The sequence below is a fragment of the Macaca nemestrina genome, chromosome 9, assembly GCF_043159975.1.
Source record: "Macaca nemestrina isolate mMacNem1 chromosome 9, mMacNem.hap1, whole genome shotgun sequence".
Taxonomy (NCBI): Eukaryota; Metazoa; Chordata; class Mammalia; order Primates; family Cercopithecidae; genus Macaca; species Macaca nemestrina.
The window spans coordinates 76282174-76354262 of NC_092133.1; the positions used below are offsets into that span (position 1 = coordinate 76282174).

A 72089-nucleotide genomic window follows, 5' to 3' on the forward strand; every position below is an offset into this window, starting at 1 on the left:
ACGGCCGGGCGCAGTGGCTCATGCCTGTAATCCCAGCACTTTGGGAGGCCGAGGTGGGCGGATCACCCGAGGTCAGGAGTTCGAAATCAGCCTGGACAATATGGCGAAACTCAATCTCTACTAACAATACAAAAATTAGCCAGGTGAGGTGGCAGGGCATGCCTGTAATCCCAGCTACTGAGACAGGAGACTTGCTTGAACCCGGGAGGCAGAGGTTGCAGTGAACCGAGATTGTGTCACTCAACTCCAGCCTTAGCGACAGAGCAAGACTCCGTTTCAAAAAAAAAAAAAAAAAAAAAAAAAAGGTTACCCCGCCCTGAACAAAGGAGAAAGGCAGAACAGTCCCTGGGACAAAATGGGGCGCAGGCACAGCAAGGCCCTCGGAAACCTGGTCAGACTGATAGAGGAGTGTCTGTCTCAACTGGCCTGCCCTGTTCAGAGAGATGGAAAGCTGGGGAGAGTCTTGATCTCTCAGGGGTTCTGAAAGGCCTCCTGGTGAGGGATGGTGAGGGATGGGGTTCCCTGAACCCTGAGGCTTATTATCCCCCCATGGGAACACACAGAACTCCCTGGAAACCCCCAATCAGTCCACAGAGAATGCGTGAGCCACTTCTGCCCTCTACTGGCTGAATTTAAAACTGCAGCCAATTGAAGGATGTGCAAATAAATGTCACACATCACTCTCCCTGTTCATTCATTCCTCATCCACGGAGAGCCGCTTTGTATCAGGTGCCAAGATAGGACGGGAGGCATAATTTTAATTCTCGGTGTCTCCAAGGCTGTATCTGCATGAATTCTCCCGTACTTCCCCTGCTTCCCAATGGCCTAGTCTGATAGGAACAGAGTCTTCATCTTTTTTCATGGCTTTTCTGGCTGTCTCATCCTTATTTGTCCACAGAGGCCAGCTCAGTTCTGTGTCCCTGGAGAAGGATGATGTGAAGCACTATCCATTGCTGAGCATTTGCTAGGTCCTAGGCACTAGCTAGACCCTTTCTGTCTACCATATCCCTCCCAAGCTCACTGCAAGGCAGGGCCCATCTTCATTCCCTTGTAACAGCTAGGGAAACTGGGGCTCAGTGAGGTTCCACAGATTTTCAGAGGTTGCATGGCCTGAAGATTCTAGAGCCTGCTTCAAACCTTGTTCCCCCTGACCCCAGAGCCTCCGTTCAGGTTTCCCTGAAGATGCCAGAGCATGCTCTGTCCACAGTGACCATAGCTATGCATCAGGCCCTGCCTGGTGAGGTTCACTTGGCCTTTCACACTGCAAGGTGGACCTGGTCTGAACCTGAGGTCCTAGGATTGATCACTGTATCACCTGAGGCTCCAGCCTTGTTCTTTACCTATAAGGTGTGTATATCTATCCCTGGGCATGCTTGATCCTGGCTCAGCACGGCATCCCAACCCCTAGTCCTCAAGTTGCAGACACCGCAGCGCTTCGCCCAGGCTGCCCTGAGGCCTTTAGCACATGCATTGTACAGATGGTGATGACACTGGGGCAGGCTTTTTACCCCAGATGAAGAGTCTGAGGGCCCAGCAAGCCAGATGCCCTGGTGAGGAGGACTCCCAGCCTGTACCAATCTCTCACTGCCTTGAACAGTTAAGCTCAGTCCAGCTCTGACCAGGACCTCGACAGCCAGGGGGTAGCAGCCCTGCTGGGCCCAGACCAGGAGCCACCTACCCTTCAGAATGTCAGCACAGCCAAGCCATTCTTTTACATTTATGGAGACTGACAACTAGCCTCCACTGTTCTCTTATCACTGAGCAACACAGGAGCATTGGCAGAGAGGAAGTGTTCTCATATTTCAAATGTTTCTGGTGGTTGAAATACTCCCAGATAATAGCATAGTTTTGGAAATAATGGACTACATCATAAAATTAAAATTAACTTCTTCTGTTTTCTAGAACTTTTAATGAGAATAATTTAAATAACCATTATTTACCAAATTTTATTCATCTATGCATAATACTATTGATCTATCATTTGAGGAAAAGTAAAACACATACAAAAGAGGTTTTTAAATTAAAAACAAATACAAGGGGACTTTTAAAAGTTTGTGGGAAAATGAAATTAAAAGACAAGAATAAAAAATATAAACTTTATTTCTCTCAAGTTCTATCAAGGTCAAGACACTTTTGTTTAAGTGATGATATCATCCATTTTGTCCATCTCCAAAGAAATGAGGATCCTGGGAATTGATGTCAAGGCAGTCTTTCTTACATTATTAAATGGAGAAACACTGGTCCCCTTTAAATAATTTCTTAAGATTAGGAAACAAAAAGAAGTCATAAGGAGCCAAATCAGGACTGTAAGGTAGATACCTAGTGATTTCCCATTGAAACTCGCAAAATTGACCTTGTTTGATGAGAGGAATGAGCAGGAACATTGTCATGATAGAGAACTCTCTGGTGAAGCTTTCTTGGGCATTTTTCTCCTAAAGCTGTGGCTCTCTTGAAACACTCATAACAAGCATATGTCACTGTTCTTTGGCCTTCCAGAAAGTCAACAAGCAAAATGCCTTGAGCATCACTGAAAACTGTTGCCCTGACCTTTGCTCTTCACCTGTCTGCTTTTGCTGTGACTAGGCCACCTCTGCTTCTTGGTAGCCATTGCTCTGATTGTGCTTTGTCTTCAGCATTGTACTGGGAAAGCCAAGTTCCATCTCCTGTTACAATTCTTTGAAGAAATGCTTCAGGATCTTAATCCCACTTGTTTAAAATTTTCATCTAAATCTCCCCTCCTGTCTGCAGCTGATCTGTCCATGGTGTTGGGTCTTTTTCTGCTGCTCATCATTGGTCCTCTTCAATTAGGGCATGAACAAGATGAATATTTTCCCTCACAAATTGATACGGATATTCTGCCGCTGTGGGCTTCATCTTCCACATCATCTTGGTTTTTTTTGTTTTTTTTTTTTTTGTTTTTTTAAGATGGAGTCTCATTCTGTCTCCCAGACTGGAGTACACTGGCATGATCTCAGCTCACTGCAACCTCTGCCTCCTGGGTTCAAGTGATTCTCCTACCTCAGCCTCCCAAGTAGCTGGGATTACAGGTACATGCCACCACACCCAGCTAATTTTTGTATTTTTAAAAGAGATGGGGTTTCACTATGTTGGCCAGGCTGGTCTTGAATCTCTTCCTTTCTTAAAATGTGTTATCCATTTATGAACTGCTGATTTTTTTTGCGGGGGTGGGGGATGTTGTCCCCATAAACTTTTGGTAAAGCATCCATGACTTCACTATTCTTCCACCCAAGCTTCACCATGAATTTAATGTTTGTTTTTACTTCCATTTTCACAGAATTCATGTTGCTCTGATAGGCGCTCTTGTCAAGCCAATGTCTGATCCTTCTCAGTGCCTCAAATTAGACCCTATTCAGAAATATTATAACAAGTTGGTGTGAGTTTATTTTGGTACAAAAAAATGTGAAGTCCATGCACAGTTTTTTCATAATATACATTTTCCATGAATTTTGAAGCCCCCTCATAAATAATTCAAACACACATTTGGGAAAACATGAGAAATCATGTAAGGCCTGGTGGTAATGGGGCATTTGGACTAGCAGGGTCATATGGTGGCTCAATGAGAAGCCAGAAAGCAACTCCTTTCCACTTTCTGGGTGGGAGCTCCAGCCCCTGAGTAGGGATAAGGAGGACAGCAGCCCCTCATGGAAGCTGGCTCAGGAGTTCACCCAGGATTCCTGGAGAAGGGGACAGAAGAGGACGTCTCCTTCGCACAAACTCCACATTTGAGTTCACTGGAAACACAGGCTCTGGGAATAGAGGAGAAGAGGGCAGGGGAAAGGCTGGTAGCTGAGGTGGGGTATGAAGGGAGGGGAGTGACAGAGGAGGCTGTGTCCATGCCTGGAGGTCAGAGGGCAAATGCCCCCAATCACGCTCCATCTGGGTTATCAGCTGCTTGAGGATCCACGTCCAGAAACTCAGGGAATCACTGTGTCCATTTTCCTTGCCTCAGGACTGTGCCTCTTGTCTGGAGATGATGAGGTTTCTTTCAGCCTCCCATGCTCTCCACCAATGATCATGAGTTTCCATTCAAGGCACAGAATGTGGCTTTGAGAAGCAGCAGCAGTTCCCTCCAGCTTTTCTTCAAGAGCCTCAAGTCACCTTCTGTAGCTCCAGATCACAAGCTGGACCCGTCCAGGGCAGCAGGCACTCCTGGGCTTTGACCTCCTCTGTCCCAAGGTGAAGCTGGGTGAGGGTTTTACATTCCAGTGAACCAGTGCTGGACTGCAGTGACACGTCCCTGATCTCTGCACAGAATGTCTTTCATCTCCTGGTTAAACAAGTCTGTCAAAAACAAGAGAACTGTCACCACACAATTACCATGACACCCTCACCACCTCCAAGGGTGATCCAGGCTGAGTGAAACTTGTGCTCACCTGCTTCTGCCACAAGCTCCATGGAGTCCGCCCGGTTCACCAATAAAGCAACTCATGCGAGGCTGAAGCTCCTCCCCCATTTCCCAGGCTGCTGCAGAGCCTCTTGCAGCCACCATGGCCAGCTGGGCCAAAACACTGAGACCACTGACCAGGGTGCGCCCAGAACCACATCTGTGCCTGGCAACAGGGCAGACTATCACTGGAGAGGCGTGGGGGCACAGCGACAATAGAGTCACACCCTCCACCCTGCCCTCTGCTGAACCCACTCCTGTGGGCCCAGAGCACCCTCCCCATCCTGGGAGCACCCTGGTCTCTCTGCCCGGAAGGTTTCCTCTGGCTGCTGGCGTGGAGCACATTTATATCCACACAAAATAACTGCGCTCTTTACCAGGCCCCAGGGGCCCGGGGTGGGACTTGGCGCTCGGTGGAAGGAAGGAAGGAAGGCCGCGGAAGGAAGGAATTGCTGAGTGAGTGAGTGAGTGATGAGGCCCAAAACCATCCCTTGTCCTTCCTCAGAATTCACACTTCTTGTTCTCTATTGTCAGTTGCTTCCCTAAGGAAAGTTAAAAATCCCTGTTCACAAAATACCTGAAATATATAATTTAAAATATACATGTATATATTATATAATTTTAAATATTTAACAAATTGAAATAAATGCAAATCTGATAACATCAGGTGATCATATAACACTAAAATTCACCATTTTGGACTACAATGAAAATCTCAAAAATGTTTTTGAAAATTACAAATAATAGAGATTATTTTCTATTAATAAGCTGTCAATGAAACTAGAAATGAGTGAAAAATTGAGGAAAAGCAACCACATAGGCATTTTATGACTCCCCCATAAGCCATTTTGGATCCAAAAGCCACCAAAACCAACATGCAGCTCAGAAAGTTAAAAATGGAAAAGAAACACAAGGAAAGCAGAGAAATAGAAATGAGATCAAAACGAATTAAAATATCTCAAACTGCGAAGGCTTTGATGCAAAAATCCAAACACAATTTTAAAAATGGCTTCTTTCCTTTCTTTTAAAAGAGGAGCAGAAATATACAATTAAAGATGAAAACAAACAGAAAACCAAAGACATAGAAGAGAACTAAGTTCAGAGCTGCTTTGTAGAGCTCAGTGCTGGAGGTGGAGAGAGCTGGAGGTGCCTGCTGGGAGGGGCCGGGCAAGCCCAGGAAGTGGGAGTGGGGTTGGCCTGGTGGGGGTTGGGAGGTGGGTCCCTGAAGCTGCTGCTGGGTTACTTTTAGCCCAAGGGTGAAGATGGAACAGCCCTGGGTCATCTATACAGGTCGATCCCTCCACCCCACCCCACCCCACCTACTCTCCCTAGGAGGGCATGGGTACCATGCCAGGGGGCCTGGAGAGGGTTGCAGAGCCCTGGAGGAGGCCAGAGCCAGGGACTGCCATGGGAAGTGGAAAGGCAGTGGCCCCCACTCTTCCCAGAGAGGCTTCTGGGAAGCCTGGGCAGAGCCCGGGAGTCCAGGGCTGCCCCTCCTGCTGGAGAATACATGCAGTTCAGAACTAAAGGAATCGCATCGCAGAACTTCACAGCCCAGGATCCCAGGACTTCACAGCCCAGGATCCCAGGACTTCACAGCTCAGGAACAGTCCCTCCAGAGCAGTGGGAACCAGGCAGTGTCCTGGGCAGATCTCGAGGAAGTGGAGGGAGATCCAGCTGGCTCCCACTCTTAGCTCCCATCCTGCCCACAGACACAATCTGCTCTCTGAGTGGGTGGTCCTCCGAAGTGTTTTCCCCTGCCAGAGCCTCAGTTTCCTCCTGGTCGCTTGGGATTCTGACAGACTCCGAGGAAGGGAATTCCTGTCCTCTCAGGCTGCTGTGATTGGCTCCGCAGTTGCAGCCTTGGCCTGTGAAGGAGGGGGCTCCTCCCAGCCAGACCCTGTGTCCCAGGGCCTTTCTGTGGGCACTCCTGAAAACACCCTAGAGGCAGCCACCTCAACCCTGGGGCAGGAGAGAAGCCCTGCTTTGGTGGCCCAGAATGGATGCTTTCCTAAGATCCACCCACCCCATCCCCCAGTCCATTCAGCACACACTGACCTTGCCCTCCTGGGGTCCTATCCCCTAGGCCTGGGAGCAAAGTGTTTGTCTCTGTCTTGATGCCACCTCTGACCCCAAGGTCAAACTAGGCAAACATGACATTTACACTTCAAGAAGAACCACATTTTCACCCAGAAAGTTTGTACCAAGTTATACCCGTCAACTGCGTTTGGGGATGTCTATTTCCTTATATCTTTGCCAGTCCTGGATTTAAAAAACCTTTTTCTTTATTTCTTTTCTTTCCTTTCTCTCTTGCCATCTGTTTGCCAAAATACAATGTTGCATTTTTTAAAGTGTTTATTTTTTGAAACATGTACAATTGAGCAACCTTTCTCCTGACTTTCTCCATTTCTTTGATTATATTTACTTATTCCTATCCATCTAGTTTTTTCCATTTCCTCCTGGGGCTCGTATTGCTTTCTTATTGAGCTGCGGTTCATTCCATTCAGATTGCAAATATTTTCTACTCTGTCACTTATCTTTTACCCTTACTTGTGGCTTTTTCCTAATGCACAAGAATTTCATTTTTAAGAAATCAGATTCGGCAAGTGTTATGGAGTCAGTGTTTGTGTCCCCCCCAAATTCAGATGTTGAAATCCTAACCTCCAATGTGATATTAGGAGGTGGGGCCTTTCAGAGGCAGGGCCCTCATAAATGGGATTGGTGCCCTTATCACATGCACCCCAACTCTCTCACCCTCTTTCTGCGGTGTGAGGATGCAGTGAGAAGTTGGCCATTTGTACCCAGAAAGTGGGACCTCTCCAGAACCAACCACGCTGGCACCCAGCTCTCAAACTTCCAGTTACAGAACTGTGAGAAACAAATTTCTCTAATTTGTAGGCCACCCCGTTTATGTTATTTTGTTATAGCAGCCTGAAAAGACTAAGACAGCAAATTATTTGGCTTCTGCTTTTCATCCCGTCCTATGAGAGTCACATGATAAGGGTCTGACAAACCTCCCATATCATAGGGACTCCGCTGTTGAGGTTGTAAACTCTCCTGTTCCCTTGGGTTGATTTCTTCTTCCCATTGAATTATTAATTTACCCACACTGTTCCGCATCTGAGCCGAAATGAACCAAACTCAGAACACAGTCCTTGTTCCTTCTTTCTCCAAATGTTCCTCATGGAGGCATTATGGTAGGAAGGAGGAAGACCTCAGAGGCCAGGGACCAGGTGTCTGTCACATTGCCTCTTACGCTGTGCCTGAGTCATACTTACTCTAGGGAATTTGCCACAGGCATGAAGTTATTCTAAAGTTCCCACCCCATGCCTTTCATCCCAACCAAACCCCTGCTGAGCTAATTCTTTTCCCTGACTCTCCTCTCATCCCCCATTCCTCCATCCACTTCCAACTCCAAAGCACCTCCTATACTTTTCAGACCAAGTTCCCACCTCCTGAGCCCCTTCATCCCTCCTGTGTGTCTGCCCCTCATTGGATGTTGCCTTTCTCTGGGACCTCTGACACGAGGTGTCTCCCTCATTGGCATGCCATGGTTACTTCTAGGGCTGAAGCAACTAAAATGGAGAGTGATCAATTGTACGGAGGCAGACATTTAAAAATAATAATAAGTACTGCATTCATTCACTCCAAGAAAAGTAAAAGCCAAGGCCCAGAGTGTGGCAAGGCAAGGGTTAAAAAGAAAAGACAAACAAGTTTTCCTCTGCCTAGCAAGCTCACTTCAAGGACAGTTATAAGATAACGCTGTTCGAGAAGTTGAAACCAATGGAATAGGCTCCAGACACCCCACCTCAGGAGCAAAGATGAAGGAAAAGGAAAAAAAAAAAAAAAAAAGGACAAATATTTAGCCAGTTCTTGTTTTTTCTTTCAATGCAGCTAGAAGGCCACCAGCTATGCAAGGCCACAAGTTATGCCAAGTCATCAGTTATGCTATAGATTACATGACCTGTCAGTATATGATTAACTGCCTTTGTTTTGCTTCTGTAAGTTTGCTTATAAAAACCCTGCTCAGTCTTTGTTCAAGGCTCAGCTTTTTGGATGTGAATCCACTGAGCTGGTGTACACCTTAAAATAAATACCCTCCTGTATTCACCCATACTGGTCTCTCTAGTCCTCTGTGACCTGCAACAGTATAAATCCTTATAGTCACAGTGCTATGCTAACAGGTGCTTTAAAAAAAAAAAAAAAAACAGCTCTGTGGAATGATTGACATTTACATCTCTGAGCAGCTGAGCCTGGCAAGACCTACCAAAGCGCAAGCAGGATCCTTGTATCTTGCAGAATTATCTTTGCTAAGAGGAGCTCAGGAGGTAGAACAGATGGACATACCTTAAGTTCATTCTCTGATATGACCCATGCTACACCAAGCACCTACTCTGTGCCAAGCCCTGCATTGAAGGCAGGTATGAGACAGCAGACAAGGCCAGATGACCTTGGAAGCCCCAAGTCCTATGGGGGCAAGAGATATAAAAAAACAAGCACCGACATCGATAAAGAATTTCAACCTTTCAGGGTAACTGTGTGTGATGATGGATGTGTTTATAATTTTGATTGTGGAAATTATTACACAGTATATACATATAGCAAATCACATTGTATACCTTGAATACATACAATTTTTATTTGTCAATTATACCTTAATGAAGCTGGGGAAAGAAGTTTTCTTACTTGGGTTGATACATCATCTTCAGAGTGTGAGCAATAGAATTATTGCCATAACATCATTATTAATCATTAATGAAAATATGTAGTCATTTAAAGAACTACAACCTTTGATAGCCCGGTACCAGATGGAGACGGCGTTGGGTGTGATTTATGGATGGTGCTTGGGAGCATCTTCCTGGGAGACTGGGAGCATCGTGGAGGGTGGCTTGTCAGCGGAGACTGCAGGGATTCGGAGGACCCCCATGTGGAGAAGCAAGGGAGAGTGAATGGGTGTGGGAGAGTGAATGGGTGTGGAAGGGAGAGTGAATGGGTGTGGAAGGGAGAGTGAATGGGTGTGGAAGGGAGAGTGAATGGGTGTGGGAGGGAGAGTGAATGGGTGTGGAAGGGAGAGTGAATGGGTGTGGAAGGATTCAAGTGAAAGGCTCCAAGGAACATCATGTTAAACACTGAACAAGAAACTAAAAATGGAATGGAGTAGAAAGAGAGGCTATCAAGGAAGGGGCTTTTTGGAAACACAGAAATTTCATCTGAAGCCTGCAGCACACCCCACACCCATGGCAGAACGACACCCATGACAGAACGACACCCATACCCATGACGAATGACAGGTGCAAAGACCCTGAGCAGGAACGAGCTTGGCCTGTCAGGGGAAGCTAAAGAGCCAGGGAGTCCGGAATGTGTGTGGCGGGGGAGCAGAGTCCAGGATGAGGGCAGGGGCGGGCACTGCGTAGACATGTAGGTCAGTGCAGCCCAGCACGCACTCTGAATGTCACAAGATGGCCCGGGGAGGATGATTGGGGTGAGAGACGGAGTCATATTTACATATTTCCCACATCATCAACCTCCATGAGGCTGAATTCACTGGACAGTCCTGGGTCTCCCATCATGCAACCCATCAAAACCATTTTGCATAGTTGGTGGCTCCCCTGCTTTAGAAACAGTCTTCACCTGACTTCCAGGGACCTTGCCCTCCTGAGTTTCCTCAAACTCCACTGGCCGCTCCCTGCCAACCTCCTTTGCTCCTTCCACATTTCCCTAACACTGTGACACTTGGCTTTGTGGCTCAAAAGTTGGTTCTTTCTTGCTTTCACTAATTATTTTGCATGTTATACCTAGAGTCCTCCCCCTACCCCAGGCAAGTATTCCAGTGTGTTTCGTAAGTGTGTCTGTATGCACTTGAGAAACATGCTTTTCTCTGTAATGTGTCATGTTTCATTGTATTGCCCACCTAGTGTCTTCTCGGGGTATAGGTTCTGTCTCAAACAGGACTATGAGGCCCTTTGGCCTCATCTTCCTCTCCCCTCCCTGCCATGTTCTGGGTCTTCCTGGCACCCCAGATCAGCCTTGTCCGCACGTGAGACAGGGGAGCCACACAGGCTTTGCCTCAGGCTGCACCAGGACATTCCTCAGAGCTGAGTCCTGTCCACACAGCCTGCTTGCCGGAAACCATGCAGGACCCATCTTCCTCCTGCTCTGATCAAACCCCAAGAACCATATCACCAGGGGCCATGGCAGGGATGATCTTCTAATGAAAAAGAACCATTTGCTTGTTCTCTTCACAACTGAACATGAGTGAAGGGAGATGTGCACCCACTTAAAAGTTTGGCTCTTCTCTCTGCAGAAGCCCCTCCACTCCCTCACTTTGTTCAAGTTCAGTCACTTATCCACACTCCAGACATGGCCTGAGCATGCCTTCAAGCCAGCCTCACAGAGACACCATGCAGGAAGGGCACAGGATAAGGCATAGGCAGCCTAAGGGCAGCAATGCGTAAGGAGAGCACACAGAATTCAGGGGGAGCCAGAGGTGGCCACTGCCCTTGGTCTTAACCCTTTTTGGGCCTCAGGGCCCTGCATGTAAAAATGGGCTTCCTAAGAATATCAACCCTGGTGAGATGTGGTGAGGAATGAACACAGCAGTGGTGTGGCTTAACACAGCTGCTAGTAACAAGAAAAACCTAGTCCATGAGACATCTGCTCCATGTGGACAGGATGGGGTGACCCCGAGGGGAGGATACTAACTCCCTCTGTTGGTGGGGATGGGCAACCAGGGAATGCTACACAGAGCAGGTGTCATGTCTCTGGGGTTTTGCAGAGAAAAACTAAACATAGGGTAGTTGCTCCTTGAGTTTTTATTCACTGTTTTAGCAGGAACTATTAACAAATAAAGGCTTTAGTTTCAAACAAACAAATTGACAAAAAATATCTTATTTCTCTAGAGGGCAGGGAAAGTATAAAATTCTGAATTTTCATGTCGAGTATGATCCAAGTTAGAGGAACTCGGTCACCTGCAAACCTCTCCCTCCCTCAACAGGAAGGAATTTGAGGCTTCCTAGGTGACCAGGAGCCGGGCTTCTTTTGTTGCCTTAATTTCCGTTCATCTGAGAGAAAATGAAAGCCAGGGTCTTTGTGCTCCAAGCCAAGGCCCAGATGCAGGCTGCCTGCTCCCCAGATGAGACTTCCTGGGCTGCCTCTCCCAGCCTGAACCAGCACCATGCACCCTAGAGAGAGGCTGAGTCCCCACTGTTCCCCTGGGGCCCATGGAAGCCCCTGCCTGAGCCTGTGGTCCTGGGAGCTGGGGAGAAGGTAGAGATGCTGCTATCAGAGGTCCAGGCTAAGGACAAGTGGGGCAGGTGGGGCAGGTACTGCTGGCCATGGATGGAAAGGCAGGTGAGTTCCAAGACCCTAGCGGGCCAAGGACTGCTCAGGCCCCTTGGGAGCAGACCTGCTCCCCAGAGAGTCACCTGGCAAAGGCAGAATCTCCTCGTGACATCTCAGAAGCTTGTCCAACACCAGAAGGCAAGCCCCGCCTATTTAACGTGAGGCCTTAGGACCAGCCTCCCTGGATGGGGCATCCGAAGGGCCCCTCCCTCCCTCCAAATGCACTCAGCCTGCAGAGGATACAAGGGACCAGGGAAAAAGAAAGACCTGAGGGCCTCTGTATAAAGGGCTGGCCATCTGTGCTAGGACAAGTTGCTGCTTCTGCTACAGGAAGCCCAGATAGGACTGGACTGGACTCAGACCACTTACCCCAGAAGTCCAAAAACCCAATCTCTGCATGTCTCTGAGAGGTCAGGGGGCTGGGATTCTAGAGCTGCTGGTTAATCCCAAACTCCAGCCCATGCTGATGGTCCAGGTATCCAGCTTACCCTCAGCCATCTTCTGGGACACATGAAGCAAACAAAATAGCCCTATGGTTCCGTCTTCATTTTTCAGACAATTGCCCAGGGCTGAACAAGAGCTGGTGGGTTAATCCCCTCATTTCCAGTAACCTTGGGCCTTCAGGACAGAGTCCATGGCCTCATTTCTGAATCTGCTTTGTCATTGTTCAAGCCTGTTACTGGCATGTGACAACAATGGGGGAGGGGGTGTGTTACAGGCTCCTGAGTCAAAGCTCCTAGTTACACATCTAGGCCTAAACACGTGGCTATGGGACCCTGTGGAAGTTATCCAGCCTCTCTGTGTTTTGCTTTCCCCCATCTATAAATGGGATAATAAAAGGTACTACCTCATCATGTTGCAGTGAAGAAAAAATGACCCAGTCATTAGCTGGGTCCCTCGCACACTACAGGTGCTTAGGAGACATTAGTCCTGCTCTAACCCCTGCCACATGCCTGGCCTGGAAGGGGCTTTCTGGAGACCCTGGCTCAGGGCGCTGGCTGCCTGTGAAAGGGAGGCCCAGGAGCCCAGGTCCACAAGGAGCCCTGAGGTCTGTGAGATGTGCTGACCTCACCTGGCACAGACAAGGGGAGAGAGGGGGAGCTGGTCAGGGTCCAGCTGTTGGGGGAGGCGAGTGAGGGAATTCACTCTTGACGGGGTGCCTTTTCCACTAAATTAACATTGCCCCAGTCTGACGGAGCGGCAGAACACCATGCCCATCCTCACATCAAGAGCCAGCCTCCAGCACCAGGAAGGCCCTGCCTCCAGCCGGCCATGATGATGACAGAACAGGCTAAATGAGAGGAACCTGGCTTTGCCCCGAGGGTTGGTGGGTGGGGAAGGCGATCAGCAGCCAGGGCTCTGGGGAAGAGGAGCACGGCCACCAGGCGCCTCCAGGGTGAGACCAGGCCCAGCTCCCCTGGCTCTAAAACACAAGCTTCTTGGGAACCTCCCATGGGAACTCGCTTCTTCCGAAATGGCCGTAGCATGCTGTCTTCTGGTAGATGGGCTTCTTCAAGTCCAAATCCCTGCATGTCCAGCAGAAGGGAAGGGCATTGGAAGATGGAACAGGAGCAGGGTTTCTTTCTCCATTTCAAGGACAGGAGGGAGCAATGAACTGTAGCACAGCCCTCCTCACATGGCACTACACCTCCCCCCAGCGGTTGCACACACACATCCTATCTGTGCCATACCACGGTCTCGTTTTATAGCCCCACGGATGCTCAGAGGTTCACGGACCAGGACCTAACTCCAGCCTTCGGATGCCTTTCTCCTCCCACTCCACTTACCTGGCCCAGGCCAGTGTTGACACCACCAAGCTCTGGAAACAGGGAATAGACTTGCTGACTCGATTCCCAGCCATTTGAGCCATTTGGCCTTATATTAATAATTATTTTCCTAAGATCCCCGCCTGCCTCCCAGCTGCTCAGAGATGGCCCCACCGGAGTTGGTGTTGACTGGGTCAGCAGGAACCTGGGGCGGCCTCCTTCAACCTGACAGCCAGGCTTTCTGCCCTGAGGATGCAGTGTGCTGTACCAGGAGCTCACAGACCCTCCCACTTCTGAGAGGCAGAAACATCCTCCTTTCTGCCTCCCTTTCAGGTGAGGTGAGCAACTGGGCAAGGAGGGAGCAAGGTCCTGTGTAATAGCGGAGCATGGCACTTTACCTGACAATGACACCCGGCCGGAGGTCGAAGTTCTTACGCACCACATCCAGCAGCTCTTGCTCTGTCTTCTGAGAGGTTCCGTAGGTGAAGATGGAAATGGACAGCGGCTCGGCCACACCAATGGCATAGGAAACCTTCCAGCAAGGCGCAGCGTCAGGGACTGAAGCCTCTGTGTGGGCCCTGCCCCTCTCAGCAGCTTTGCCCTTCTTCTGAGGGGACCAGCGGGGACCACACGTCTCTTGCCCAGCATGCTCCCCTGCAATTTGCCTGCTACCTTCACCGAGGACAGTTATTCTACGTGCCCCTCTCCCTGAAGATTTTAGTTTTCCCTCCCCCAGGTTTTCAGAGCCCTGGCCACAGTGCCCAACACAATCACACAATCACAACCTTGGGCAAAGCGTGCGGCTTTCCCACCGGGCCAACATCCCCTTACTCAGGGCAGAGCTGGGCAGGGGTCTTCCACTGCAACAGGATGGTGGTGGGTGGAGGGGCTTACCTGGACGAGCACTCTCCGGCAGAGCCCTGCCTTCACCAGAGACTTGGCCACCCAGCGGGCAGCGTATGCAGCTGAGCGGTCCACCTTGGTGTAGTCCTTCCCAGAGAAGGCCCCACCACCATGAGCCCCCCAGCCACCATAGGTGTCCACAATAATCTTACGGCCAGTGACACCCGCATCCCCCTGCGGAGGGAGAGAAATCAAGATAAGAAGCAGAGCCAGCCCCTAGATGCTAGAGGGGGCTGAAGAACTCTGATGGCAGCTGAACCGCAACTCAGGAACGATGTCCTGGGGCTGCCCACAGACATTTTCGTAAGACTCCTTTGCCCAAAACTCTGGACCCCACTCCCAGCTCAGTCACTGCCCACATACTGAAATCAGGTAACCTGCCAAAGCTTCATTAGAAAGGGCAGAAGGTGGGCCAGGGGTTCTCTGGGGTCACAGCCACTCCCTAATGCCTTTGTTACTGAGTCCATCACAATGCAGAGATCCAACTGCAGGCAGGAATTGCACTGTCAAAAATACAACCCTGGCTGGTGCCACCTAGCAAATGCCATGTTGTCCACTTCCCAAGTGTGCTCTGGGCAACATCAGTCAATAGTCATGCCTTTAAAAGGGTGGGAGTTCTATGTTATATGATTTGGGGAAGTCTGCCTACTCTACCCCCGCTTTTAGAGATCCACAGTTCACACTAGTATGTCTAGGCTTTGAGAAGTCCTGCAAGAAAAAACAATTAAGTGTTACCTCCTTCTACCCTGTATTTCTACATTCCACTTGCTCCTGGAACCCAGGATGGGGCTCAGCTCTGTGGCAAAGCACGCAAGCTGAGGGCCCAGGCAGTGGGCAGCAGCCTGGCAGCGGTGGTCTGCAACCTCCACTCCTCACACTTGCAGTACAGGAAAGGGGCCAGTGGCGCCCTGTCTAAAACACCCTGCCACACCCGGGCGCCCACAACAGCCAGAGGCAGCCTGTGGTGAAGATCTGGAAACAGCCACCTGGGAACAGCTGGCCATGTGCAAATGCTGCAGCGGGGAATGTGCACCAGAGCAGGGCAAGGTGCAGCGGCCATGGGTAAGGTCGTGGTCACTTGAGATGGCAGGAGTGGGAGGGCCCGGCAGTGCTAAGTGGAGGAATCCTAGGGATATGCCCCCAATTTCCCACACACTGTCAGACACATAGCAGACCTCCCCAGAGACCGCACTAAATGTACAGAGCCTAAAATTCACCAACTTTACATTTAGTCCATGGTCAGAGCCAGCTGACCCACTCCAAGCTAACTTGCGGTTTTCCTGCTCTGAGACATAAGCAACCCCAGTAACAAAGACAAACCAGGGCTTCGTTCAGAGACAAGGATGCACCTGGGGACCTCCAATGACAAACCGCCCACTGGGCTGCAGGTGGTAGATGGTGTCTTTGTCCAGGTACTTGGCCGGCACGACGGCCCTGATGACCTGCTCCTTCAGGGCCCTGCGCATCTCCTCCAGCGTGATGTCTTCGTTATGCTGCACGGAGATGACGATGGTGTGGATGCGCACGGGGATGACTGCGCCATTGTCCTGCATGTACTGAACTGTCACCTGTCCATCAGAAGGGTGGGGGAGACACTGTGAGGCTGAGACTGAGCGAATGGCACATGGTGGCCAGGCACAGACACCCAGGAGGAGGTGGGCAGGGCTCCCAGAAGCCAAGTGGGGCCTCCTGTCTTCAAAGGGTGTTGGGGGAGTTAATCTGACACATTCTTACATTCAAAAAATTGCCTGGTGCTGTGGGGGGACTGGGTGTAAGGCCCAGTTATTCCCACATGGGACCACAATTAGCACTGCTTGGAGACTTGAGTTTCCTCTCAACTTATGACCCCTCTTCTGTCTCAGACGTTTCCAGGTGCCAGCAAATGTCCCCATGGCCAAAGCCCTTTCTTGACCCTCTATAGCCCAGGAGGTATCTCTCCTCCTGCCAATGATGCAGATAAGAAAGCCAGGGATCCAAAATGTAAATGTGTTGGTCAAGATCACACAGCTGGAAGAGTTGGGACCTGACCTGGAGCTGCATAGGCTGGTAGACAGGGCTCTTCCAAGAAGAAGGTTGGTTGCTGCTGAAGACCCTGTGCTGGCCACAGGCCCAATACTGCTGAAAGCAGCATGGACCCACAAGAGCAGGGCTCAGAGGATCTTAGGAACATGTGGTGTCTGCAGGGGTGCAGCTCTGCCAGAGGACCCTGGGAGGAACACTGGCCAGTGGGCATGGGACTGCTCCCATCCCAGGGCCTGGACAGAACCATGGGGCAGCAAACAGTGGCTCCCTGGGACTGTGCCTGCAGCAAGCTCTCTACCTCCCCAAGGCTACTCAGGTATCCATCAAACCCTGGATCTGTAACAAACTCCTACTCTGTGTTCTGCCTGGTCTAAGGAGCAACAGGGAAGGTCCAGAAGAAGCAGAAGAAAGAGCCCTGGCCACGTGAGATCTGCATGAGATGGCCCGACGCACACAGATCTCGTGAGCTGAGAGCAGCCCTCAAATGCCAGGCTGTGCACACATAGGGTCCTGGGAGAGGGGCTGGAATCTGGGGTAGGACACTCCCGGGAAGACAGGCACTGTCTGTGACAGACTCTAGGACTGGGTCTGCTGCGTGGAGCCTCAGGAAAAGGCGCACAGCCGGGGAGGGTGCTCAGGCCGTCTCCACTGTTCCCCTGGGTGACTCCACCCCCACCCGGTAGACTCCACGCAGTGGCCTTGCAGAACTGCAGAACAGGGTGGCAGAGCAAAGGGCCCTGAGCACAGCGCTTATCTCATCACGTCAGCAAGATGTGGGGAAAAACACACCATGGAAAACACAGCTCTGATCAGGTACAAAAATAGCCATCTGCACTGCCACCCAGGCCTCACTATCAGCAGCAGGGATTTGTTCAGGTGGAAGGACCCATCCTGCTCACAGCCAGCACTCCGGCTGGATAAAGACACTGCTTCACAAACAGGGTGCAGAGCAGGGGACCTAGACAAGCCGTGCCTGGCCCAGGGCCTCTCTCATGGAGGGAGTGAGTCGAGCAAGCCAGGCTGTTTGGAGGCCAGCAGGCGAGGGGCCTCCTGGAGCCCCACAACAAGCCTGCACCCCCTGCAACTGGAGCTGGTCTGTGGTCCTGCCTGTGGCAGCGGAGTGAGGCTGACTCTGGTATCCGTATTGGTATTTTTAAGACAATTCTTCAAAGGAAGGGAAGCCCTAAAAGAGCCCATCCTACCCTCCCTTCCTTGCTGACCCGTAAACCTAGAAACCCTCTATTTCATATCTAAGCACAATGAACCTGCTTCAGCAGGTCCAGTAGGTGGTCCCTCTGTTCCTCTCTCTTGCACAACGAAGAGAAAAACAGTCAGCGCCATTGGCTGCCTCCCCTCCCTGTTCTAAGATTTCCCCTTCTGTGAATCTTCACCCTGCTTCTATGTTGCAGCACCATTCTAGTCCAGGACAGGACAGGCAGGCCGACATCATGGGCCCCTTTCTTTAGGTGCCATCACAATCTATACGCTTTAGCTCTCCTAACCCACGACCTCCAAGAACACCCAATGAATGCTGATGGTTCCCATCCCCCCTTGGGGGGGTCATGTGGATAACACAGGAAGTCCCAAGGAAAGGTTTCCTTTAGGCATAAGCACGCTTCCCTGCCCGAGTACAGCCAGTATGCAACCTCTACCCTGTGCATGGCCTGACACTTGCGCAAGAAGGAACTCCATCTCTGTACAGCTGGAGTTGTACATGGAGCCACACACAGCACGCTGAGCTACAGCACCATGGCTGCCAGATTCCAAGTGCAGGACAAGAGAAGGCGCTGTCTGCTAGTGGCCAGGGATGGCATCACAGAGGAGGTAGAACTTTGCTGGCCACTCAAGGACAGGTGAGGACCAGAGAGGGAGTTCAGGTAAAGCAAAGCCCTAAGAAACAAGGGGACCATGAGTGAAATGATGTCAATAAAGCAAAGACGGGGTGGGGCAGGCAGAGGCAGGTAAAGTTGGAAGACCATAAAAGGTTCTGAATGCCAGAATAACAAGTGGATTTCCCCTGCCCCCTTGTAGGAAGCCAAAAGTTGTAGAAAACACTGAACAGATGTTAGGAAGTTAAAAATGAAGCCTAAAGGGAATTAACTGGAATTTCTAAGCAGGGAGAACCTTTGGGAGGGTAGGGCACTGATCCTGGCCTGGCTGGGATGATAGAAGCCCTGGGGAAGGCTGGACTGGAGTGAGAGGAGTGCTTGATGGGGCAAACTGGGGCAAACTGGGGACATGGGTAGGTGGAGAGAGATGGCACTGAACAGGATTGGGGAAGGGCAGGCAGGAGGTGGCAGGGTGCTGCACACAGCAGGCTCTCAGGGCCCATCTGCTTGGAGGGTGACCAGAGAAACCCACAGGCGGGAGATGTGGGAGCTGAGTATGTGAGAATGGTGTCCATGAGCATGGACACAGGGAGAGAGGTTGTGCAGGACGAAGTGCTGGGAGCTTGGGAATCACAAGAGGGGTCATTGGGGTTAAGCAGGGAGGGGATACAGGAGTGAGGTGCTAGGAGGCCTGTGTCTCTGCTAACACTTGCATCACCCCAGCCTTCAAATATAGGCCTCCGGTTGATTTCAACACTGCAGAGAGATGAGAGGTCAGGGCCCATGGGGTTGGAGCTGGAAACAACAGAGGTAAAGCCTTTTCATGAGAAACAAAGATAAGAAAAAGGGCTATGATGAGACAGACGGCACAGACACAGCACAGACACAGCACAGACAGCCTGTTCAGGACAAAGAGGCCTGGAAATATGGAAGCCAGTTAAGAAGTATGTTTGTGGCAGGATTTGGGGACTCATTAGTCAATGTTTGCTAATGAGCAAACAAACAAACAAAAAAACCCAAAACTATCCTTTCCATTTTTCTGTATTTTTGAAACTTTTTATAATAGAATGTGAGAAGCATCTCTAGCTGAAGATTTTTCACATAAATAGTTCTTTTCAAAACTGACCATTCTTTGATGCCTAGACTGAATATTTTGATCTTAAAAATGACAGAATCAAGAGGATTTGGGGGTGTTAAAGCTTCTGTCTACGGCTCTCCCGGGGTCATTCAGCTGCTCACCTGAGTCTTAGAGTCAGGCCGCAGCCAGGGGAGGAGGCCGGAGCGCCTGAGGTCCGCCATCCGGGCGTTGAGCTTGTGGGCAAGGATGATGGTGAGGGGCATGCACTCCTCTGTCTCGTCGGTGGCGTAGCCGAACATCAAACCCTGTGGTGAGAGAGCAGGCTGAGCGGCGCCCACCCTAGACCAAGAGGACAGCGGCTCTCTCCAAGCCCGAAATCTGCCTGGTGTGTCCACGTTGATTGGGTGCCTCCTCCATGGAGCTTTCCACTGGCACGTGCAGGGGAAGGATGTCATCCCTGACCCCCAACACTCTAGGAGGAGGAGACAAGCCCAAACCCAGTGTTAGCAACCACAGCCATCCACAGCATGGCCGTGAAGCTGAGGTACCCAACTCATTCCTGGCTCTTGTGCTAGGATGAGAGTGATTCCTGTGTTACCCACTCCTCAGTATGGTTAACTCACTGCTCATGAACTTTCCCAGCCAGCTCAACACACAGCTCCCACATGCAGTGCCGAGCTACCTGATCTCCTGCCCCGACATCCTCCTCGTTTCTGTCCAGATGGACGCACTGGGCAATATCCGGGGATTGCTGCTCCAAAGCCACCAGCACGTTGCAAGTCTTGAAGTCAAAGCCTAGGTGGAAGCAAAGTGAGCCCAAGTGGGGCACAGGTCAGATGGAGGGGGCCATGAGCTTCCCGATGGATGGCTCCATTCCCGACATGCCATTTGATGTCAGGGTGGGGTGTCCCTAACTAACCAGGGTCTGTCTAGGCCCACAGCTGAGGCCCAGGATGGGAGAGGCCCTGCACCTTCATGTAGAACTCTTTGGCCAATGAAAATTCTCTGTGGTGTATTTTATTGTGCTCAATTAGAACTTGGTTAACACACACACACACACACACACACACACACCCTACAGAGACCTGCAGATTAAAACAAGGTGATGCCAAGGCTCTTCTGGCTGAGGATGGTGGCTGACTCATACCCTGCCCCTTAGGCTCTACCCCAGGTGCCTCTCAGAACCCAGTTTGCTATCACTGCACTAGGAGAAAATCAAGAGCCCTTTTGACACTGTCACTCAGAAGCCCAGCTGTGTGCCTGACACAACTATTAAACATGCTGAACAAATACAGGGTACATGAACTATACAGACTCCCTGAGCCAGGGTCCTCTGACCCTGAGAGGTACACAGAGTCTGGGGCAAATGGAAAAGCCACCTGCCCTTTCCCGTCTGCAAAGCTGAGGCACGGGGTATAGGCCTGCTACCCCTGGCACGCTGGGCACTGATTTGGGAAAGTCTGGACTAGCAGTAGCTCAGCCCTGGGAGCCCCATGAGGAAACTGCTATGCACCGAGACTGTGCACACCTCCTCACAGTTGTGCTGGGCTCAGCCACAGGGACTGTGAGAATAAGGGGCTGAATACATGGATGCCCCCACCACGTCAAGCATAGTGACACACTCACTTTCCAAACTCTCACAGCCATGTTCTTTCCCATCTATCCTCCTACCCACACAGCCTGAAAGGACTTACAGAGAAAACACACAGATCCAAGCTGTTGTTTCTGTACAAGCTTCAGGTGGGGATCTACTGCCAAGGAATAAAACTGAAGCTTTTCAGTCTGACACAGCCCTTGCTCCCAGGACTCCTTGAGCCAACATGAACTCAGGTTTAGCCGTCAGCATGATATACTTTTCCATCTCCACTAGGTCCCTGCCTAGAACGTTCTTCCTCCAGCTCCCACCCCACATGCCCAAACCCTATGTCCACCCTCAGTGCATGTCCCCGGACCTGCCTGCAGTTCATCACACATGATGCCAGGAACTTACCCCTGGGCACCTCATGTTGCATCATATACCCTAGGAGTATCAGGTCACCTTTGCCCTTTACACCTTCCTGTTTCCTAATGAATGTTTTTGAATGCACAAATCAATGAACAGTCTTTAAAGAACTGCCAAAGCCTGTCCTGTTCTGCACTGAACATTTCACAGTTTACCTAATCACTGTCTGTCTAAATAACGAATCTCCCCAGGGCTCAAAAATCAAGCAAGGGCTCCAAGGAATTTGGAAAAACAGAACTTAGGGGACCAAGAGGAGAGGTACAGGGCTTGGAAAGGACAATGAGGCCAGCAACACCACAGCCAGGAGCAATGAGGAGCCATTGGCCTGAGACCCTGCTAAAGCTGTTACTGCACATGACCTAAGGCTGTTCCTGTCCATCGAGCACAGGTAAATGGACAAACTTGGGCACAGGGAACCTCAGCCCGCTGAGCCCAACTCAGCCATGGCTGGGCTCTCGCTCATTTCTCCTTCCTAGGGAACATTGCCTCCTGGAAAATTTCCCTCCTACCTAATGCAGAATAAGTTTTGCACTTGAATAAGGTCTACATGTACATAAACAAACTGGCTTTTCTTGGTAGAACAGGCTCCGTGTGGTAACGCCTCAGGAAGCTGCAGCTCTGGGACAATGTGTTTCCTCGGTGAATACCCTCATGTCCCGACCAGGAGAACTAACCGGCTCTTACTGCTTCTCTTCCCACTGAGTCTCAAAATCACTGTCATCTATTCAACCAACAGTAATTGCTCATGAGCGCTTTGGGCTGCGCCAGGCCGTGGCTGGACTGAACCTCTGTGAGTCTGCACCATCACACCATGAGTGGGCTCTGTCACTTACAAAGGGGGGGGGTCTGGCATCTCTACATACCCTGACCCACAGGATGCCACACATCACCCTAAGCAACCATTATGTGTCACAGGCAGAAATGAACACATTTAAAGTCATGCTTCTCTCTGTGCCTCTTGATTACAGGTGTTTATCTAGGCAGGTTGACCTGGAAGTGGGTCTTTTCACCATGGTGTGAGGTCACCACATCTCTCACAGTGATTTCAGAGAATTAGGGAGAGAGCCAACAGAGAGCCAAAATGGATTTTTCTTTAAAAATTGGAATTGCCTGAACATCTAATGCCAGAGACCAATGTGGAGACTCTAACAATGGGGACCAGAGCCCTGCCCAGGAAGCCAGTGTGGACAAAGGGTCCCTGAAACTCCTGCAGAATGTGATCGCACAGAGGCCCTCCGCACCTGGTGCTTGCTCTCTGGGTCCTCTGCTGCCCCCCAGGCTGTACCGCTGCCTGGCCTGCCCAGCCTCAGATGTTGGAATCTGCTTCAAGGCTCTGCTAGGGCCTGTGCCCCTTCCCTGGGTGGTGGCCCTACACTATGTGGCACAGGTGCTAACCTGGACCAGCCTCGTCTGCTGTCAGCACCAGTTCTGGACTGAGTCATCTTGCTCCATGTCTATGATTAGAAGTATGTTTAGTGGAAGACAGGAGTCCCGAGCCTAGTGGCTGCTTACCCTGTGATCTCACACAGACTGTTTACTCCTCTAGCCCTCCATTTCCTCGTCTGCATAAGTACATAAATGATTAGGAAAACACAAGAGACTATCGCCAGTACCTGGCAGGGAGCATGTCTCCAAAGAAGGGCAGCCCCCTTTATTCAGTGCGTCTTTCTCTCCAAAGCCTTTGCCAGTGCCAAGAAGGCAGGACCAAAACAAGCCCAGTCAACAACAGAAGGCAGGACCAAAACAAGCCCAGTCAACAACAGATGGGCATGTGCTGGGCCTGCTGGGCATAGTCACCTGTTGGCCATCCTTATGCCAGAGCCTTTGACCTCTGAAACCTGACAGACGAGTGTAAGAGTGTTTTCCTCCTGGTAGTGTTGATACTCCCATCAGGCTGAAAGGCGCGGGTTTGACTCAGCATCGGGGTCTCTATTAGCAGAGAGTAACAGGGATTTCAGACCCGGAGGCCTGCCCTCACCCTTGGCCGAGTCATCATAGCCGATGTGCTTGATGGTGTCCCTCACCACTCGCTGGTAATCCACCATGGCCATTGAAGTGATCTCACCACACAGCAGCACCATGCCGGTCTTGCACACCGTCTCTGAAAGGGAGTGGGGAGAGTTAGCAGCCAAGTGCCAGCAAAGGGAAGCTCATATTCCCAGACCTCTCACAGCGTGGACAAAGAAGACACACAAGGGGCCTTATGAGGAATGGATTCCAGAAGGAAAATAGAAATGTCAATAAAAAGAAAAAATCCTAGCACCAAGCACTGAGCATCTTTCAATGCTGTCTTGGAAAGAGTCAGTTGTAAGTGGTGATCCTGGACAATTTATTTAACCCCTCTAGGTCTCTGTTCCCTCATCTATTTAATAAAGCTATTTATAAGATTGCTGTGTGGATTAAAGGGAGATGATAGTTGTATGTAGCTGTCATAAAGAACATAGTCCACACATGTGACCCCCCATCCCCGACATTGCTAAACCTCCACTGCAGGCTTTAGGGAGTGGGATCCAGACCAAAAAAATCAAAGCAGGCCAACCTTCTCTCCAGATATTTACAAAAATATAAGGGTAGAATCTACCCTCAGAGGGGGATGAATCCCTGTAGTATTCAATACAGGGGTGAGGATGCAACCAGAGAGAGAAGGATGGGTCTGTGCTGTGGACAGGACATGACAATGACAGTAAGGAGAGCAGGACTCTGGTCTTCACACTGCGGAACTCTACCCCATGGCCTTGGGGCGCCGTGCTCCTGTCTCTAAAATGAATAGCCTGGACCTGATCACCCTGGGGGCCCTCCAGGCTCCAGAGTCCCTGACTCTGCCACTGTGCCAGGCAAGTTTTCTCACCAAACAACTTATCCCACAAATAAAGATGAAGATCTTCAGCCTACATGAGTCTTCAGACACAATAAATTATGCAGATGGGAGCCAGGGCTTCAGTACTTTAGTTTAACATTAATGTCTCTTAGAAAAGCCATTGATTTATTGAAAAACAATTGATGAAGATGCTGCCTTCCAGTTGCTATTAAATGGGGGACACTAATTATTTTAAAACCTAAATCATACCACAAACTAGGAAAGAAAACAAGAGAAGCCAGGTATCTGTGCAGCCAACAGAGGCTCCTAGAATGAGGGCGCAGCTTACAACCATCTAGGCAGCTACCTGTGTTTCCAGCTGTTTCATCGCATCTGGAAGATTCACCTAAGAACTTTGAAAGACCTCCTTGTTCCCAATGAGATCAAGCATCAGAAAGGCCATGTGCTGGTCCAACCCTCTGCTATTTATGGTTGCTATGACATCTAACATCAGATTCTTGCTAAAAATAATTATCTATCTGTTTCATGGTTAGAAATGTTTTTCCTCCCTGTTATTACACAGGCGAGGTCTCATAATTGAGAAATCTACTGCAGAGCAGAGGACATGGGTTTTGGAACTGAGGAGTATGGCTCGTTTGTCTTATGCCCATGATTAACTTCTCAGTCTAGCCACTTAGCTCTCCAGCAGGAAGGGATCGGGTGTTTCTTACCACAGGCCACCTTGGCATTGGGGTCTTGCTTGAGGTGGGCATCCAGCACTGCGTCACTGATCTGGTCACAGATCTTATCTGGGCAAGAGCAAATATGGGTCAGAATCACAAAAATATTAGGGATAACAAATTGAAATGCTAAAATAATTAGATATCTTTTCAGTTTACATATCAACTTATCTACCAGAGGGAAAACACTTTTTTAAAGTATAAGAAATTAGAAACACTTTGAAATTTTTATTTCTTTCCATTCCTGCCTAATTTTGGATGACATGTATTATATAAAGTTACAGAATGCCCTAAAAAAGAAACAACATTTGTTTTTTTTTGAAATGGAGTCTCGGTCTATCACCCAGGCTGGAGTGCAGTGGTGCGATCTCGGTTCACTGCACTCTCCACCTCCCGGGTTCCAAGCAATCCTCCCACCTCAGCCTCCCAAGTAGCTAGGATTACAGGCATGCACTACCATGCCCGGCTAATTTGTTTTGCATTTTCAGTAGAGATGGCATTTCACCACGTTGGCCAGGCTGGTCTTGAACTCCTGGCCTCAAGTGATCCCCCTGCCTCAGCCTCTGAAAGTGCTGGGATTACAGGTGTTAGCCACTGCACCCAGTCAAAATCAGCTCTTCTAGGAGTCTCAAGCAACTCACACATATACAAACACATACACGTTCTTCTAAATAAAAAGTCTCTCATTCCTCATCATGTTCCCTTTACTTCTAACATCTAGAAAAGTCCTGGAAATGAACTTAAAAATAGTTAAGAAGTCAATTTTACCTCTTTGCCAAGAGGTAAAGTCAGACGGCTCAAACAGTTGCATTGCATGGCAGGTTCCACAAGATGCAATGCACCGTATATAAAACACCACACCCAAGTACATGACTCCACCCATAAGAATTCTACAAGATATCCCCTATACATCATTGCTGTTTGCAGAATACTTCCATAAGCAGCTCTCAGATCCTCCCACATGGTCACTCAGCCTCCTGAAAGCCAGGTGTCCTTAGAGCTGAGTTTGACCTCTTCAATTAAGGTGGGACTGACAAGGGTTCAATATGAGCTGGAATTTGATTTTATTCCTCCACTATTTGCCTTAAAGACTCTGCAGGGTCTAGAATGTAAAGCACTAAATGGTGCTTGTAGGAAAATCCACTCTTACTTTGGGGTTATGCAAACTGTCAATATCTACAAATTAAGAAATAAAAGTGATATCTACTTACATATATTCTAGCTCATTCAGTGTTAAAAATACCCAGTCTCCTCTTAATAGAGTAATATGTTTTTGTTAAGAATGCAGATCCAGAATCAAGCAATTTGGCTCTCAAAAGCAGATGTTACATTCTGTAATTAAAGATATTCACTAACTCCCTAATCTTTCCTTTAGAAACTACTGCTAAACATACGTTTGAGGTTGTGTTTTCTTTCTTTCTTTCTTTCTTTCTTTCTTTCTTTCTTTCTTTCTTTCTGTCTCTCTCTCTCTCTCTCTCTCTCTCTCTCTCTCTCTCTTTCTTTCTTTCTTCCTTTCTTTCTTCCTTTCTTTCTTTCTGCAGACCCTGGTAGCACCTTTAGGTTTGTCTGAGCACATCGCCTCTGCATACCTCTATCACTGAAGGCCTCCCGCTGATAAAATATCCTAAAACAAATACATGCTAGCCACCTTACGCCTACCCATCAGGGTTCCTAGAAGCTTGTTGACTGATCATTGATTGTGGATGTCTCTGCCTGTGCAAAGACACAGCTCACAGGCTCCCACTCTGCCTAGGGAAATCCAACACGAAGAGGAACAAAGCTGGAGTCCAGCAGGGACTTCCAGATAGCACCACACACCAAGACAACAGCCAAGGAGGTTGCTTCTGAATTGTTGTTTTTGGTTTTGCCTTTCAAAATTTTTATCAATATCACTTAGTAGACTTAAGATAGCCAATAGCTGGGTTTTTTTGTTGTTGTTGTTTTTTTTTGGAAAACCGGAAAAGAAAAACTTCATCTGTCTAGCAGAGAGGAATTCAGCAATGGAATGACAAGCACAAAGTCACCTAGCCTTTATGGAAACTGATTTACCTGGACAATTATAATGGCAAGTACAAGGGACAATCAGACAAACTGATTGGCTGTCATTAAGTATACAAAACAATCAACTGATTGGCTGGCATGTTCATTCTCAGTCCTCTGAGCACACGGCTGCTGCACACAATGGGCCATCCTTGGGACCACTGGCCACTGCATGCCAAAAAACCCACTTCCTCCGCATGGAGTGAATCTTTCTCCTAAGCTATACATGAGGTTCACAGCCATGGAGATGATCAGAATGTATCTGAGATTGAAAATACAGTACACCTAGATACTTTATACAGTTATGCACAATGAAAGAGGCTATTTACATTGAACTGAGCTAAGTCACATAAAAAACTCAATTCAATTCAAGGGTTTTCAACAGCTGCACTATTAACATTTTGGGCCAGATAATTCTTTGTTGAGAGGCTGTCCTGTGCACTGCAGGATGCTTAGCAGTGTGCCTGACCTCTACTCAACAGATGCAAATAGCACCTTACCCCACCTCCTATAGTTGTGACAACCACAACTGTCTCCAGACAGTACAAAATGCTCTTGGGGGGTGTGGGGCAAAACTACCACCCGTCAAAAACTACTGGCTAAAGTATATGGAAGGAGTAGTGCACTGAGGTGTCCAAAGCCAAGTTACAAGGTAGGAAAGATAAATAACTTTGAGGAAGAACAAAAGCAAGGAAGATAGAAAAGGGCAGACTTCGTAATAAGTTAGCAAACACTCAAATGAATTTTGAAGAGGTACTTAAATACAGAAGTCTGCACATCTATCCCTCAGGAGTCTCCAAGAGCAGTGGTTCTCAGTGTGGTTCTCACCCCAGAGCATCAGCATCTCCTGGGAACTTGTCAAAAATGCAAATTCTAGAGCCTCTCCCAAGACCTACTGAATCGGAAACTCTGGAGGGTGGGGCGCAGCCCTCTGTGTCTTAACAAGCCCTCTGGGGGATTCTGAAGCACCCTGAAGTTTGAGAGCCACTGTCCTACACTTGAGGCTCTGAATGTTCTGGTCCTAGTTCTCACCGTCATCAAGGAAGCTTCTCTCACTTCCCCACATCACAGTCCACCTACTTTTCAGGCACCAAAATGAATGCCTAAATTTTCTTCCTGTTTAGAAGGTCTTCTATCCTGCTCTTAGAGAATGTCACTGAGTCGCCAGCACCTAGAGGTCTACCCCTGCAGCGACCAGGGTGCAGGCTTTCATGCCTAAGTTGCACATGTTTTACATGCAAAACTTAGTCACCCATGGTCTTGTTTCAGGAACATTCTCTGTTGACTTAAATTGGCCATTGATAACAGATTAAAGCTTTGCTCAAAAAAAAAAAATACATATAAAAAGTTAAGACCTGATCATACATTTTGCATGTGCCATACTCTTAGCCAGCCAGCTGCTACTCCCTGTCTTGGCCCCACCGTGCTGGCATGCTGGTGGTGGGCCACAGCACGGCTTCATCAGGAGGGACTGTTTTATGAAACTACTCCATGCTGTTTCTCTAGAGATCCCTTCTGGTAACTCACACACATTGCTCTGAAGAGTTCTAGGAAAAGTGACTCCTACAGGTACGAAGTTACAGTCAGATAGGAGGAATGAGCTCTGACATTCCATTGTGCAGTAGGGTGACTGAAGGGCTAGAAGAGGGAATTTTGAATGTTTTCACCACAAAGAAGTAGTCAATGTCTGCGGCAATGGGCATGCCCATTACCCTAATTTCATCATTACATGTTATATTCATGGATCAAAACAACACACTGTACCCCATAAATATGCACAATTATTATGTGTCAATTAAAACCATTTGTAAGCGACTCCCTCAGTATAGGCTTGGAATGATAGTTTTCCAGTCATTCCAGGACAGCCTACTTACCTGGGTGTCCCTCTCCCACAGACTCAGATGTGAACATGAAGGCTCCTTCTTCACTTAGAGAGTGGTCACACAAGCCATCCACTGGTCCATTCATCTTCTCACACTTCTCCACTCACGCTTCTTCCAGGGAACAATTTTAAGGCTGTGACTTTGCCTGAGTTTTTTTTCTTCTTCTTCCTCTTCTTCTTCTTCTTCTTCTTCTTCTTCTTCTTTCAACTCAACAGGCTTGTCTTTGGCAGAGCCACGGGGATCACTTCTGCCTAACTGCCTGTGAGCACGTGAGAACAGGCGAGGACTGCTGAGAAGGGAGGGAGCGGATGGAACTCAGGATGTGTCCCACCCTCCAGCTTGCCACAGCTTGCTCCTGAGCGACTCCTATATATGGAAAAGCAAAAGTGCCTGAATAATCATGTGAGAAAATTGGAGGAGTCCATTTCCTAAGAGGGGGGTCTTCTTACCTGGAGGAATTTCAATTCTTACCCCTGACTTTCCAAACTCTAAGCACCTGGTCAAGGTAAGGTAAAGAAGGCTGTATAGTTCTGCAGAATTGAAGCTCCTTTGGGACTCTCCTTCAGCTCTCAGCCAATCTCAGTAGTGCTCCAGAGTTCACAACTCACCTTGGAGAGCAGGGGGTCTGTGGTCACCCAGAGATACAAGCAGGCAATAAGAAACTCTGTCTCAGAGATATGGTTTAGGCTAAGATTGCAACAGTGCCTTTGCTGTTGCGTGTCCCCTCCTCCCCTGCATCTCATCTGGATTGGTCTCTTCCCCTTCTACCTTCTCAGGGAGAGCAGGAGCATGCACCTGTATTCTGAGCCAGCTGTGGTGTTACACAACAGATTCATTTTAGAGGAAAAGCTTTGAGTCCACGTGTTTCTGCTAACAGAAACCACCTAAACTGTCAACTTCTCTAAAAGGCTGGCAGGCATTTTAACAAGCAAGATCTTTAAAAAGTATCTATCTGGGGAGGTTACAGAGAACAATGTGTGTGTGTGTGTGTGTGTGTGTGTTTTAGAAAAAAATGCTTTTGAGAAATGGATTCATTACACGGAAATTATCAAAGTCCAGTTTCCCAAAGCTTCCAGATGATAAACATCTACATATTCAGTTCTATACATGTAATAAACATCGTGTTCACATAACTCTTGCATTATTTTTGCTTTGACCAAAAAAAGTAGTAAACAGGATTATATCTTTAGTTCATGTACTAAATGACAGTGTCTCACACTCTCAGATCCAGCTGCATCCTCAGACCCAAGGAACAATGGGGAATTGAGACCACAGAGAATGAGGATGGGTGGAGAAACCAGTTCCCACTAGAATGCAATAAAAAGTAATCAACCATAACCTTGTGCATCAAAGCTTGGACTGTGGGAAGCAAAAGTTAGGAGGCAATAGCCCCACCTAACAATTCTGGTGACCAAACCCCTCTCTGAGTTCATTATACAAGCATTTCAAAAAAATTTTTCTGGCACACATTCTGGTGCTCCAAAGCTTGAGTTCTGCTAACTGATGACCAGTCAAACATCATCCCTTCAGAGAATTAAAACAGTACCGAAGTGACCTCTTCTGGAATGAAGCAAGGGATGTTACATACGCATAGCCAATCAACGGCATTTAACAAGGAGTGAACTGAAGTGCTTAGGCACAAGACTTGAAAGTTCAGAGAGGAAAAGTCCACTGGGAAGGGATGGACAAATGAGGAATCAAACAGGGACTTTAGACAACATCGCCTTGTCATTGCCAGCACACAGGACCCCTCTGTTTGCACTTAAGCTATTTCAACATTGCTGGCCCTTAGTAAATTTCTTCTGGGTACATTAGTTTTAAACCTAGAGGCAATATGAGCTAATGTTTAATTTGAACTGTAGAACTAGGTGACCCTAGCAGTTAAAATTGTATGATAACAATTATGCTCCACATTTGATTTAAGAACAAGATGATGTGTAAGTAGCAGGTAGGTACTCTTCAAGGTTCCTAGAGCTATCGGGAAGACAGAAAACAAAGCAGTAGCTGCCTTCTGAATTCCATAAGTAACAGCACCATGGGGTGGAAGGCGTCAGGGTGGGGAGATGACCTGTACACAGATATGCGCGCAGGGGGCTTTGGCAGCCTGGATGCCAATTCAGGGTGTGAGGGAGGGATCTGAGAGGCACCTCATTAAAAACCCATCTCAAGTATGAGTTTCTTTTAAGACCCCAACTAAATACTAGGATGCCTTATATTCTAGCACGTAAATGTTAATAAGCAGTGCACAGAGCATGGTGGATGGAAGTGCAGGCTTCTGGACTAGAGTCCAACTTTTGCCTGTAACCTCCCATGCAGCCTGGAGAAGGCCTCCTGACCTCTCCAATCTGTTTCTTCTGCTGTAAAGTAGGTTAAATAATTACCTACCTCATAGTGTTATTTTGAGAACTAAATGAGGTCATTTAGGTATGATAAGTATTGGATATAGTGTTAGCACACAATACAAATTTAATAAATATTAGCTAATATTATTAAGCAGTCCATTTACACATATATGATTTTCTTCTGAACAAAAACAGATTATGGTATGTATACATATGTATATATAGGTGTATACATACATATACATATATAATTTTGCATCTTGCTCCTTTCCCCCCACAATATATCATGGCCCTCTGTTCACATCTCTAAATACAGATAGATTTTTTTTTTTTTTTTTTTTTTTTTGAGATGAAGTCTCACTCTGTCACCCAGGCTGGAATGCAATGGCGTGATCTCAGCTCACTGCAACCTCTGCCTCCTGGGTTCAAGTGATTCTCCTGCCTCAGCCTCCTAAGTAGCTGGGATTACAAGTGTGCACCACCACACCCAGCTACTTTTTGTATTTTTAGTAGAGACAGGGTTTCACCATGTTGGTCAGGCTGGTCTTGAACTCTTGACCTTGTGATCTGCCCACCTCAGTCTTCCAAAGTGCTGGGATTACAGGTGTGAGCCACTATGCCAGGCAGGCCTTATTTTCTTAATACTTGAATAGTATCTCATAATAAGGATGTACCATAAATTATTAAACCATTCATTCCCCAGTGGTTAAATATTTTCAACTTCTCCAGTTATTTCACATCACTATTATGCTGCAGTGAAGGTCCTTATTCATCAGCATGTTTCTGAAAAAGATAATAATGGAAAGCTCTGGCAGTGCAGAACTAGCCAAAAGACTTCACTTTTGCAATGCATTTTACCTGATAAAAGAAGTAGCAATTCAATCAAGAGTTAAAATTGTAGTTTCAATCTACCCCCTTCAGAAAGAATTGGCAGATCTTAGCAAAGATGTAATTACTTTGAGAGTTGAACCCATAAGGACTTCCTGGCCCTAATTTACCATCATAAACACAAATTGAGTCCCCCTTACGCACAGCCTGTTCCCATCTCTCTTATGCTTGAATTGTCCCAATGCCCACTCCCAGCCCCAAACTCCACAGTGGACTGATTACTTAAGTCCAATGTGTCAAAAGGCACACAGTTGATCTCACTGACATGCAGCAGCCTTGAACTCTGAAGCTTCACTGACAAGCCCCTGGAGAAACTTGGCTTTCAAAATAAATATCTCTTTCAGTCAGATTTACCCCTGATGAATCTCTGAATATAAAACATCCAGTGGAAGACTGTTTCCAGTAAGCAGTGCCTATAAGTCCCACTGAGCAGTTTAGTGATGGAGCTTTGAGGGCACCTGACCCTAGGTAGCACCACAGGGCTGCAGGGCTGGTGGAGAGGCCCTGCCAGATGGTACCCTTTGCTAGCTCTGCACTGCCGTGCCTGATGGGGAGGCCACAGGGAGGACCCTAGGTGCAGAGGTGGGGGGTCCAGGTGTTGTCTAAGTGCAAAGACTTCTAAACTTTGGCTAGAAGCTCCTCTGACTTAGATGGCTAAATAATGAAATATTTTCAAGTGGATATACTTCTTTTGCCTCATTAATTTAAGCACAAACTTTTCCTATAGATGCCACTCTGGAGCACGAATAAGTTACAAAGGAAAGATGAAATTGATTCAGATGGTACATTTTTGAAATTCTGGTAATTTCAACAATATATGACCTTCGATGGCTAAAATTCCACAAAAGCACTTGTTGGAGCTCAGAAAACAACATCGCAAAGTCTGTCACCTTGGCATGCCGAGGACTTTGAACTGAAGGAGACTGAAGGGGCTTCAGAAGCAAGGTCGCTCTGACCTTCTCTCCCTCCTCCTGTCTCCCACCTCTCTTTCTTCCCTGAAGCAAGTCATAGAAACCAGAATTCCTCTCCCCAAGGTAGGTCGCAGAAACTAAAACTTCTCTCCCCAAGAGCAAGCCATAAGATGTAGAAAGACCACTCTTCCCTTCTTCCTTGAAGACCCTCAGTCCAGAGGGTCCTGCTTCATACCTGGCAAGAAGGAATGCTGCACAGAGAGGCCAAGAAGAATCTGAACAGGCAGGCCTTGCTGGGTCCTAATCCCTCACCTAGGTCTATTACCATTAGGTCAAACCCATTGTCCAATCACATGCCTACAAGGACTATCCATTCTTCAAACCTAAGCATAAAAGTAGACAGTTTTCCCCAGGTCTCTGGATCTTCATTTCTGAAGGCTCCTGTGTCACATGAAACTTTGATTGAACCTGGCTGATTCACACCCCATACCTCAACATCACTGCAATATATCTTAGTAATACATCTCCACATGTACCCACTGAATCTAAAAGTTGAAAAAAAAAACAAAAAAACAAAAAGGAAAGCAAAAACAGGTTACAAAACAAATTTTACAGAAATATCTTAATTTTGTTTATGTGCAAAATATATCTGCATAGACAAGTGAAGCAAATACATGAAAGCATTTAGAGTAGATACTAAAATAACAAAAAGAACTTTGATAAAATAAATTTGTTATGCTTTGCCCTTGTTAATCCATCTTTTGTTATAAGAGCATCAGCTGTGAACCTTATGATGGGTAAGGAAAGGTATAACATCTTTCCACCCCTACACACCCATATACAACTCCTATTCTGAAAAGGAAGATTGAAATGTTGAAAGACTTGATGGAAAAAGCAGGACCCAAGCTAGGGCCCAAAGGAATTACAGGACTTAGAAAGGAAACAGGGAGACAGACAGCTATGGCTGGTGAAGTTAGTGCAGAAGAACACTGCCCCGACTCTACCTGGGGAGGGTGGGAGCAGATAACTGGGCAGGGAGGTAATGGCTGGGAAGCCAGGTACTCCAAGCAGTAAGTAGTCCTGTAGAAAAGCAGTGAAATGGGTTTCATTCTGACAGTGTAGAATGCAAGCTAGATTTGAGGAGGAAGACTCCAAAATCAGAGAGAAGAGTTAAGACTCTTGCCTTGATTGAGGAATAACCTAACGAAGAACAGACCCTGAGATGTTCATGTAATATAATGCAAATCCAGCTGTGCATTGTCATTTTTCAAAACTATTGTTTTTCTTAGTAGAATCACTTCTTCCCCCTACTTTTGAGGCTTGAAATCCTGGGAGGTGGTTTCAATTCCTGATTGTCTATCATCATATCCAAGTTTCCATAGTCTGTTAATTCTCTTTCAAAAGTGCGTTGGAATTCTCCCCTCCATTTCTGTGTTGACAGATAGTTACCTCTGCAGCCATCCTTATCATCTCACATTTGAGACAGGCATCAGCTGGGGCCAACTTCCCACACCAACATATCCTTTGGGGGTTGGCACCATGTTGCACATACCAGGTGTTTTAAAACTACCTGCTGATTCATACCTAGAAAAATGAGCATCCCAGCTGGGCACAGTGGCTCACACCTGTAATCCCAACATTTTGGGAGGCCGAAGCAGGTGGATCACCTGAGGTCAGGAGTTCGAGACCAGCCTGGCCAACATGGTAAAACCTCGTCTCCACTAAAAATACAAAAATTAGCCAGGCATGGTGGCGGGTACCTGTAATCCCCACTACTCGGGAGGCTGAGGCAGGAGAACCACTTGAACCAAGGAGGCGGAGGTTGCGGTAAGCCGAGATCGCACCACTGCACTCCAGCCTGGGCAACAGAGTAGACTCCATCTCAAAAAAAAAAAAAAAAGAAAGAAAGAAAGAAAGAAAAAAAGAAGAGCATCCCTTAGGCTAACTCACCCTGAATTAAAGCATGCAAACAATATTTACATAGTGAAGGCCAATTCAATCTCCCCAAAATACTTCCATTCCAGAATATCCTTCATCAGGCAAAACATGAAGCACAGTATCACATACAAAGACAGGGACGACCTGTAGCTATATAATATTCAGCTTTTAAACAAGACAAATAATAATATGCAATGTAATAACCTACTGATAAAGATAAAAACAATTTTTAAAACTTTAGGAATATATAAAGATGCAATGAAGGATACAAAAAGGTAAAGAAAGAAGTGATGTCACTGAAAATGGTGGAGAATTCCAGGACTCCATTTCTCCACAAAATCCATGAATAAAGCAAAATTATCTAAATCAACTTTTGTAGAACTCTGGAATCCAGTCAAGAACTTACTTACAAAAAGCTCAATAAAGAAATAAGCTACTAAATTGCCTTAAGAGAGTGCTATGGCATTTAAATTGCCTGCCTACCACATCCCACTCTCCAGATCAACATGACTGTGAAGATGGCAACCCATACCCTGAGTTCAGATTGCTAATGCCACAAGGAGAAACATGAACCTTACTCTCAAAGAACTGTGGTTGTAGGTTTCAAGCGGCCTGTCTGGTAGCTCCCTGAAGGACTGGTGCAAGGGCTTGCCTTTGTTTTGCCCAACTCAGAGCATTCCTGGGACTGGAGCAACTTCCCAAGTAGTGGCCTGCTGAAAGCATTTGAAGGCAAAAGTGTTGGCTGCAGCAGACTAGGGCAATGAATGACACTCAGGACAAGCAATAAACAGACCAAACCTAGGGAAGAAGGGCTTGGGAAAGGAGATGCCTGGGGGAATAAGGGATTTTAAAAGCTACCACCTATACTGGGGGATCAAGGAGAAGAGGCACACGCCCAGGGTTGGACACATGCTCTGAAAAGGCCTGAGAAGACCTTAAGCTCTCACCTCTGGTGAGTTTTCAGGTTTTATGCAAATAGGAAGTGAAGGCTGTGAACCCTGAAAATCTGAGACAGGTCTCAGTTAATTTAGAAAGTTAATTTCCCAAGGCTGAGGACATGTGCCCATGATACAGCCTCAAGAGGTCTTGATGACATGTGTCCAAGATGGTAGGGGCACAGCTTGGTTTTCTACATTTTAGCGAGACATGAGACATCAATCCATATGTGTAGGATGTACATTGGTTCAGTCAGGAAAGGTGGGACAACTCAAAGCAGTGAGGGGGCTTCCAGGGCATAGGTAGATAAGGGACAAATTGTTGCATTCTTTTGAGTTTCTGATTAGCTTCTCCAAATGAGGCAATCAGATATGCATTTATTTCGGTGAGCAGAGGGGTGACTTTGAACACAATGGGAGGCAGATTTGCCCTAAGCAGTTCCCAGCTTGACTTTCCCATTTAGTTTAGTGATTTGGGGGCCCCAAGATTTATTTTCCTTTCACAAGGCTAAGGCAGAATTGTAAATGGCCCAGTCAAGCATCAAAGAGTAACCTAACCCAGAGGCAACCTGCAAAGACTAGGAGGATATGGTGGTCCTATCTTTTTCTTGTTTTTTCTTTTATTGGCCTAAGTCATTTAATGAAACTCCAACACTAGCTGACCACTAAGCTAATGGAACATAGATTTCATTGACCACATATAACATGTGGACTTTATAAAAATAGTTCAGAAAACTAATAATAAAACAAATAATAACAATAACCCACAATAAGCAACAGCAATACTGGGGTGGGAGGAATCTGATTTCCAGTGTCACTACATTATAATGTTCAAAATGTCCAGTTAACAACAAAAAGTTATGAGACATGCAAAAACAAAAAAAAAGAAGAAGAAAGTTTGGCCATTCACAGGGAAAAAATAAACTAGTAGAAGCCTCCCTGAGAAAGCCTAGGCATTGGACATATCAGAAAAAGACCTAATTAGCCAGGCATGGTGGCTCACGCTTGTAGTCCCAGCTACTTAGGAGGCTGAGGCAGGAGCATCACTTCAGCCCAGGAGGCAGAGTTGTGATAAGTCGAGATGGCACCACTGCATTCCAGCCTGGGTGACTGAGGGAGGGCCTGTCTCACAAAAAAAAAAAAAAAAAGAAAGAAAGAAAGAAAAAGAAAAATACTTTAAATGAACTATCTTAAATATGCTATAAGGCTAAAAGAACTCGTAGAAAAAGAACTCATGGAAATCAGGAGAACAATGTCTCATCAAACAGCAAATATCAATAAAGTGATTAAAAATTATTTTTTAAAAAGAACCAAATAGAAATTTTGGAGATAAAAAGTGTAACAGAAAGGCAATTTCACTAGAGGTGTTCACCAACAGATTTGGTCAGACAGAAGAAAGTATCAGTATTATCTGAAGATAGGCAAATTAAGATTATTTCATCTGAGGAGTAAAAACAAAAAAAGTGAAAAAGATATGCAGAGCCAGTAGGACAATACCAACTATACCAACATATGCATAATGAGATTCCAAGAGGGATAGGAGAGGGAGAAAAGGACAGAAAGAATTTTTGAAGAAAGAATAGCCAAAAGCTTCCCAAATTTGATGAAAGACAAAAATCTCTACATACAAGAATATCAACAAACTCTAAGAAGGATGAATTTTAAGACACATCAAGACACACTATAATAAAATTGCTGAAAGCCAAAGAAAAGAGAAAAATCTCGAAAGCAGAAAAAAAGAAGCATCTGATCACATATAACAGTAGTAACAGTCAAAGAACAGGACAATTACAGTCAAAAGTATTAACAGCCAATTTTTCTTCAGAAATCATGCAGGCTAGAAGGCAGTAAGATAAAATATTTAAAGTCCAGTGGGGGAAAAACAGTCAAGTATGAATTCTGTATCTGGCAAAACTATTGCCCCAAAATTAAGAAAAAATTAAGATATTCCCAGATAAATAAAAACTGAGAAAGTCTTTCACTAGTAGACATGTACTACAGGGAATGTTAATAGAGAGGCCATCAGGATGAAAGGACACTATACCATAACTTAAGCCATATTTTTAAAAAGATCACACCTCTTGCTCCAGCCAGAGCTTGGGGTTAGGTCCTCACTGCCATGTGTCCTCTGTTCTGGGAGGCCTAGGTGATTCTGCCACAGCCTCCATTGTTCTGTGACCTGCTGGGATCGGAAGATATATAGCTAAGACTCCAGGACATCCCTGACTCTGAGACATGGGACTTAATATTCAGAGATGTGACTGTAGAATTCTCTCCAGAGAGTGCAAATGCCTGGCCCCTGCCCAGGGAATTTGTATACGGATATGATGTTAGAGAACAACAGAAACCTGGCCTTCCTGGCTGTGTACTTTTTTTTTTTTTTTTTTTTTTTTTTTTGAGACTGAGTTTCACTCTTGTTGCCCAGGCTAGGGTGCAATGGCATGATCTCAGCTCACTGCAACCTTTGCCTCCCAGGTACAAGCAATTCTCCTGTCTCAGCCTCCCAAGTAGCTTGGATTACAGGCATGTGCCACCACACCCGGCAAATTTGTTTGTATTTAGTAGAGATAGGGTTTCATCATGTTAGTCAGGTTGGTCACAAACTCCTGACCTCAGGTGATCCACCCGCCTCGGCCTCCCAAAGTGCTGGGATTACAGGTGTGCACCACTGCACGTGGCCGGCTATGTATTCTTACTACAACCAAGGACTTTCACCTGAGCAAGGCATAGAAGATTCATTCTAAAAAAGCAACACTGGAAGATACGGGTGCTGTGGCCTTAAAAATTAACACTTATGGAAAAACTGTGAAAGTGTGGGTGAAGGTGGAGGGCAAAAAGAACGTCATAATGTACACAGCCAATATTAGACAACTACTCATAACAAAATTTTAACTGTGAAAGGAGATCAAAAACAGAATATTACAGAAGAAGGCTCAGTTTATGTTGGCTACTTCTAAAGAAGCATATGTTTCTGTAAGTAAATTATCAACATCAGTTTTTGAAGTCCATCTTTTGTAATGAAAATCAGAAAAACTTTAACCATGACTCAAAAATTAGTAAGCAACAGAGTACTTATTTTCTAGAAAATGATTATAAATGTAATGAATGTCAGAAAGTATTTTATTGATCCTCAAAATTTATTTTTTATCAGAGTATCCATATTCCAGAAAAGCCTGACAACTGTAATGAATATGGTAATAAAACTTCTAGCCAGTTCTTAAAACTTTCTCAACATCAAATAATTAACATTGGAGAGAACTCACAAAGATGTAGTAAATGTATAATAATCTTTAGGCAATCATCACATCTAAATAGACATAAGCTAATTGACACTGGAAAGAAATCATTGAAATATAAAGAATGTGGCAAAACTTTTACCTGGGACTCACATCTTAGACAACATCAGAAAATCCATACTGGAGAGAAACCCTTCAAATGTAAAGAACGCACAAAGCCTTTAACCAATATGCACACTTTACACAACATCAGAGAATTCATACTGGAGAGAGACTTTTTAAATGTAGAGAATGTGGCAAAGCTGGGGCTCATAATTAAACTGGGGCTCATAACTTACTCAACATTAGAGACTCCATACTGGAGTGAAACCTTTCAAATGCAAAGAATGTGTCAAGGCCTTTAACAGGTGCTCAAACCTTACTTAGTATCAGATAATTCACCCCAGATAAAAACCCCACAAGTATAAAGAATGTGCCAATGCCCAAAACTGGTGCTCACACCCTACTCAACGTTAGAAAATCAATACTGGATAGAAATCTAATACATGTAATGATTTTGAAAAAAAATTTGCTCAAGATATATACCTTAGAAAACACCACATTATTTATGTTAAAAAACATTTTTACAAATATACAGTAGTTATCAAAGCCTTTAGCTGTTGCACAAATCTTACTTGACAGAGAGTTCCCATAGCAGAGAACCCATATAAATGTAATAAGTGTGAAAAAGACCTTTTTCCAAAATATATACCCTAGAAAACATCAGAGTTTATGCTAGGAAGAAACTACAGGCTCAATAAATGTAGGAACATATTTAATAAAAAATTAAAGTCTAAATTAAAATCAGAAAAATCACCCTAGAAAGAACTAAAGTAATAACACTTTGAGACATTACTCTAAATCAGAGTGGTTATTACAGAGAATAATCTAAACTCAAAATAATTAGGTAATTACATGTTTGAAAGAAGTAAAGACATTGAATATGATTATACCTCTCCATCAATGTATACTTTTTTATAATGACAGTATTTGAGATTACATGAAAAAATATTAATGTAATTAAATTCAAATTACTCTTATTTCTTTATTCCAACTGTTTTTGTAAAAGCATGTGGTCAATTGTTGCTACCTCCAACCTATGAAAGGCCCTTCTATATTAGGTAGGCATTATACACATCAACTCTCTCCCATGAAAGATGAAGAGCATTGACATGTATGACATATGATAAAGTACATGTATGTTTAATCTAAATCTAAAATCTAAATCTTAAAACTAAATAAAGGTGATCTTTTTGTTTGACTCACAGCAGTGTTATAAGTCATGTATGAGTTCGGTGTTCAGAATATCATTGTTCCACATTAAAGTATGAGACAGAAACACAGTATGAGATAGTCTTAGAAATATTGCTATTAAAGCAATAAAGAAATCTTCACAAATATCACAGAACAGTGCAAATAACTTCCCTCTGATAAGACATAGACTAATTGTGAATTCAACTCTCTAAATGCTTAGCCTCAGTTTAAAAAATGAATGTAGCACATTTTTTTCACATAGATCATGGTATCAGAATAACAAGAATGTTTGAATGTGTACAGTCTGCATTTCATCCATCAAGAAAACAATAGATTTTGAAATGCTCTATTCAGCTATGTGTAAACTTAATTTGTTTTTTAAAAAAATAAAATCCAAATGGTTTTTAATTTTAAAAAAAGAGGCCAGGCCTGATGGCTCACACCTGTAATCCCAGCACTTTGAGAGGCCGAGGCAGGCGGATCACGAGGTCAGGAGATCAAGACCATCCTGGCTAACACGGTGAAACCCTGTCTCTAGTAAAAATCCAAAAAAATTAGCTGGGCATGGTGGCAGGTGCCTGTAGTCCCAGCTACTCGGGAGGCTAAGGCAGGAGAATGGCATGAACCTGGGAGGTGGAGCTTGCAGTGAGCCAAGACTGCACCACTGCATTCTAGCCTGGGGAAGAGAGCAAGACTCTGTCTCAAAAAAAAAAAAAAGATCACAGTACATATATAAATACATAAGTAAATTTAAACATAGTATCATTGCATTTTTCATTTGTAATCCCTCTTTCTCATTTTATTTAAAAGACAAATGCATAAAACAATAATCCATGTTAATGACTATATAATGTACAAAGATGTAATTTGGAACAATAACAAAGTAAAGAGGGAGATGAAGCTCTAAAGAAGTATCATCTTTAGCCAGACAGTGCCTCATGCCTATAATTGCACCACTTTGGGAGGCTGAGGCAGGAGGATCACTTGAGGCCAGGAGTTTGAGACCAGCAAGGGCAAAAGAGCAAGGCCTCATATCTACTAAAAATTAAAAAGAAAAAATTTAGCCAGGTGTGGTGCTCTGTGACTGTAGTACCAGCTACTCAGAAGGCTGAGGTGGGAGGATTGCTTGAGCCCGAGTTTAAGGTTACAGTGAGCTATGATTACATCACTGCACCACAGCCTGAGTTACGGAGTAAGACCCCATCTTAAAATAAAATAAAATAAAATAAAAATAAAGGAGTATCATTCTTTGTACACTATTGAAACTATATTAGTATTAATTCAAACTTGATTTTATGAATTTAGATGTTAACTATAATCTGAAGTATAACCACTAAGAGAAAAACTTTAAAATACACAGAAAAAGAAATAAGAAGGGAAGCAAAATGGTACAGTAGGACAACTCAATTACAGAAAGGCAGTAATGGAGAAACAGAGAAATAAAAACATACAACATACAGAAAGCAAACAGTGAAATGGCAGAAGTAGGTTCTTCCTCATTGGTTACTACTTTAAATTTAGATAGGTTAAACTTTCTAATTAAAAGGCAGAATGGGTTGAAAAAATCTAGTTATATACTGTCTACAAGAGACATTAGATTCAAAGACACAAATAGGTTGAAAGTGAAATGACAGGAAAAGGTATCTCATACAAATAGTAACTAATGACAGTTGGAGTGGTAAAACTAATATCAGACAATAGAATTTATGTCACTTTTTTTTTTTTTACAAGAGACAAAGAAGGACATTACATATTGGTAAAAGGATAAATCCATCACAAAGCTATAACAATTATAAACATACATGCACTCAATGACAGAGCACAAAACTATATGAGGCAAACACTGACAAGATTAAAGGGAGAAATATAGAGTTCTACAATTGTAGTTGGAATTTTCAATAGCCCATTTTCAATAATGGATAGAACAATTACACAAAATAATATTAAGGAAATAGAAGTCTTAGATGACATAAATTAAACCTAACCAACACATAGAAAACTCTACCTACCAACAGCAGAATACACAAGTACACACGGAACATTCTCCAGGACACACCATACAATAGGCTACAAAACAAGTCTCGGTAAATTGTAAAGGACTGAAATCATACAATGTATCTTCTCTTACCACAATGGAATAAGGCTAGAAATCACTAACAGGAGGAACACTGTTGCAAAATATGTGAAATAAACAAACACATGGAAATTAAGCTACACACTCATAAACAACAAATGGGTCAAGAAGAAATTACAAGTAAAATTTTAAAATACTTAAGAGATGAATAAAAAGGAAAACAGAAATAGCAAAACTTATGGGATGCAGAGAAAGCAGCACTCAAATGGATAGGTATAGCTATAAATGCTTCTATTAAATAAAGAAAAGAGATCCAAATCAATAACTTAACTTTACACCTTAGGAAGCTAGCAAAAGATCAAGCTAAAAAATATTTTAAAAAATAGCCAGGCATGGTGGCACATACATGTGGTCCCAGCTACTTGAGGGGCTGATACAAGAGGATCGCTTATGCCCAGGATATTCAGGCTCACTGAGACATGACTGCACTACTGCACTCCAGCCTGGGTGACAAGGTGAGATCCTGTCTCAAAAAAAAAAAAAAAGTAGGAGGTCCATTCCAACATGGCCGAATAGGAACAGCTCTGGTCCGCAGCTCCCAGTATGATCGAGACAGAAGACGGGTGATTTCTGCATTTCCAACTGAGGTACCTGGTTCATCTCATTGGGACTGGTTGGAAAGTGGGTGCAGCCCATCCAGGGTGAGCCAAAGGAGGACAGGGCATTGCCTCACTCGGGGAAGCGCAAGGGGTCAGGAGATTTCCCTTTCCTAGCCAAGGGAAGCTGTGACAGACTGTATCAGGAAAATCAGGAGACTACAACCTAAACACTGCACTTTTCCAACAGCCTTAGCAAAGGGCACATCAGATTATATCCCGCACCTGGCTCAGCCGGTCCCACGCCCACGGAGCCTTGCTCACTGGTAGTCCGAGATTGAACTGCAAGGTGGCAAGCCTGCCTTGGGGAGGGGCGTCCGCCATTGCTGAGGCTTGAGTAGGTGAACAAAGCAGCCAGGAAGCTCGAACTGGGTGGAGCCCACCGCAACTCAACCAGCCCGCCTGCCTCTGTAGACTCCACCTCTGGGGGCAGGGCATAGTTGAACAAAAGGCAGCAGAAACTTCTGCAGACTTAAACGTCCCTGTTTGACAGCTCTGAAGAGAGCAGTAGTTCTCCCAGCACGATGTTTGAGCTCTGAGAATGGACAGACTGCTTCCTCAAGTGGGTCCCTGACCCCCGTGTAGCCTAACTTGGAGACATCTCCCAGTAGGGGCCGACTGACACCTCATACAGCCAGATGCCCCTCTGAGATGAAGCTTCCAGAGGAAGGATCAGGCAGAAATATTTGCTATTCTGCAATATTTGCTGTTCTGAAGCCTCCACTGGTGATACCCAGGCAAACAGGGTTTGGAGTGGACCTCCAGCAAACTCCAACAGACCTGCAGCTGAGGGACCTACTGTTAGAAGGAAAACTAACAAACAGAAAGGAATAGCATCAACATCAACAAAAAGGATATCCACACCAAAACCCCATCTGTACATCACCATCATCAAAGACCAAAGGTAGACAAAACCACAAAGATGGGGAGAAACCAGAGCAGAAGAGCTGAAAATTCTAAAAACAAGAGCACCCCTTCTCCTCCAAAGGATCACAGCTCCTCGCCAGCAATGGAACAAAGCAGGATGGAGAATGACTTTGACAAGTTGACAGAATTAGGCTTCAGAAAGTCGGTAATAAAAAACTTCTTCGAGCTAAAGGAGGATGTTCGAACCCATCGCAAGGAAGCTAAAAACCTTGAAAAAAGATTAGATGAATGGCTAATCAGAATAAACAGTGTAGAGAAGACCTTAAGTGACCTGATGGAGCTGAAAACCATGGCACGAGAACTACGTGATGTATGCACAAGCTTCAGTAGCCGATTTGATCAAGTGGAAGAAGGAGTATCACTGATTAAAGATCAAATTAATGAAATGAAGCGAGAAGAGAATTTTAGAGAAAAAGGAGTAAAAAGAAATGAACAAAGCCTCCAAGAAATATGGGACTATGTGAAAAGTCCAAATCTATGTTTGATTGATGTACCTGAAAGTGATGGGGAGAATGGAACCTAGCTGGAAAACATTCTTCAGGATATTATCCAGGAGAACTCCCCCAACCTAGCAAGGCCGGCCAACATTCAAATTCAGGAAATACAGAGAACACCACAAAGATACTCCTTGAGATAAGCAACCCCAAGACACATAATTGTCAGATTCACCAAGGTTAAATTAAGGGAAAAATGCTAAGGGCAGTCAGAGAGAAAGGTCGGGTTACCCACAAAGGGAAGCCCACCAACTAACAGCAGATCTCTCGGCAGAAACTCTACAAGTCAGAAGAGAGTGGGGGCCAGTATTCAACATTCTTAAAGAAAAGAATTTTCAACCCAGAATTGCATATCCAGCCAAACTAAGCTTCATAAGTGAAGGAGAAATAAAATCCTTTACAGACAAGCAAATGCTGAGAGATTTTATCACCACCAGGCCTGACTTATAAGAGCTCCTGAAGGAAGCACTAAAAATGGAAAGGAACAACCAGTACCAGCCACTGCAAAAACATGCCAAATTGTAAAGACCATCGATGCTAGGAAGAAACTGCATCAAACAATGGGCAAAATAACCGGCTAACATCATAATGACAGGATCAAATTCACACATAACAATATTAACCTTAAATGTAAATGGGCTAAATGCCCCAATTAAAAGACACAGACAGGCAAATTGGATAAAGAGTCAAGACCCATCAGTGTGCTGTATTCAGGAGAACCATCTCACATGCAGAGACACACATAGGCTCAAAAATAAAGGGATGGAGGAAGATCTACTAAGCAAATGGGAAGCAAAACAAAAAAAAAGCAGGGGTTGCAATTCCAGTCTCTGATAAAACAGACTTTAAACCAACAAAGATCAAAAGAGACAAAGAAGGCCATTACATAATGATAAAGGGATCAATTCAACAAGAAGAGCTAACTATCCTAAATATATATGCACCCAATACAGGAGCACCCAGATTCATAAAGCAAGTCCTTAGAGACCTACAAAGAGACTTAGACTCCCACACAATAATGATGGGAGACTTTAACACCCCACTGTCAACATTAGACAGATCAACGAGACAGAAGATTAACAAAGATATCCAGGACTTGAACTCAGCTCTGCACCAAGCAGACCTAATAGACATCTACAGAACTCTCCACCCCAAATCAACAGAATATACATTCTTCTCAGCACCACATCTCACTTATTCCAAAATTGACCACATAGTTGGAAGTAAAGCACTCCCCAGCAAATGTAAAAGAACAGAAATCACAACAAACTGTCTCTCAGACCACAGTGCAATCAAATTAGAACTCAGGATTAAGAAACTCACTCAAAATCGCACATCTACATGGAAACTGAACAACCTGCTCCTGAATGACTACTGGGTAAATAATGAAATGAAGGCAGAAATAAAGATATTCTTTGAAACCAATGAGAACAAAGATACAACATACCAGAATCTCTGGGAAACATTTAAAGCAGTGTGTAGAGGGAAATTTATAGCACTAAATGCCCACAAGAGAAAGCAGGAAAGATCTAAAATCAATACCCTAACATCACAATTAAAAGAACTACAGAACAAGAGCAATCAAATTCAAAAGCTAGCAGAAGGCAAGAAATAACTAAGATCAGAGAAGAACTAAAGGAGATAGAGACACAAAAAAACCTTCAAAAAATCAATGAATCCAGGAGTTGGTTTTTTGAAAAGATCAACAAAATTGACAGACTGCCAGCAAGACTAATAAAGAAGAAAAGAGACAAGAATCAAATAGACTCAATAAAAAATGATAAGGGGATATCACCACCGATCCCACAGAAATTCAAACTACCATCAGAGAATACTATAAACATCTTTATGCAAATAAACTAGAAAATCTAGAAGAAATGGATAAATTCCTGGACACATACACCCTCCCAAGACTAAACCAGAAAGAAGTTGAATGTCTGAACAGACCAAAAACAGGCTCTGAAATTGAGGCAATAATTAATAGCCTACCAACCAAAAAAAGTCCAGAACCAGACAGATTCACAGCTGAATTCTACCAGAGGTACAAAGAAGAGCTGGTACCATTCCTTCTGAAAGTATTCCAATCAATAGAAAAAGAAGGAATCCTCCCTAACTCATTTTGTGAGGCCAGCATCATTCTGAGACCAAAGCCTGGCAGAGACACAAACAAGCAAATGCTGAGAATTTTAGACTAATATCAAGAGAATTTTAGACTAATATCCCTAATGAACATTGATGTGAAAATCCTCAATAAAATACTGGCAAAACGAATCCAGCAGCACATCAAAAAGCTTATCCACCAAGATCAAGTTGGCTTCATCCCTGGGATGCAAGGCTGGTTCAACATATGCCTATCAGTAAATGTAATCCATCACATAAACAGAACCAAAGACAAAAACCACATGATTATCTCAATTGATGCAGAAAAGGCCTTTGACAAAATTCAACACCGCTTCATGCTAAAAACTCTCAATAAACTAGGTATTGATGGAATGTGTCTCAAAATAATAAGAGCTATTTATGACAAACCCACAGCCAGTATCATACTGAATGGGCAAAAAACTGGAAGCATTCCCTTTGAAAACTGGCACAAGCCAGGGATGCCCTCTCTCACCACTCCTATTCAACATAGTGTTGGAAGTTCTGGCCAGGGCAATCAGGCAGGAGAAAGAAATAAAGGGTATTCAATTAGGAAAAGAAGAAGTCAAATTGTCCCTGTTTGCAGATGACATGATTGTATATGTAGAAAACCCCATCATCTCAGCCCAAAATCTCCTTAAGCTGATAAGCAACTTCAGCAAAGTCTCAGGATACAAAATCAATGTGCAAAAATCACAAGTATTCTTATACACCAATAACAGACAAACAGAGAGCCAAATCATGAGTGAATTCCCATTCACAATTACTACAAAGAGAATAAAATACCTAGGAATCCAACTTACAAGGGATGTAAAGGACCTCTTCAAGGAGAAATACAAACCACTGCTCAATGAAATAAAAGAGGACACAAACAAATGGAAGAACATTCCATGCTCATGGATAGGAAGAATCAATATTGTGAAAATGGCCATACTGCCCAAGATAATTTATAGATTCAGTGCCATCCCCATCAAGCTGCCAATGACTTTCTTCACAGAATTGGAAAAAACTACTTTAAAGTTCATATGGAACCAAAAAAGAGCCTGCATTGCCAAGACAATCCTAAGCTAAAAGAACAAAGCTGGAGGCATCATACTACCTGACTTCAAACTATACTACAAGCCTACAGTAACCAAAATAGCATGGTACTGGTACCAAAACAGAGATACAGACTAATGGAACAGAACAGAGGCCTCAGAAATAACACCACACATCTACAACCATCTGATCTTTGACAAATCTGACAAAAACAAGAAACGGGGAAAGGATTCCCTATTTAATAAATGGTGCTGGGAAAACTGGCTAGCCATAAGTAGAAAGCTGAAACTGGATCCCTTCCTTACGCCTTATACAAACATTAATTCAAGATAGATTAAAGACTTAAATGTTAGACCTAAAACCATAAAAGCCCTAGAAGAAAACCTAGGCAACACCACTCAGGACATAGGCATGGGCAAGGACTTTACGACTAAAACACCAAAAGCAATGGCAACAAAAGCCAAAATAGACAAATGGGATCTAATTAAACTAAAGAGCTTCTGCACAGCCAAAGAAACTACCATCAGAGTGAACAGGCATCCTACAGAACGGGAAAAAAGTTTCACAATCTACTCATCTGACAAAGGGCTAATATCCAGAATCTACAAAGAACTTAAACAAATTTACAAGAAGAAATCAAACAACCCCATCAAAAAGTGGGCAAAGGATATGAACAGACACTTTTCAAAAGAAGACATTTATGCAGCCTACAGACACATGAAAAAATGCTCATCATCACTGGTCATCAGAGAAATGCAAATCAAAACCACAATGAGATACCATCTCACACCAGTTAGAATGGCAATCATTAAAAAGTCAGGAAACAACAGGTGCTGGAGAGGATGTGGAGAAATAGGAATGCTTTTACACTGTTGGTGGGAGTGTAAACTAGTTCAACCATTGTGGAAGACATTGTGGTGATTCCTCAAGGATCTAGAACTAGAAATACCATTTGATCCAGCCATCCCATTACTGGGTATATACCCAAAGGATTATAAATCATGCTACTATAAAGAGACATGCACACGTATGTTTATTGCAGCACTATTCACAATAGCAAAGACTTGGAACCAACCCAAATGTCCATCAGTGATAGACTGGATTAAGAAAATGTGGCACATATACACCATGGAATACTATGCAGGCATAAAAAAGGATGAGTTCATGTCCTTTGAGGCAACATGGATGAAGCTGGAAACCATCATTCTGAGCAAACTACTGCAAGGACAGAAAAGCAAACACCGCATGTTCTCACTCATAGGTGGGAAATGAACAGTGAAAACACTTGGACACACAGTGGAGAGCATCACACACCAGGGCCTGTTGTGAGAGGGGGGATGGGGGAGGGATAGCATTAGGAGAAATACCTAATGTAAATGACAAGTTAATGGGTGCAGCAAACCAACATGGCACATGTATACATATGTAACAAACCCACACATTGTGCACATGCACCCTATAACTTAAAGTATAATAATAAAAAAAGTAAATTATATATTATAACCAAGTGGGACTTATCCTTGCAGTAATGCAAGGATGGCTAAACATACAAAAAAAAATCAATGCAATATGTCACACATTAATAGAATGAAAGAAAAAAACACATGATCATCTCATTTTGACACAGAAAAAGTATTTGCTAATATTCAGCATTCATCATAAAAATATGCAACAAACTAAGCACAGAAGTGAAATCCCTCAACATGATGAAAGGCTTTTGTGAAAAACCTACCACTTACATTATATTCAATGGTGAAAGACCAAAAGTTTTACCCCTAGGATAAAGATGTCTACCTTCATACTCCATTTAATATTTTAATAGAAGTTCTAGCCAGAGCAATTAAAGAAAAGGAAGTAAAAGACACCTAGAAATAAAAGAAAATGCAGAATAAAAGAAATGAAAGGGAGAAGTTAATCTATCTTCATTTGCAGATAACATGATCTTGTATACATAAAATTACAAGGAATATACATACACACATACACACTTAGTAGAGCTAATAAACTAATTCAGCCAAATTGCAGTACACAAGATCAACACTCAAAAATAAGTTGTGTTTCTGAGAAGAAAATTCTAAGAAGTGATTTATAATAGCATCAAAAAGGATAAAATATTTAGGAATACATTTAACCAAAGAGTTCAAGACGTAACACACTGAAAACTACAAAAATATTGCTAAATGAAATTAAAGAAAAGCTAAGTAAATGGAAGAACGTCAGTGCTTATGGATTGGAAGACTTAATACTGTTAACATGTCAATACTCTAAAAATAATCTAGAGTCAATGCAATCTCTAGCAAAATCTCAGTGGTCTCTTTTGCAGAAATGAAAAAGCTGATCCCTAAAAGTCACATGAAATTGAAGGGACCCCAAATCACCAAAGAAAATCTTGAAGAAGAAAAAGCTGCAGAACTCACACCTTCCAATTTAAAAACTTAACTACAAAGCTATGGTAATCAAAATAGCATGGCATTGCCATAAGGATACACACACATATACACACACAATGGGATAGTATTAAGACTCCAGAAATAAACTCATACATATGTGATTTTTTTGACAAGGGTTCCAAGAACATTCAATAGGGAAAGCACAGTCTCTTCCACAAACAATGCTGAGACAACTGGATATCCAAATGAAATTGGAACCCTACCTCACAGCATATACAAAAATTAAATCAAAGATCTCCATATAAGAGCTAAAACTATTAAAACTCTTAGAAGAAAACATAGGGGTAAATCTTTATGACCTTGCATTTGTCAATGAATTCTTAGATATAATACCAAAATTATAAGAAATCAAAGAAAAAAACTGGATAAATTAGACTTCATCAAAATGTAAAACATCTGAGAATCACAGGACATGATCAAGAAAGTGAAAAGACAACCTACAGAATGGGAGAAAAATATTCTCAAATCATTTATCTGATAAGGATGTAGTACCCAGATAATATTTTTAAAAACTCTCTTATACTTCAACAACAAAAAAGCACACAGACACAGGGACCCCCTGCCCCCAACACACATACACACAAAAGAATGGGCAGAGGGCTTGACTAGGACTTTCTCCAAGGAAGATACAAGCACATGAAAAGATGCTCAACATCATTAGTCATTAGGGAAATGCAAATCAAAACCACAAGGAGAATCACTTCCCACTCACAAGGATGGCTATAAAAAAAAAATTTTTTTTTTTTAAATTAAAAGATTGGCAAGGATGTGGAGAAATTGGAACCTTCATGCATTGCTAGAAATATAAAATGGTGGCCGGGCGCGGTGGCTCAAGCCTGTAATCCCAGCACTTTGGGAGGCCCAGACAGGCGGATCACGAGGTCAGGAGATGGAGACCATCCTGGCTAACATGGTGAAACCCCCTCTCTACTAAAAAAAATACAAAAAAACTAACCGGTCGAGGTGGCGGGCGCCTGTAGTCCCAGCTACTTGGGAGGCTGAGGCAGGAGAATGGCCTGAACCCGGGAGGCGGAGCTTGCAGTGAGTTGAGATCCGGCCACTGCACTCCAGCCTGGGCGACAGAGCGAGACTCCATCTCAAAAAAAAAAAAAGAAATATAAAATGGTGCAAGCACTGTGGAAAATAATTTAGTAGTCCCTCAATAAGATAAACATAGAATTACCATATGACCCAGCAATTTTACTCCTATGCATACGCCTAAGACAAATGAAAACATGTATTCAAACAAAATTTTGCACATGAATGTTCATAGCAGCACTATTGTCAAGGACCAAAAGGTAGAAACAACGCATATATCCATGAACTAATGAATGAATTTTAAAATGTGGTATATCCACACAATGGAATATTACTCAATCACAAAAAGAAGTAAGTATTGATAAATGCTACAGCATGCTTGAACCACGAAAACATGCACAGTAAAAGTAACCAGGCACAAAAGATCATACATTATATGATTCCATTTATTTGAAATATTTAGAATAGGAAAATCCATAGAGATAAAAATCAGATTAACGGTTGCCAGGTGTTGGAGGACGGAGACATGGGAGTGACTGCTTAATGTATAAGGGGTTCTTTGCGGGGAAGGGTGATGAAAATATCATGGAATTATATAGAGGTAATGGGCCCAGTGCCATGGCTCTCACGTCTGTAATTCCAGTACTTTGGAAGGCTGAGGTGGGCTGATCACTTGAAGCCAGGAGTTTGAGACCAGCCTGGCCAACATGGGAAAACCCCATCTCTACTAAAAATACAAAAATTGCCCAGGCACCGTGGTGCGCACCTGCGATCCCAGCTACTTGGGAGGCTGAGGCATAAGAATCGCTTAAACTGGGGAGGCAGACGTTGCAGTGAGCCGAAATTGCGCCGTTGCACTCCAGCCTGGGCGACAGAGGGAGACTCTGTCTCAATAATAGTAATAATAAATAAATAAATAAGTAGAGATAATAAATGGTTGCACAACATGATGAATGTGCCAAATGACTCTGAAATATACACTTTAAAATGGTTATTTTTGTGTGTAATTTTTACCTCAATTTAAAAAAGGAAAGGAAAAGACTGATGAACACAGGACCGAGGGTGATGATGGCATGGGTGGAAGCACATTGGTGGGTGGGTTAGGAAGGAGGCTATGTTTATATACAGGTTATTGTCAAAAATCAATTTATGTTGGTGGTGGTGGACATGAGATTCTATCACCATTATTCCATAGTTAGCGCTTATTACATTACTATTATAGATTTTTCCAGATGGAAAAATAAACAAAGAGAGTCACGAAAGGACTAAGGAACAGCACATATCATGAGACAAGAATTACAGTTGTGTTAGGCCGTCCTTGCATTGCTATAAAAAATACCCGAGCCTGGGTAATTTATAAAGAAAAGAGGTTTGATTGGCTCACAGTTCTGCAGGCTGCACAGGAAGTTTAGTACTGGCACCTACTCGGCTTCTGGGGAGGCCTCAGGGGGCACTTATTTACTCATGGCAGAGGCACAGCCGGGGCAGGCACAGCTGGGCAGGCACAGCACGTGAGAGCTGCAGCAAGAGGTGGGGGAGGTGGCACATGCTTTTAAACCACCAGATCTCGCGAGACTTCACTCACTATGGTCATAACAGCACCAAGTCACGAGGGTTCTGCCCCCATGACCAAAACACTTCCCACCGGTCCCCACCTCCAACACTAGGTATTGCCTCTCAACATGAGATTTTTGATCCAAATTATATCAATGATTAATCAATTTTAATGTAGTTAAGGTCCAAATCAAAACTATTTAAAATCACCTGGGGGTGGGAACGGTGGCTCACGCCTGTAATCCCAGCACTTTGGGAGGCTAAGGAGGGCAGATCATGAGGTCAGGAGATTGACAGCATCCTGGCTAACTCAGTGAAAACTCGTCTCTACTAAAAATACAAAAAATTAGCCGGCTGTGGTGGCAGCGCCTGTAGTCCCAGATGCTCAGGAGGCTGAGGCTGGAGAATCGCTTGAACCCGGGAGGCTGAGGTTGCAGTGAGTCGAGTTCGGGCCACTGCACTCCAGCCTGGGCGACAGAGTGAGACTCCGTCTCAAAAAAAAAAAAAAAAATCACTTGGCTCTGTAACCGTCCAAGAAGCCAAGGAGGCTGGGAACCAAATGAAAAATGACACTGTGCTGCGTTTGACTTTTTTTTGAGATGGAGTCTCGCTGTGTCGTCCAGGCTGGAGTGCAGTGGTACGATCTCGGCTCACTGCAAGCTCCGCCTCCCGGGTTCACGCCATTCTCCTGCCTCAGCCTCCCGAGTAGCTGGGACTTTAGGCGCCCGCCACCACACCCAGCTATTTTTTTTTGTTTTAGTAGAGACGGGGTTTCACTGTGCTAGCAAGGATGGTCTGGATCTCCTCACCTCGTGATCCGCCCACCTCGGCCTCCCAAAGTGCTGGGATTACAGGCGTGAGCCAGGGCGCCCCGCCTGCGTTTGACTTTGTAACCGCAGTGCTGCCTAGACGCCTCATCCACTGGAAGAGAAGCAGAAAAAAGAAAGGGAGAGAGGGTACAAGAAAGGGTTCATGCTTCAGGATCGTTATCCAGTAGAGGTGAATCGGTTTGCGGAGTCAAAAGTAATCTTCCAAAACTAGAAAGCAACACAACATCTCAAGCACCTCTGGGCTTTTTAAGTCTGGTTTCTCAGATGGAAATAGAAACCAAATGTTTCATACTTTTTGTACCAAATGGTGCTGTGGACTTCCAATTACTGAAACTGTTTCATTGTATTAGAGTTCTTTTTTTAAAAAATAACATGTATTCGGTTTTATTTCAGTATAATGTATAGTAACTGTGAGACAATTTAGAAAATACAAAAAAGAAAACTACTGTGATCTTTCCACTCATAAATAAGTATAATTAATACATTAGTGTATTTCCTCTTGAAGGAAACATATCCGCATATCTATACAGGTATACAAATGTATGTACTACTTAGATTTAAAACTTAAACAGCCAGGCGCAGTGGCTCGCGCCTGTAGTCTGAGCACTTTGGGAGGCTGAGGCGGGCAGATTACCTGAGGTTGGGAGTTTGAGAGCAGCCTGGCCAACGTGGTGAAATCCTGTCTCTACTAAAAATACAAAAAAATAGCTGGGTGTGGTTGCGGGCACCTGTAATCCCAGCTACTTGGGAGGCTGAGGCAGGAGAATCATTCCAGCCTGGGAGGCAGAGGTTGCAGTGAGCCAAGATCGCACCACTACACTCCAGCCTGGGCAACAGAGCGAGACTCCATCTCAATCAATCAATCAATCAATAACAAACATATAGAGTTACAGTTCCAGATAAGATGGCATAGGCAGACTCCACCCTGTCTCTCCTACTGAATGCAGCTGTAAAACCTGGACAGACTGCATGGAGCAGCTACTTGAGTACTCTGGTAAGTAAATAGTACTAGGCAGATAGGGAAAGAAAACTAGAATTCAAAGTACCTCTGAAACGGTAGTAAGGTTCCCATTTTTTCCCCCTTTTGTATCTCCAGTTTGTACCCAGGGAAGCACAAAACCCAGAAGCGGCCACAAAGGCCCACATATAGAAAACCCCAGAAGAAGTCCTCTAATTCTAACTCAGAAGCAGGAAAGGAAATTCCTCTCTTTGAGACAGTAAGGGGAAACTGCCTGTATTTGCTTTTCTTTGTTCTATTTTCCCAAGCTCCAGCCCCAGGATAACTCCACAAAAACAAAATGATTAGTGGAGGCCTGCAGGAACCTGAAACTCTGAGGAGAAACTTTATGACTGGAGCAGCTGTGGCCCCAAGTAAGTAGAGCAAACACCTGTTGATTTTTCGTCCATGTGTTCACCATCATTTGGCTTCAGATGCAGGCAGAGTCATGGAAGGTGCACAGTAGAGTGGGGGAACTAAAACCCACCAAGAAAGGGGAGACCCAAAGAGTGGGGGGAAATCTGAGAAATGAGAGAAGAAATTGCTCAGGAATGCACCACCATCAAGTTGTACATGCATAGAACTAATCCTAAAGAGTATGCCAAAGCCCTTGATAAAGTGAACCAAAGGAGAGGTCACTGCTCAGGTCCCACATTTATTTCTGTGTTAATTAATTCAACTGTAGTTGGAGAACATATTTTGTTTGATTTCAATTTTTTTTAATTTATTAAGACTTGTTTTATGTCCTAGCATAAATGGTCTTTCCTGAAAATATTTGACATGTACTACTATTGTTGGGTGGAGTAGTCTATAAATGTCAGATCAAGTGAGTTGACAGAGCTGTTCAAGTTCTATATCCTTGCTGAGTTTATGTCTAGTTGCTCTGTAAATTACTAAGAGTCAGGTATTAGAGTCTCTCAACCATTAATGTTGAATTGCATATTCCTCCTTTCAATTCGATCATTTTTTGCTTTATGCATTTTGGGACTCTGTTAAGCACATGCAGACAATTATTATATATCTTCCTGATGACTTTTATTATGTTACTCTTTGATTTTAATATTTTTGTCTTTATTTACATGGTATCACTTTTCCATCTCTTGTAGACAATGTATAGTTACATTTCCGTTTCTTATCCAGTCTGATGAACTCTGAAGTGTTTTATCCCATTCATATTTAATGCAATCATTGATATGGCTGGATTTATGTCTGTTGTTTTCAGTATAACTTTTAAAATTAAATGTTCAGAGAGACATCAGTACGAATTCATGCTTAGCTTAAATAGACACAGATTCATAGAGAAATATTTATAGATGTATATACACATGGGTTAGTATAGACACATATCAGCTGAGAAGGCCTAGATAAAGCAGCAGACCTCAGTAGCAACTAGCAACCAAATCTTGGCTTCTACAATCATTCTCCAATTAAAGAAAGAAGAAATTCTTGGAAAAATAGATGATCCTAGCACTGGGGTAGAAAATATACAAGATGAATCTGTAGAATCTTCATAGTGTAAGAAAGCAAAGAAAAACTAAAAAAAAAAAAAAGATGTAGGTATATCAAAGGGATATAGGAACCAGCTGAAAGAGCTCTCAGGGACCAAAGCTGAAATAATTTGGGTAATAAAGTAGAATTTATGACCTAAAATATAAAATAAAAATTCATACATCCATCCTGATATAAAGAAGTTATTTAATACATAAATAAATCTGGATGAATAGACCAATCTCCCATGCAGAAAAATTTCAGGTATTTTGATATTTCACCCTTAATAAAGTAGAGTATAGGTGGGTGTGGTGGCTCACGCCTGTAATCCCAGCACTTTGGAAAGCCGAGGTGGGTGGATCACCTGAGGTCAGGAGTTCAAGACCAGCCTGGCCAATATGGTGAAACCCTGTCTTTACTAAAAATACAAAAATTAGCCGGGCTTTGTGGTGGGTACCTGTAATTCCAACTGCTTGAGAGGCTGAGGCAGGAGAATCACTTGAACCCGGGAGGCGGAGGTTGCAGTAAGCCCAGACTGCACCATTGCACTCCAACCTGGGTGACAAAAGCAAAACTCAGTCTCAAAAAAAAAAAAAAATGTAGAGTATAACTCACTCCTTAAGTCTATGCTGCACATAGTAACTTTCTTCCAAAAAGCACAGCATGGGAAAGGAGGAAAAAAAAGTAACTTAACGGGGCAGAAAACTGACAAACACTACCTCTGCCAAGTGACCAAGGTGACCAACATCAACAGTGATAAGTCATCCCGATGATAGTTTGTACTGTTGATATGATGTGATGAAAACAGCAGTTTACTTTTGTGTCCTTCCTCCCCAAAACACATCACCTCACTTTAATCATGATGAAATAATCAGGCAAATCCCAACTGAAAAACATTCTTTAAAATATCTGACTAATACTCCCCAAAACTATCAAACTCATCAAAACAAGAAAAATCTGAAACATTGTCACAACCAAGAGAAGCCTGAAGGGGCATAACTTCTCAGTGTAGGATCCTGGAACAGAAAAAAAGACATTAGGGGAAAACTGAAGAAATCTGAATAAAGTATTAACTTTAGACAATAATAATATATGAATATTGTGCTTCATTAATTTTGACAAATGTATCATACTAATATAAAATGTTAATACGATAAATTAGGTTTAGGTTATACAGAAACTACACTATCCTTGCAATAATTCTGTAAATCTAAAATTGTCCTGAATTTTTAAAAATCAAATATTTATCTTGGCTCATTCACCCTTGCATTCATTTACTCATTGATTTTAATTATTTACTAAACAGCTGCTATGTCCCAGATACTGCTGTAGTCTCTAGAGATACAAACACAAACAAAACTCAACATGGTTCTTGCTATCAAGGTGCTTAAGTCCCGTGGAAAAGAAGCAAAGAACACTAAGTGATTGTTAAGTCATAGAAGGAATAAGTCACTATTTTCAAAATTAAAAATTATTTTCTTGGATCTTCATTAAAAAAGACTCAACACGGCCGGGCGCGGTGGCTCAAGCCTGTAATCCCAGCACTTTGGGAGGCCGAGACGGGCGGATCACGAGGTCAGGAGATCGAGACCATCCTGGCTAACCCGGTGAAACCCCGTCTCTACTAAAAAATACAAAAAAATAGCCGGGCGAGGTGGCGGGTGCCTGTAGTCCCAGCTACTCGGGAGGCTGAGGCAGGAGAATGGCGTAAACCCAGGAGGCGGAGCTTGCAGTGAGCCGAGATCCGGCCACTGCACTCCAGTCTCGGCGACAGAGCAAGACTCCGTCTCAAAAAAAAAAAAAAAAAAAAAAAAAAAAAAAAAAAAAAAAAAAAAAAAAGACTCAACACATTAACGGTCTGGGTTGAATATCACACAATCTGACAATTGAAAATCAAGGAGCAGGTTTTCAAAGAGGAGCAAAAGGCAGCTCTTGAACCAAATAATGAAATTTCTAGAAGCCTGCCCAGCCTCCCAACCCTAACAGGGACAATTACTGAGTCTAGAGTTAGTATCAGAGGGCCAGACTGGCTGTTGACTCTCTGCATGCCAAGTCTGTGCTAGGGGACAAAATGTGGCGAGGAAGCATCATGCCCTACTGGAGTGCTGCATGAATAGTGGTTATGCAGGCAGGACAGGTAGATGGGCAGCAGTACCAGGACAGGCTTCACTCCAGCAGCACAGGGGTCCAGGCACCTACCCATCCTCCCTTTCCTACATTCCACTCATTCATTCTCGGAATACAAATTAAACACATACTATATGCCACACTAGGGTAGGCCAACCACAAGAAAACTACCTGATGGTGGATACATGTGTGCCAGGTGGCATTGGGAAACGATATTGCAGGCAACAGGAACAACATGGACTAAGATTCAGGACGTAGAGAATGCATAAAACCTTCATGACATTTCAAGTGGTTCAGTGAGGCTGGGGCACAGAGTATGGGCTGACAAACAGAAGGGGAGGATACTGAGATGGTGGCAGAGGGCAGATCATGAACAGTTCTGTGGGTCCTCCAAGTTTACACTTTATCCTGAGGACAAAGAAAAGCCAATAAAGAGTTTCAAGCAAACGATGTGCACAGATGGGGCATATAGTCATATATGGATTTGTACAGAAACCACTCTGCTAGCTGTTATTGTGTGGAGACTGGACTAGACAGGGCTGTCCCAGAGGCAGGGAGATTGATGTAGGCAGAGTCAGAAAGTAGGAGGAGCGGAATTGGATACATCGCTGGATGTAGGAAGCAAAGGAGTGGGAGGATTCAGGAATGACTTCTGACCTGGGTAAATATGCAGGATGAGTAGTAGAGTAACAAAGACAATAAACACAAACACTGTGTGTTCCCAGCATGCATCAGGCATTGCCAGAGGAGAATACTGGTGCCCCAGAGGGACTTGGGTGCTTCAGTGACCTAGTCTAGGTCCCTAACATGTAAATACTGGTATTCCCTTCTATGTGCAGTTCCCCAGCCTTCTTCCAAGTCAACAACTTGCTCTACAAAAAATTTCAAGCAAACATAATTTTATAGATATAAAATATAAAAATAATCCCAAATTCTAATAGAGCAACTTCTACAAGGAATTTTAAGAACATATGATTCTATATTAAAAAACAATATTCCGAAGGTTGTTGATATCATTAAGTAAACAGTCCTCATTTTACATAAGCAAACACATTCACCAAGATAAACATCCAGCTGAAGAAAAAATGGAACCAGCATGGGTGTGTTTAGAATTAGTCAGTAATTTCAGAGGAAAAAGCAGGAATGGGTGGCATAGAAGAGCAGAGTGTGATTGGCCAGTTCATCTCCCAATCAAGGGTAACCTTGGGGAGGGGAGGAAAGAGGATTATACAAGCACAGTTGTTGATAGGTAGAGTCTATGAATTATGTGTGCCTCTCCGGAATTCTCTGCCCAGCTAATCATAGCTCTGCTGGAGAATGACTTTTAATATTTTTAAAGTAGAAAACAGGCTGGGCGCCGTGGCTTACGCCTGTAATCCCAACACTTTGGGAGGCCAAGGTGGGTGGATCACCTGAGGTCAGGAGTTTGAGACCAGCCTGACCAATATGGTGAAACCCCATCTCTACTAAAAATACAAAACTTAGCTGGGCATGGTGGCGTGCGCCTGTAGTCCCAGCTACTCCGGGCTGCCTGAACTCTGGAGGCGGAGGTTGTAGTGAGCCGAGATCATGCCACTGCACTCCAGCATGGGTGACAGAGTAGGACTCCATCTCAAAAAAAAAAAAAAAGGAAAAGAAAGAGAAAATATATTGAGCCAAATCCATGAGTCAATTCATAACAATCAACGTATTAATGTATTAAATGTGATATATAGTTTCTACATTATTTCAGAGAATTAGCTATCACCTTGTCTCAATACTAAAAGCTCTTTACATAGAACACTGCTATAATGTACTTAAATTTCTATTCGGTATCTGTCAGCATCTGGAAACACCTCCGTGTACACATAAAGCTTCCATTTGAAATAAAAACAAAATGGCCATAGGCAGGCAGTGTAAATCTTTTATTTTTAAAAACTGGAGATTGTGTCATCTGAAATTTTTAAATGTGTAGAAATTTAAAATATCACCTCCTTCCCGCTAAGTCAACTCACCCTAAACTCAACACCATGGGTGGTAAATCTGGGATATTTACAGGCTCTCAGTCCACACTTTCCTCCATGGGGTTAAATCATTGACTGAAGGTTGCACAATATAGCCAAAGGCCATGGGAGAGACAGAAGCAAGTCACCTTTTTCCCGGAATACAATGTCTTCTCTAAACAAATCCCTATCCCAAACAATGAAAGAGGGAATTAGAGCATTTAAGGGGAAAATTGTAGGGAAAGAAAATTCAGCCATGAAGTACTCTGGCTTTAGTTTTCTCTTGATATTTTGTCTTTCCCTTATTTGCTCTAAAAAAATATTTTGATATAAATGATTAGTACAGTTTGAGTCTGAGTATTTTAAGTGAAAGGAGAAACTAAAGTAATTACTTAGATAACAGTCCAAACTGATCCTCTCACACAAGCTTTCATTCTGAAAATATACACAATTTGACCACAAGTGTTTCACATTCGCAAATGTCTACCTAATTATTTCATCTGGGGATTTGAGAGCAGATTTTAAAAACCTTTATATGGAAGGCAGCCTCTCCACCCCTACTCTTTCCCTAAGACCAGTTTTCTATGTTAATAAATAGGGAGAGTCTTGCAGTTTACAAAGCATTCTTACAGGGGTCAGCTCATTCAACTGTCACAATGACTCTGATGTGGGGAGTGGTGACCCCATTTAACAGAGGAGGAAGCTGAGGCCCAAAGACATTAGGTGATTTATTTTGGCTTGTACAACTGGTAAGTGGCACAACACCTAAACTCAGCCCTTCTGACTCCAGGTAGTCCCCTTTTCCTATGCTGAACTGCCTACTAAAGCCATTTTAATTTTTACCAATTCAAGATAAATACCTACAAATTGTGGCTGCTTATTTATCTGCTGCCAGCTACTCTAATGCCTTCTGCTGCCATAGCTTAGAAAAAACCCTTTCACACCCTCATTTGCAAAAAGCTTAACATTGACTGTTCCAAAGCTATACCCAAAGGATCCTTGGACAATGAAGCAAACACACATCTCTAATTCCACTACTCAGTATTACCTGCTTTCACAAGAATCACTTGTAGTGAAGTACTGAGTCCAATGAATCATCAGACATCATAAAGCCTCAGAACCTGCAGCATGGGCCAGAGGCATTGTGCCACCACCCACCTCCCCACCCAAAGCAGCCCTCTACTACCTTCCTTAGAACTGCTGCTCTGCCCTAACCTCCTCCAGCAACCCCAGGGCCAATCAAACATGTTTCCTCTCCTCTCCTCTCCTGAGTATACCCCAGGCCCTTGTTATTCAGTGTGGTTCCTTAATAGCAGCCTCAGCATCATCTGGGAGCTTGTTAGGAATGCAGGCTCTGGGGCCCCACCTTAGGCTCGGAAATTAGAATCTACATTTTAAGAAAATGCCCCAGGAATTTATAAGAAATTACAATATGAGAAGCAATACCCTATAAAAAAGGACAGAGCAACTGAAATCCCTCCTCTCTGATTGTCACACCATCCATCCTTGGCTACTGGTTCTTCAGGCTCTCAGAAGGTATTATGGCCACATTCAAACCCTTCGGCACCAGGCCACCTGCTCATCCATTCCCCTAGTATATCCAAATTCAGCTTGGTTTTATAGTTTAGTAAAATAGCTTGGCTACTTTACACTAAAGTATGAATAGCTAAGTGCCTACGAACACAGTGGGTTCTGATGGAATGTTACTGAGAAATGACAAGAAAGTTTTAAAGTCAGAAAAATTTGGGTTTGTATCTCCATTCGCTCAACGATCAGCTGTGAGAATCTCAGAAGCTTAAATAACTCTCTGAACTTCCACTTTTGCCTCTAAAAATGTAAACTATTATTTATCCTATATAAGAAGGTGAAATAAAGTATCTTGTGTGCCAGGACTGGCACATAGTAGGTGTTCTCTTTCTTTTAATGAATGAACCATAACATCAGAGGTAACTGAATTTCAAAATAGTACTGACACAAATAAATATCTAGTTGGTGTCCCTCTAGCCAGTGTGGCCACATGGGAGAGACTCTGGGGCATGTAAGCATTTCTTGTGAGTCATAAAATCACATCTGCCAACCACCATCAGCCTTAACTACACTGGAAGTCACTCACTGCTCACCCCCCACCTGGTAAATTCTCCTCTACTAACTTACAGAGTCCTCTGATTCAAAAGCTGCTTCCCTTTCTCCTTCAAGAGTTTAATCAGCAAATTGAAGAAACAAAAATAACGGCAAGGGTGTAGGTAAGTTAAGATGTTTAAACTGTGACAGGCTCGTTTTTAGCTCTTAAAATTTCATTTCTGCAATAACACCAGTGTACATGCAATGAGCTAGAATGCTTATTATTCAATAAAACTGGTATGAGAGTGCTTGACTCTCTGCTTGAGAGTGGTATGAGATTACTGACTCTACTTGAAGACAATTTCATTGAAAAATCTAAACTAAAATACATGAAATAATTTTTAAAGATAATCTTTAAACTACGTAAGTTTTTCAAAACGAATAATAGTTCATTAATTTATTAAACAAAAGACCAAAAAGCACAAAGCATTAAAAAAGAGACATTTAAATAAAACTTACTTTTGCCAAACAATAAAGACCATAAACCAAGTTAAAAGACAACCAACCACCTGAGAGATTTCCCAACACATATAACCAGCAAAGAAATTCAGTAAGATAAACAAATCAATAGCAAATATTAGCAAATAATATGAACATGCAGTTCCCAGAAGAGCAAATCCATTGTCCAATAAACATAAAAAGATATTTAACCTCATGAATAATCAGAGAAAATGCTAATTAAACAACAAAAAAAGCTACCACATTGCACTCCTGCCATGGGTAAAAAATGTTGACATGTAAGATTACCAAGTGTCTGAAAGGATTCGACATAACAGGAACTCTATTCTGCAGGTAGGAGTGTAAACTAACATGACCACTTTGGAACACAATCTAGCAATATCTAGTAGCTTGAGAATGGCCACAACCTGTGCCCCGGGAATCGCCCAAGTGTGCCTTGTATACCCACCCGAGAGTAGCATTTTCTAAAGTAAGATTGCTGACCAGCAGTAGCAGCAGCATCTGGGTGCTTGTTAGAAATGCAAATTCTCCAGCCTATCCCAGATTTAAAGACTTACCTAGGAGTGCCTTTTAAGAAGCTCTCCAGCAGATTTAGATACACACTAAAGTTTCAGAACCAAGAGAGAAACTTCACACATTAGTTCTCCTGTCTTCCAACAGGAGATTGTGTCAGAAGGGTACTAGGAATCTAGTCCTTGACACATTTTTTAAGGAGAGTCTGACAGACCTTCTTTACTAGTACAGTGTCACTTGTGAGTCAAGAGAAAATGTGCAAACAATGGGATTCCCTCAAATACACAGAGATACATACATAGGTATATGTATAAAAGTAAAGCATTTAAAACACTCCAAACACCCACCAATAGAAGAACTGGTACAATGGTATGTTACACAGCATTAAAACGAAGTAGATATACATGCATCAGCAGGAATAAATCTTGAAAATATGCTGAATGAAAAAAGTATTAAGTTAAAATCACACTTGAAAAACTGTCTTATTTATGGATAAATATATATTTGTATTAAGATGTCAAATATGTATAACTGGGAATTACAGCCACTTATTTTAAGATAATGGTTATATGTGGGCCAGAAATAAGAGGAATAGCATGAAGGAGGGATACAAAAACATCAACAGTAAGATTTTGTTTTTTAAAAAAGCTGCCAATATATGGTAAAATGGTAATATTTGTTAAAGACATTGCTTATATTGTTCTGTGTACTCTTCTACATATTTGAACTATTTTACATTTTAAAATTTAAAAGTTATTCCTTATATTTGCAAATACTAGAAAGCCCTATTTCTGTTTAAGAAAAATATATTTCAAAATGACTACCTCAAAAGGCTTTTAAAATTGAATCTTTGTGACATCTAGTGGTAACATAAATAGTTACAATTTAATATACAATTATAAATAAGCTTGATTCAATGCAGTATCGATCTCAGAACAGTTGGTTTAATTTGACTTTCACAAAAATTTAATTCAATTTTCAAAAGCTTGTGCATTTGTTATTTGCTGTTTTCAGTGTTCTATTCCTGAATATATATATATGGTTTTTGTTTTTGTTTTTTTTTTTTGAGACGGAGTCTTGCTCTGTCACTCAGGCTGGAGTGCAGTGGCGTGGTCTCAGCTCACTGCAAGCTCCGCCTCCCGGGTTCACACCATTCTCCTGCCTCAGCGCCCCGAGTAGCTGGGACTACAGGCACCAGCCACCACGCCTGTCTAATTTTTTGTATTTTCACTAGAGACAGGGTTTCACCATGTTAGCCAGGATAGTCTCAATCTCCTGACCTCGTGATCTGCCTGCCTCGGCCTCCCAAAGTGCTGGGATTACAGGCATGAGCCACCGTGCCTGGCCCTATTCCTGAATATTTTTAATGGGGATGAAACTTTGGAGTAAGGTTGTTATTATCTTGTATACATTAATTCTGTGGCTCAGCTGATGGCCTCCTGAAATATGTATCAATTATGTTAATTCTAGTGTCCCCAAAACAGGTGGCACCCCTGCCATTTCCCTCCCTGGCTCAGTGAGAGCCATGGAAGAAGCTCTCAGTGTCTCTTTTACACCATGTTAGACACCAGCCAGCCAAGTGTCCCTCACAGCCAGACCAGCACCTCTGCCTGACCTGAGCACTCAAGGATCCACCATTGTTCAAGATTCAGGTTCTTCCTTGTCCTCCACCCCGATTCAATCAACTCCCAAGCCCACCTATGAAAAGTGTCAAACCCATCACTTGTTTCCTGTACAGTTCCTACAAATTGTGCATGATGTGCGAGCAGAGACCATGTTTTGTGCATATGCTCCCCATGAGAACCCAGTACAATTCTTGATACATAGTAGGCACACAATAAGTGTTCACTAAGTTAATTTCCACTGCTACAACCTAGGTACGACCTTCATTACCTTAAGCCTAGACTATCTTAACAGCATCCTGATCCTAAAAAATCCTAAGTACCACCAATGAAGCATCTTAAAACATCTCTGCAACATAACACCACTTTCTCATCCACCACTCCCCATAGGGGTTTTCACTGTATAATTTCCATCTCTATTCCCATTGTCAGCAGATGGCATCTAAATATCTTAGCTTGGAATTTAATAGGCTTCAAAACTAGTCCAGATCAACTTTATGAACTTCTCCCTCGCCACATCCCTGTACAAATCAGCTAACCTTCAAGCATCCTACAGGCATTCCCAGCATTATTTATTTCTCTGCTCACATTTTTCTTCCTGCCCACCCACAATCGATTATGTGCCTTTGTGTTTTGTTGGGTTTTGTTGGGTTTAGCCTCTTACTTCCATGAAGCTCAATATGACTTCTCTCTATGTAGAGTTAATCACAGTAGCTACCAAAGGGGTCCACTGACCCCTTGATTCACTTGCATCATTATTCATTTTCTTTCCTATGCCCTTGCTCACCATCGGGATGCATGCGTCTCAGTGGTAGGGGACCACCTCTCACACCAGTTTGTGCACTTAGAATCTAGCTAAGTCCTTAGAAGGGAGACAACTAAAAGAGATGTGTCAAAATGAGAAAAACTAGATAAAGAGTGGATGACCATTGATTGCAATTGGTATAACCCCTTTTAAAGCCTTTCATGTGGAAGGTAGCTGTGAAGGCCCCACATGATTCTAAATAATGTATTAACCTGATCTATTTTGACAAGGAACTGAAGACAGTGACAGCAGAAAAATGACTAGTTAAGAAACCGATCACTTGCAGCTTCAGAACATGAGAGAAAGAGGAGTGAATATTAGGCTCATTATATTGGTCTAGAAGCATGGCAACCACAGAAGAGTTAAGGATGACTCCCACACTATAAATTGGAGCATTTGGACAATGAAGCCACTTATTATACTAAAGAAGTGAAGAGGAGGCCAGGCACCGTGGATGACATTTGTAATCCCAGCACTTCAGAAGGATGGCTTGAGCCCAGGAGTTCAAGACCAGCCTGGGCAACATGGGAAGAACCCATCTCTTTAAAAAAAAAAAAAAAAAAAAAAAAAGTGAAGAGGATAAAAAACTTCTAGGAAAAGTGAAATAAACTCTGTTTTAGACATAGGCACTTTTTAATGCTGTTGGAATGTACAAATGTATTCAGTAGTTATATGTCAATCATAACTGGGTGACAGGACCAGTTTCAACACTTAGTGGTACAATGCTGAAAGCTACTCTTTGAGACTTCATTTCCCTATACTTTCAACACAACTCTATAAACTCCCAGGGGAGCTGTTGGCATTAGTAAGTGCTCCATGCTAGTCCCTATTCTCTCTTCTTCACCAACTTCATGCCTGACCCCTTCCCACCGAGGCACAGTCCCCACCTGTCTTGCCCCAGTCCTCACAGTATGTGTCTAAGATAGACAATGAGCATCAACCCTGGTTCTAATTTATATGCAAGCTTCCTGGTAGGGCCACAGTCCTTCCTCAACACTGACCGCTTGGCTGGGCCAAATCCTTGCAAAATCCTTTCCCATGAGCTATGCCTCTCACTGTCTCCTCTGCTACCTTGACCTCCTCCTTCTCCCACCATTGCTCAGTTCCTGGCCAGGAACCTGCTTTAAGCAAGGTCACCACCTCCTTCCCTTCAGCCACAGTACTGACACCTACCTGAGAGTACGCATGGGAGCCACGCACTCCAGGGCTGCTCCCACCTGACTGTAAACCCCTGTGGTCCTGTGACAGTCTCCCAATCCTCAGTTCCAGGGCACCTCCATTACCCGCTGACTCTGTTCTACCTCTGTGTTTGTTATGAGCTACTGGAGAATATAATAACTCTAATGAGATCTCTATTTACCTTGCACAGCACCTAGCATGTAATAGCAGTAGTAACTACTTGTTGAGTGCTTACTAAGTGCTAGGCACTGTTGTAAAAGCTTTTCATGAATTAACTCACTTAATCCTTCTCACAATCCTAAAGAGGTCAGCACTATTACTTTACTTAGTATACAAATGAGGAAGTTGAGGCAGAGCAGGCATTCATACATTTTTTTTTAATGGATAAACTTTAAGTAGTTCACAGAGTTGCCCATCAATCACTTTATTCATCCATTGCCCCAGAAGACATTGTAAAATTCATCCTCACTCAAGTACCTGACCAACCTCTGCTTTTCTTTCCTTCCTTACCAAGTGGCTCAGAGGTATATAATGCAAATTCTGCAGTGTACCCCTAACTCCTTCCAAGTATTCATCCCCTGTACCTCAAAATGTCTGCCTCTATATTTGCCCCTCCTGGAGTGGAGGAAAAGGTGATTTCCGAAGTACTTTTCTTCCTCTGATTTGTCCCACCCCCATTTCTTCTGGAACCCTGCTCTAATGCTTTGAGCTACACCTTCAGTCAACTTGCCACTTTCCTGTTACCAAAACACAAGTGAAACTTCATTTCTCCCCACAAGGAGAATCCTTCCCCAGCCCTGCTACATCTTCAAGTCACTCTCTCTTCATCACCAAACTTCTCCAAAAAGTGGCTTCACCAGCCCCTTTCCTGTCTACCAAAATTCACACCCTTAACCACAGGAGCTGAATTTCACCCCCATATCCTTAATAAAAATGGAAAAATCCTCAAAGGCCATTACAGGTCCTTCCGCACATCACTCCCATCTCCTTCCCTCCACAACATTTGCCATTCTCCTGGAAACTCACCCTGGATGGTGAGGATGAGCTTCTGCTTCTGTCCATCCACTTGAGCCTTCTCTGGTCCCACTAACTACTCTTTATCCGGTTGCTGCCTTACCCCGCCCACAATTCAAATAGACATAACCTCCCTCAGAGATCCCTGCCAGTAACTCCCAAACCTTTGCATCCATTCTCAACTTTTCTCCTGGGTTTCATTCTGCCTTTCCAACAGTCTATGAAATAATTTTACACATATATCAGCCTGCTTTATCAAATAGTAAGTCTACAACTGAAGCTTTAGTCCCAAACATGACCTCACTTCCCATTTTCTTACTGACATCCTCAATCTAAAATGAGTCCTTCTGACTGCTCTCTGTCTCAGCACACTACTTAATTTCCCTCACTGCCCCATTGTAATTTACTTTGTTCACTTGCCTCCTTTGGACTATATGTAGCATATGTTTAGGAACTATGTCTGTCTTGTTCACCATGACAAGCACACTGTCTGGTATGGAGCAACCACTCCATATGTTTTTTGTTTACTCAATATGTCTTTGTTCTTCTAGCTCTTTTCAAATTGCTCTTCTTGAAGTCACCATGTTTCCAAGCCTAAACATCAGCAATGATTGCTTTCCTTGGCCTCCTCATTGAATCACCAAATCCCGACTATCCATCCTTCCATCCTTTATAAGACCATGGCATCAGACCATTCCTTTCCATTTGCACTGCCACTTCAAAAGTCCTTTTTCAGGCACACAAAAAAAAGACTTTTTAGCCTATTTCTAAGTCTCTGACCCATCTATTCACTTCCTGAGATTGGGTCTTCCTACAAAATCAATTTGATCCCATGGTCAAAAGCCTTCAATGCCACCCAACATGCCTTAACTCAAGTCCAGACTTTTGAAGCTGGTGTCCAGATCTTTCACGATCTGGCTCCTAACAGCCTCTCTACTCCTCTGTTTTGCCAGAATCCTTTACATCTCCATAGATCTCACACGCAAAGAATGTGAAACCATGCCTAAAGAAGTAAAGTATATGAATGATGTTTTCCTTTAAAAAAGTTAATAGATATAAATCATAAAAAGGAAACAAGTAGACAATCTAGAACTGAAAAGTACAACAACTGGAATGAAAATTTTACAAGAGAGACTCAACAGCAGTTCTGAGCTGGCAGAAGAATGTATCAGAGACCAGTGGGACACCAAGTGTACCCGCATATGCATAACAAAGTTGTAGGAGAAAGAAAGGAGCAAAAAGAATATTGAGAAAATAAAATATCCTAAATTTGATGAAAAATATTAACCTACACGTCTAAGAAATTTAATTAACTCCAAGCAGGATAAACCCAAAGAGATGTACAATGAGACAAATCATAATCAGTCTGTCAAAAGATAAGAACAAAAAGAGTGAATTTTCAGAGCAGCAGGAGAAAAGTAGCTCATCACATACAAGGGATCTTCAATAAAATTAATAGCAATTTCTTATCAAAAACCTTGGAGGACAGAAGGCAGTGGGAGGACATATTCAAGGTGGTAAAAAAAGTGACAATCAATAATGCTCTACCTAGTAAAAATATTCTTCAAAAATGAATGGGAAAATATAATCTTATATTTGAAAAAACTTAAAGATGACACAAAAAACTATTAGAACTCATAAATTCAGTAAACTTGCAGAATACAAAATCAGCATACAAAAATCAGTAGCATCTCTATATGCCAACAGTGGACAAACTGAAAAAGTAATCAAGAAAGTAATGCCATTTACAATAGCTACAAATAAAATAAAATATCTAGGAATTAACCAAAGAAGTAGAAGATCTTTACAACAAAAACTATAAAACACTGATGCAAGAAATTGAAGAGGACATCAAAAAATGGAAAACTATTCCAATTTCATGGATTGAAAAAATCAACATGTTAAAATCTCCATACTACCCAAAGCAATCTACAGAGCCAATGCAATCCCTATCAAAATACCAAGGACATTCTTCACAGAAATACAAAAACAATCTTAAAATTTATATGGAATCACAAAAGACCCAGCAAAAAAAAATGTGGAGGAATTACATTGCCTGGTTTCAAATTATACTACAGAGCTATAGTAACCAAAATGGCATGGTACTGGAATGAAAGCAGACACGTAGACCAGTGAAACAAAATAGAGAAGCCATAAATAAATCCATATATCTACAGTGAATTCACTTTTGACAAAGGTGCCAAGACCATACATACATTCTCTTCAATAAATGGTGCTGGAGAAACTGGATATCCATATGCAGAAGAATGAAACCGGACCCCTATTTCTTGCCATATACAAAAACCAAATCAAAATGGATTAAAGGCTTAAATCTAAAACCTCAAACTACAAAACAACTAAAAGAAAACATTGGGGACACTCTCTAGGACATTGGAGTGGGCAAGATTTCTTGAGTAATACCCCACAAGCACAGGCACCAAAGCAAAAATGGACAAATGGGATCGAATCAAGTTAAAAAGCTTCTGCATAGCAAAGGAAACAATTAACAAAGTGAAGAGACAACACACAGAATGGGAGAAAATATTTTCAAACTGCTCATCTGACAAAGGATTAATAAGCACAATACATAAAGAGCCCAAACAACTCTACAGGAGAACTAATTATTCAATTAAAAAATGGACAAAGATCTGAATAGTCATTTCTCAAGAGAAGATATACAAATGGCAAACAGGTATATAAAAAAGTGTTCAACATTGTTGATCATCAGAGAAATGCAAATCAAAACTGTAATGAGATATCTCACCCGAGTTCAAATGGCTTTTATCCAAAGACAGGCAATAACAAATACTATAGAGGATGCAGAGAAAAGGGAACCCCCATATTACATTCCCATTGGTGGGATCTCATGTAACCCACAAATCATGTAACCCATCTCATGTAAAACATCTCATGTAACCCACAAATACATACACCTACTTTGTACCCACAAAAATTAAAAATTCATTTTAAAAAAGATTCAAGGAAAATGTGTGTTTGATGCATATGTATTTTAATGGTCTCATTTTTCACGGGGAGAAAACTTAATTACCTATATTGACAAGCTTCATATCTCCCATGCTTTTATCCATTCCCTCTTCTGGAATATTTGTCTTCCTCAAGACCAGTTCATCAGTAAAATCTAGAATATGTCAATTGAGCCTAGGAGGTCATCCAACAACAGAAAGCTTGTCAAAATAGGAACCATTTCCATCCCTACCACTGGGTGGGTCTAAAATGAGTACTGCTGCCATCAGCAAGACCCTCTAAGACTCTGAGATATAGCTCAGGGTAGCAGCTTTATTTGAGTCATCTCCCTGCAAGGACAGGAGCCTCTCTTACTTCCTCCTCCCTCTTGTGCCTAGCTCTGGCTAAGGGTACTTAATAAGACTATACCCTTCCCAGAACCACAGTGTTTCATGCTGTGACTAGCCGACACACAGAGACTTTTGCTGCCAAATCTGCCTCCAAGCCACACCCTCTGGAAACTGTCACAGCCTGTGCTGAGCCCAAAACTCTTTGAGCCTGTCTTTTACCCACAGGCCTCCATGATGGTGCCCTTTGGGCTGAGCCAGGGTCTGGAAGGACACTCTGCTCCTTGTCTCCCTTGGACACTCTTGCCTGGGTAGATGTGAATGCAGGTCATCCATGCTGGGGGCACAGTGCCTGGCAACTGAATTCACACAGAAATCATCTGTCTCTCCAGTTTTTCCTCAAAATTGTACAGAACTGGTATGACAGGATAACATTTTTAATGAAACATTTTTAATGAAACTATAATTTATCTTTTTATCTCTTCCTATTTGTCTTAATCCATTTTGTATTTCTACAACAGAATATTACAGAATGGTAATCAAGAAAATACATTTATTTCTTACAGTTTTGGAGGTTGGGAAGTCCAGGTCAAGGGGCCTGCAGCTGGTGAGGGCCTTCTTGCTGTGTCATCCCATGGCTGAAGGTGGAAGGACAAGAGAGTGCAAGAGAGCAAGAGGGGGCTGAACTCACTTTTATAACAAGCCCACTCTCACCATAACTAACCCACTTCTGTGACAATGGCATTCATCCATGTAGAAGGGCAGAGCCCTCACGACCTCTTCACCTCTTAAAGGTCTCACCTCTCAACACGGTTGTATTTGGGAAGAGAGGGGGACACATTCAAACCATAGCACCATTTAAGCAAATGGACCATTCTGTACTCATTGCCTCAAGAAAAGTACTTTATAAGCCAAAATAGAA

At 43.6% G+C, this 72089-nt stretch overlaps 1 protein-coding gene and 2 long non-coding RNA genes across 6 annotated transcripts; 1 reads left to right on the top strand and 2 right to left on the bottom strand.

Annotated features, from left to right (window-relative positions):
- Nucleotides 1-2124: 2124 nt before the first annotated feature.
- LOC139356283 (uncharacterized) lies at nt 2125-9211 on the bottom strand. Its single transcript, XR_011607866.1, has 3 exons — nt 9194-9211; nt 4395-4947; nt 2125-4302 (listed from the first exon to the last, which is right to left on the bottom strand). It is a non-coding gene; the product is annotated as an uncharacterized lncRNA (long non-coding RNA).
- Nucleotides 9212-11199: 1988 nt separating this feature from the next.
- Nucleotides 11200-29678, bottom strand: LOC105465942 (methionine adenosyltransferase 1A). Of its 3 annotated transcripts, none has more exons than XM_011714596.3 (10): nt 29415-29678; nt 28798-29172; nt 24875-24952; nt 23325-23447; nt 20027-20139; nt 19506-19649; nt 15765-15983; nt 14407-14589; nt 13911-14044; nt 11200-13272 (listed from the first exon to the last, which is right to left on the bottom strand). In XM_011714596.3, exons 2-10 carry the CDS (start codon nt 28889-28891, stop codon nt 13170-13172), a joined length of 1191 nt encoding a protein of 396 aa, XP_011712898.1. In that variant the 5' UTR covers nt 28892-29172; nt 29415-29678; the 3' UTR covers nt 11200-13169. The 3 variants fall into 3 exon arrangements, with proteins under 3 accessions (XP_011712898.1, XP_011712897.1, XP_011712896.1); XM_011714595.3 differs by having other exon boundaries at nt 29278-29678; XM_011714594.3 differs by having other exon boundaries at nt 29256-29678.
- Nucleotides 29679-60840: 31162 nt separating this feature from the next.
- LOC105465941 (uncharacterized) lies at nt 60841-66031 on the top strand. Of its 2 annotated transcripts, XR_011607865.1 has the most exons (4): nt 60848-60892; nt 62300-62386; nt 64721-64888; nt 65894-66016. It is a non-coding gene; the product is annotated as an uncharacterized lncRNA (long non-coding RNA). The 2 variants fall into 2 exon arrangements; XR_011607864.1 differs by lacking the exon at nt 64721-64888 and having other exon boundaries at nt 60841-60892; nt 65894-66031.
- Nucleotides 66032-72089: the final 6058 nt, after the last annotated feature.

What these genes read in the sequence shown, in the direction of transcription:
- LOC105465942 (XM_011714596.3), bottom strand. Translation starts at nt 28,891, where the DNA reads ATGAATGGACCAGTGGATGGCTTGTGTGACCACTCTCTAAGTGAAGAA. An exon ending in CAATGCCAAGGTGGCCTGTG is followed by an intron (nt 23,448 to 24,874) that starts GTAAGAAACACC and finishes ACTCCCTTTCAG; the next exon opens with AGACGGTGTGCAAGACCGGC. An exon ending in TTGTCATTGGAGGTCCCCAG is followed by an intron (nt 14,590 to 15,764) that starts GTGCATCCTTGT and finishes CTCCCTCCGCAG; the next exon opens with GGGGATGCGGGTGTCACTGG.